The following is a 72,089-nucleotide window of genomic DNA, read 5'->3' on the forward strand; positions in this document are numbered from 1 at the left end:
ACTGTCACTTGGGAAACTTCTAAATTACCACCAAGGTTTAATTTCCTTATGGAATGGTGGGCACATGAATGTTTGTTTCATTATTACTATTTAACACATACATGTTATGTAAGTATTAAATAATATCATCAATATTTAGTTATGTGAAAATGTACTCATGATATGGTGTATGTGGGATACAAAAAGTATATTTTGTGATCCCAGTCTATTGCTCAAAGATCACTTTCTCTGTGACAATTTCCCTGGAAACTATTTAAAATTGCAACTCTGGGCCCTGGCTGGTGTAGCTCAGTGGATTGAGCGCGGGCCTGCGAACCAGAGGATCGCGGTTTGATTCCCAGTCAGGGCACATGCCTGGGTTGCAGGCCGGTTCCCTGCAGGCCAACTCCCAGCAGGGGATGCACGAAAGGCAACCATACATTGATGTTTCTCTCCCTCTCTCCTTCCCCTCTAAAGATAAATTTAAAAAAGAATAAAAACACTAAAAAAATAAATAAATAAATAAAAATAAAATTGCAACTCTGACACTTGCTATTCCTTAGCCTGCTTTTTCCTACCCAGAACACTTACTAACATCCTTCAAAGTTATTGTTTACTTCTTTTTTTATTGTATGTCTATTTTATAGAAAACAAACTCCACAAAGGCAAGTTTTTGTATACCTGTTTTGATTATTTGTATGTCTGAAGCCAGTCTTGAATATGTACTTTGAATTCAGCAGTATCAGAAGCATCTAAAAGTGTCTGGTATTCATTAGATGTAAAAATAAATACTTCTTGAATGAAATGTAGATCATTCAGGTGACAAAAGACATTTTAGTACAAGACATTTAGTACAAATGGCAGCTTCCGTAGGTGTTTTCTTTGGGACTGTTCAGTTTTCCTGAAATCTTCTATTTGGAGATAAATATAGGCCAGAAAGTTGGCTTTCCAAGACTATAAGTGGAGGAGGAATTAGGAGAAACCACTGGTCATTGTGTTATGTTCGCTTCATCTTCCAGTCTCAGCTGCAACATCCCTGTGTGTGTACTGTCCAAATCTGTATTATTTAGGGTTAATATCTCTAGAAAATAAACCCTAACCTCCAGAAGAGTGGAATAATAGCCTCATTGTTCTTATTTTAAAGAGCTGTAAATAATTCTCAAATGAGATTCAGTTGTTCCTTTCCTGGAACTTGCCAGAAGACTTCAGAGGGAATGTAATGAGTTCAGAACTGTATGTGATTGAGGTTTTCCATCTTGCAGACTGTGTTATTTCAGTGATGCCTTTCTTAACTTGTGCCAGAGAATCTGAAGCCTGGATAACAGGTACTGACAGCACATATTCCATGAGCTCATCCGTTTCCAGTATCCAACAGCATTGCTGTGCCAGCCATTCCCTTAATGGTCAATGGGTCTTAAAGGGGCTTGCGGACCTCTGGAATCAGAATCACCTGGGAAGCTGGTTGAAATGCAGATTCCTGTTTGTCCCCTCTTTCTTTCTTAATCAAATTGTTGGTTTGTAGGGCCTAAGGGATTATTTTGCATACTGACCACCACCAGTGACAATAATTTAGTCTGACATCTAACCGTATATTTGTATTATTTAGAATTTTAAACTGTCCCATAAACATAGTTTAAAGTTATTGAATTTTGAGGTATGTGGCAGATAAGGAAAAAAACTACAAAAACCTATCAGTTCTTTTAAGTTTCTACTTTTGGAGCGGTCTTTTGTGGTCAGGGTACTGCTTTTGGGGTGACCATTTTTGCACCAGGGGCAGTGGTTGTGTACCAATGAAATATACTTGGGAAGTTACGCCCTCACAACTCTATTTCTAACAGTTCTCCAGGTTGGTGGGCACCTCTAATCATAATGTCATTATTTCGTGTTTATTATGTACCCAAAACATGTTCAAGTTATGTTGATAAGAAAACATACCAAAACCTTCCCTGTAGATAATTCTATTATAAAGATCTAATGCAAGGTAATTTGCAGATTAATTTTTTCATTCATTCTTTCCTTTTTCTGTTTTTCCTACTCTTACTCACTTACTGTCAGAAAGGTCTAGCTATCAATAGAGAAAAAAGTCTCTCTTCCCATCAAAATATCACAGGATTTTTTTTTTAATGACGATAAAAGAAAGGTAGAACCCTCACTGTCAGTGAGCCATAGGATCTAGTCCAATACCAGATATTCTACTCAGGGGAAAGACTGTAGAGCATACTTAGGAAAACCTGTTACATGAAAGGCAGTGTCCTTTGGCAGCCACATTTTACAGATCACTGAAAAACGTAGGATTCTGGCATTCAAGTCAGAAAAGTCCTTGAGAGAACAGAAGAACATTGAATGACAGTTCTATAATATGATCAGATGATGCTGTTATCCCACATGGCCCTTTTATCCCAACTCCTTACGATACAGCTCTGCAGCTTTCAGTTCCAGTGTAATTGAAAAAAGAAGTAAAAGAATCTTTAAAACCAGTAGAATTTCTCCAGCCAGACTATAAGAGAGGATGCTGTTACATGAATGCCTGTAGTGATAGCAAACCTAAGCATACTCTTTCGGGGAAGCTGACTCTTCTTTCAGGCTAAGTGATAGCATAGGTATTATTGGATAACTGTTTTACTTGCTGCTATTTAATCAGGCAAAGTTTGTTCTGAGCTTTGAGAGAAGTACCCACCATCTACTTCCATGTTAAACTTTAATAAAGGCAGCAACATTGATAATTGTCAGGACTGACTGTGCGGGTAATGCAGTATTATCAAAGTAGGTGATTAGAGAAATAGCCAATTTATATCTGGCCATAGGCAAAACTGTGAAGCAGATTAATTGAAATGCCTTATTACTCTGAAAGCAGAGAGTAATGTTTGGTACATGAAAAGGGATTTATGGTACATAAAAATAGTTGAGATAAATGGTGTGCTGGTAAAATAAAGAAGTTTCTCTATGCAAAACTTAAGTGACATTTCTCAAGGAGACTGGCTAAAACAAGAATTTCCACTAGTGTCCAAACTCCAGGTCAGAATTTACATGACAACATTTTAGTGACATATACATGCTTATCTGTGAAAAGGTAGATCTAACTCATTCAGCAAACCTCTTCTTTATATCTCAGTCTACAATATCTTGGTGCAATATGTGTTCTGGTGGCAGTACTGAACCAGGGAGAATGAGACAGCTAGAATGAACTACCCCCCGAGGTGGAAAGAGTCTGGGATTGAGAATAAGGAGAACTGACATGGAGTACCTCCTCTTCCACAACCAAACTGCGCAGTTGTAGTTCATAGCACTTCACACATTTATGAATTAAGGGGATGGACAAGAAAGATCTTGAAACCTCCTTGGGTCTCTGGCATACTTCTGTCAACACAATGAAATGAAGCATAAGCATTTCTAAATTTGATAAGACAATCATGAATATATCAGTTATGTATTAAGGTATAACAAATTACCCAAAATTAGTGGTCTAAAACAGCAATAAACATTTATCATGTTGCACAGTTAAGACAAAAATTCAGAAGTGGCTTACTAGGGTGGTTCTGGCTCAGAATCTTTCATGAGCTTGCAGCCAATATGTCAGCACAACCGTAGTCATATAAAGGCCTGATCTGCTTTCAAGGTGCTTTCCTCACATATCTACAAGGTAGTGCTGATGGTGGGCAGAAAGCCTTTAGTTCCATGCCATGTGAAACACTCCATAGGACTGCTTGAGTATCTTCCCAAAATGTCAGTTGACTTCCTCAGGGGCAAATGACTCAAGAAGGAACAAGTCAAAATGTTCAGTGTCTTTTATGACTTAGCCTGGTTATACATGTCAACCAAATTCAGTATGAGAGGGGACTATGTGAGGACATGAATACCAGAAGGTAAGAATTATTGAGGACCATTTTGAAGGCTAGTGATTACAATACATGAAGTCAGTAACAAAAGGAAATTATTTTTGTTATATAAACTACTCAGAAACAGTCCTATTTAACAGTCATCTTCTAACTTTTTTTAAAAGTTAGAAATGACAACACGACTTAGCTATATTTACCTAAATTTTATGATGCCCCAATGTATTAAATCAAATTAAAGACGATCATTTGTTAATAAACTACTATATCAACTTTTAAAAAATCTAACTTGGTACTGACATCCTTGGGGACACCTCTAAATAAAAAGAGTAAAAGCTAGTTCCTTTTCTTTCACCACACATTCACACAATTTGCTGGCAGCTGCATAGTAAACAACTGAGGGAGACAATTGGTAGGGAGAAATTAACCCCAGCCAACTGTTCAAGCTGGAAAATTCACAAGGAGCCTGTAACATCTTCCTTTTAAAGGATCAAAGCACAACAACTAGCACATATAGCTACTCCTAGCTACTGCACAACTAACACATGTATTTTCCATGACAGTTCTAATTTTTAAACTTTTCTCTCACTGTCCAGGTGAGGATCAAAAAACACAAATCTTATTGTCAGATAGGCCTACATTCAAACTGCTACACTACCTTTAATTAAGCAACAAGTTTTCTCCAGGAACCTCATGTTCTTCATCTAATGTGAATCCACACCCATCATTTGGCCCAAAATGAGGTGCTGAAAATGTGATCACTGAATGCATATTTCTCCTATCTTCCAGCTGCCTTCAGTGATCTCTCTTCCTTCTCTAAACCTTATGCTGGTCTGATTTGGGGTACTAAATAGTCTTGGAACTTTGCACATATCATTTAACCCCAAAGGACCAATTTCCTCATTTGTTAAATAGCAATGCAATTTTTGCCCCAAACACCTCTCAACCTTACTTTGACAATTTTATTAAAATAATGTGTCAGTGGCTTTTTTGAACTGTACAGTCCTGGTTGAGAAACTTTCCAGTTTTCTCCCTAAACTGCCAATAGATACAGAAGTCTTGGCTTCTGATTATTAAAATAATGTATACATTATATATAACTTAAAAATCTTTAATAATATTTATCAAGTAATTAAAAGTATCTACCTGAGAGTTAAAATAATAATCCATTAATATTCCTTTTTTAAAGAGTTTATTTATTTATTTTTAGAGAGAGGGAAAAGGGAGAAAGAGAGGGAGAGAAACATTAATGAGTGGTTGCCTCTCCAAAGCCCCCAACTGGGGACAGGCCCGAAACCCAGACATGTGCCCAGACTGGGAATTGAATTAATGACCCTTTGGTTTGCAGGCCGGTAATCAATCCAAGGAGCCACACCAGCCAGGACAATCCATTAATATTCTAGTCTTTTTACTGTAAACAAACTCAGTAAAAAGCAAGCAAAATCTTTTTATTGTAAAAAAATTCAATTTCACTGGAAGCATCAAGATAGTACTATGAACTCTCACATACTCATTACCTAGGTTCAAAAATTATCTATCTGTCCCATCCAAACTCTGTACTTCACCTCTAATTATTCGGAAGCCAATACGGATATATCATTTTATCTGCAAATATGTTGGTATGTATTGCCAAACGATATGGATCTTAAAAAACATACTAACAATACTACTATCATATAAATATAGTAACTTCTTAATATCATCAAATATCCAGACAGCCTTCAAATTTTCTAGATAGTCTCATAGTTTTATATGTTATTGTATCCACATGTTTAACCTGACTACTTTTGGGTTAAGACTTTGGTCTCCCATTCACTCTCCTGGACCTGAGATCTCCACTAGGCGGTCTCCTCCCTCGAGGTCCTTCTGAAAAGTGACTAATCAGCCCCACCAGAGCTGGAGAGCGTCGTTAAATTGCAGAAAACTTTGCCCTGCGGAACCTAAGTCGCGCCCACCTTGTGAGCTCCAGAGGGAGCTCTTTTTTAGTTGCACTGAGGACAGTCTTCGCTGACGCTATTGGCAGGAGGCACCGGAAACGCTGCAGCCCCAGCAACGATTTGTCACAAGAGGCGCTGTGAAAACCAGGTGCTTGGTTTCCGTCGGGACAGAAGCCTAGAGTTTACCGGTTCGCCGCCTGTATGGAGGGTAATGCGGGAGGCCGAACTGCTAGCGCGCTTTTTGCGGGGTTCCGGGCCTTGGGGCTTTTCAGCAATGACGTTCCACACGTGGTGCGGTTCAGTGCGCTGAAGCGCCGCTTCTACGTGACGACCTGCGTGGGCAAGAGCTTCCACACGTATGACGTGAGTGACTTCTTCCTTGACCCGCTTCCCAGGAACCACCCTTCCGAGCCCCCAGTTCTACCCTGGGGCGATCCCGCTTCCCCCGCCTACACTCAGCCTACTTAGGGCTACTCTTTCTGCCCTTCTCTTAATCCCATTTCGCCGTCTCAGCACCACCACGTGCTGATTTAGACCTCGCAGCCCTCTTGGGGCGAGTTTCGGGAGCAGTATGGTTAAGGGGAAAGGGCTCGAGAACATTTAAGTTCTGTAGCAACATATTTCTTCAGTAAATATTTAATGAAGTTCTCTTGTAGATGTAAATACGACTGAAACAAGTCCCTAGGCCAGCACAGTATGAGAAAGTATTGCTAGGCATTTTATTGTGCAGTTGGTCACACAAGCTGGGTTAGAAATTCCTACCAATGTATATTGAGACTGAAGGGGGTGAGATTAGTTGTGATTTAGGGGACTACCCATATTTGATAGCAAACTAATTTCCCCTGAGCATCTATTTTTTACCAGTGTTGTGAGTCCCGCACAGTGCCACTCTCAGCCTTGCAGCAATTTCTTCGCACGGTACATAGCATTTTGTGGCACCCTATGTAAACTAGGAAACTAAATCTCAGAAAAATTAATTTGCCCAAGGCCTTCAGCTTTTAGTGATGGACTTTTCTCCTATTCCATCAGTCATTGAAATAGTCTTTGTTGCTGTTTACTTGTTTCTTTTGTCTTCTTCAAGTGAATGTATGTTTGGTGAAAGGAGGAATCTTTTCTTAATGAGGAAGATGATAATAGCAAGTATTAATAAAACACCTGTTCTGGAAACCATGCTATTAACTTATATTCCTTGAAAGATTGTGAAAATCAAATGGGCTATTAGCAAGAAGAAACTTACTGTTGGTAGCCTGTTGAGGTAGTGGAATAGGAAAGTGAGGGCCATGCCCAAGGTGGAGGTGGTGCTGGTAGTAGCTCACATTGAGCAGCTACTGTATGACTGGCGCCATTCCGTTTCATACAAAGTTCATTTACTGAATCCTCATAATAATCTCATAAATTGGGTGTTTATATTCACCCTTATTTTACAGATGAGGACTTTGAGGCACCGGGAGTTTAACTTTCTCAAGGTTACACAGCTAGATCAGTGATGGTAGATCAGGGTCATCAAACTACAGCTTACAAGCCTATCCTGCTCACCACTTGTTTTTGTATGACACTTTAATTTTTTCCATGTATGTTTTGCTTATTCTAACATAACATAACAACCTCCAAGTAAAATTTGCACAGTAGTAGGATGCAGTATGATCATATTTTGAGATGGTATGGAAACATGTGTCTACTCTCATTTGAGAAACGTAGGATATTTAATTCCTCTCTAAGGCCTCTTTTTGCATCTCTGGGGCTTGAATTCCCACTTATACCTCTCTGAGCTCTGTGCTTCTGAGGTTAGCAGTTTAGACGATTTTAAATGGTTTGGGGTAAAAAAAAGAATAACATTTCATGGCAGAAGAAAATAATATGAAAGTCAAATTTCTGTAATCATAGATTAAGCTTATTGGAATACAGCCACACACATTTGTTTATATATATATATGTATATATTTTTTAAGGTTTCAAATGTATATTATTTCTTCAGTCTTGGCACATTTTAATGGGTACACAGTGCTTTCACCTGGCATCAGTTATGAGGTGGTTTTGAGATCATTAATTTTTATACCAGCTGGGACGATTACCAACGTCTCCATTCCTTTGGGGTGACTCTGCCAACAGGGGACAGGTTCCATTCTACTCCAGTTTGTGTTGCTGTGTGTGCCCATGAGGAATGCAGGAAGTAGTTCCACTGGCTAATACAGCGTTACTGTATTTGTCATGGAAACCAGGTGTCTGTTTCTGGTTGACCTGCCTTGCCATTATTTGCTGAATGTTTCCATTGGGAGATGACTTAGCACATTTTTGGCCGATGGAAACATCGTAAAGCTGAAATGTGAACTGTAGCAACTGTAGCTGCTGGTTTACTAGAACTTCTAGTCAAGTACCCTTGCAAAGAACCCTGGAAAACAAAAATCACATTTGTTTATATATTATATATGGCTGCTCTCCTGGTACATTAGCAGTTGAGTAGTTGCAACAGCAGCAAAAATTAGGATCAGTAAGTATCTTTTAGGAAGGACAATATAACAAGTTTATGTATGAGGTTATATCTTGATCTTCAAGTGTTAGATTATTATAATTGTTTTTGTTAATGAAAATGTATTTATTTTTTCTTTTTTAAACAGGTTCAGAAACTTAGCCTGGTTGCAGTGAGTAAGTATAAACTTTATTCTGAATTTCTACATGTTGTGAATCTTTTTAAATTTTGGTATAAATTTAAGACTTACAGAACATACAAGGAATCCAGTGTGTATTTCAGATAAACTTACATGGCAAAAAAGAAAAAAAGTCAGGATCATGTTTTACTTTCACTTGTCATGTCTTTTTAGTCTTCTTTAATGTGGAATAGTTTGTCAGATTTCTATTGTGTTTCACAGCATTGACATTTTTGAAGACTGTATAGGCCATTCTTTTCTAGAATGTCCATCAATTTTATTTTTCAAAATATTTCCTCATGATTATATTCAGGTTATGCTCATGGCAAGAATAACAAACAAATGATTCTGAATTTTCAGTAAATCATATTAGGAGACACATGCTGTTGGTTAGCCATTTTTTTAGCAGCGATAACTTTGATTATTTGATTAAGGTGGCATTTTTCAGGAGCCTCCATTTTAAAGTTTGACCCTTTGTAGTGAAGATGTGTCAGATGTATCCTAGTACTCCTCAAAGTGTCATCCACTGCTTTTATCACTCAGTGATGATTCTTGCCTGACTCAGTAATTAGCATTGTGGTTATCAAATAGTGACTTTCTGATTTCATCATTATTTTTACTGTGAGGGAAAGTTTTTCCTTTTTCCTGCATTTAGATCTTCTTCCAATGGAAGGAATATTTATTTGTTTGAAAACTGTTTAATACAGTAATGGGCTTGTCACAGCTGAGAGATTCTAGTTTTACCATTAAGTATGATCTTGGTGAGAGAAACAGGATAACTGTAAAGAATCTAGTGGGTATATCTGATAAACATATTTTTAAAGGATTATAGAAGGCAGAAGAAGGCAGAGTAATCTAAGTTGAACACAGAAGTGAATAATAAATCTATAAAAACAGTATTTGGGGAATGAAACCCCAACGTGTAATGTGCATCATGAGAAATACTTAATCCTCTTGGCCCCAAAACAGGAAACAAACAAACCAAAAAAAGGGGGACAGTGTAACCATGTTAGTGAGAGAGGACTCAAGAAATCATACGAGAAATGGTAAGAGGTGATAGGCATGTTTACCTTGGAGAAGACTGAGTGGAAGCCATGTTGTCCATTTTAAGGGCCAACATGTAGCATGTCATGGAGTACTTTTGAGGATACTCTATAGTATAGAGTTAGACAGGGTTCTCAGTTTTGATTTACTTTTCAAATTCTCCTGGAGTTATTAGTGAACTTGATGTTTCTGAAAGCATTCACATGCAGGCTGGATGACCATCGTTTTATGTATTAAGTGAGAATTTTTTTCCAAATAACCTCAAAAAGCTTCTTTTTACTTTTTTCGAATTATGTTCTTCTGTCTGTAAATATGAGACATTAATTCTCTTAGAAAGCGTTAGGATGATCTCATAGTTTCAGTCTCATAGTTATTAGATGTCTAAAATAGTTATTAGATGACTTTAATTTTGACATTAAAGTCAAAATTTTATACTCTATTCTCAGCTTTTATTTACATACGAGGTCTGTCCAGAAGGCATCCAGCCATTAAATATGAAAAATAGAGACATTTATTGAAGAAACAAGAAACATTGTACATAGGACAGGGATGCTTCAGTCCCCTTCAGAGTGGGCACCTTGGGACCTCATGCAGTTCTCCCAGTCACCATCAGCTGCTCTGTCATATATGCCTGAATCTCATGGATGGTCTGAAATCTCGTCCCTTTCCAAGGTGAAAAGGTGATTTTAGTTTTGGGAAAAGCCAGAAGTCACAGGATGTGAAATCTGGACTGGAAGGGGTCTGAGTCACCTGGGTGATTTGGTGTCTCATCAAAAAACTCTGCATGAGTTGTGATGCATGAGCAGGCACATTGTTATTGTGAAGCTGCCAATCACCAGGTGCCCATAACTGCAGCCTTCTGAATCAACTGAATAGTTTCTGCAGAGGAATATTCAAGCTTAATAGAAAATTTTGTTTTTAAGTTTTTATTTATCTATTTCTAGAGAGGGGGGAAGAGAGGGAGAGAAACACCAATGTGTGATTGCTTCTTGCATGCCCCCCACCAGGGACCTGGCCCTTAACCCAGGCATGTGCCCCAACTGGGAATTGAACCAGTGACCATTCGGTTCACAGGCCCATGCTCAATCCACCGAGCCACACCAACCGGGGCTTAATGCAAAATTTGGTGGAGATTTGTTGCTCTGCTTGCTCAGTCATTTTGAATGCAATGGCCACACAGCACACATGCTCGTTCCAAAATGTTTACCACCCCCGCTGACTAGTACAGTGAAGTCCTCAGAGCTGACACATGTGCATTCCAGTTTACTCCTTGGCTGCCAGGTTACATCAGTGTTGCACAAACCGTTCTTGTTATGTTAACTGTGGTTGGACTATTTCTGGACAGGCTTTGTATACATATTCTTAAATTATAACCATGAAAAATGTTATATGTATACTTGAGGTTTCTGTTTTAAGATCTTAACAATTCTTTATTTTTTCCCTAGGTAACTCTCTCCCACAGGATATCTGTTGTATGGCAGCTGATGGGAGGCTGGTCTTTGCTGCTTATGGGAATGTTTTCTCTGCATTTGCCCGTAATAGAGAGGTTTGTATCACTGACATATTTTGATTTGCTTGTCTTTTGTATTAGTAGTTGATTTGCCTGGTAAGGGAGGGATCTCTAATGTTGCCGTTTTTCATCTGGCATGTTCTGGGACTTTATTCACATTTGCACCACTGTTTCATAGGAATTGGCTTTTTTATTATGGACAACTTAGCTTGTGACTCTTTTTAAGAACCAAATTATTATTCCCTTTGTAAAGAAAGCTAGATTCTCTTCTTTTCTCCACTGCTAAGGAAGGTATTTTGGGGGGTCCTAATCTACGAGTTGGTTTCTAAATTTGTGCTGGGACAACTAATTTAGAGATGTCCTGGCTTTAGCGGTCCAGCATGAAAGGGAGTGGCAGTAGGAATGCCTACGTAGCCAAATGATAGAATCATTGTACTTGTCAAGGATGAATGGACTGATGTTTGTTCCAAAAGTCCTCTAATCACTACCTATGGTAGGATGGCAACTTACCTATTGAGTTCTTTAATGGGAGATGTTTGTATTTTTAGGGAGTTAGGAAAAATGTGTGTTATTTGCACACCATTGCAGTTTGTAGTTTTCCCTGGGAGAGGTACATATATTAGGTATGAGAAGGCATCAGAGACTATTAACTGTAGGAACCTGTTACCACTATTACCACCACTAGGGCCAAAGGGAGAAGGAGAAGAAATAGCATTACTGGAACCTGGTAAGAACTGAAACCATGGAGAAGGGGCTATAGTTGTTGAGGAACACAGTGCTTATTCCCTGAAACAGAAAGTTATTGTTACAAGTACCCCTGTATCTCCCTCCATTATTTCATCTGGAAGCCTGCTTTTGATGGAGTGTGTAAAGGCCAGCCTTCTAGCACATAGCAGTTTTCTAGGATGCATGGAGTTGTGCTGCTTGGGTGAGGGTCCCAGATGTGTGTGTGCCTCTCAGCTGAGAAGCTGATCCTCTGGAGTCTCACTTCTGTGCTTCCTTAATATTGAAGTGGCTGGAGGAGCAGGTGAAAATGTTTGATTCTTTGCTATTTGTTCATCTAAAATTGGATAATCAAAAGTTGTATCACGTTTTTTAACATGAGCATCTTCAAGATTAGCTTTTTTGTTAATATGAATATTACATGATGAATGAGTAATATGAAATTATTTTGAACTTTGACATTGTAGGTAGTACATACCTTTAAGGGTCATAAGGCAGAAATCCATCTTTTGCAACCCTTTGGAGATCACATTATCTCTGTTGATACTGACAGCATTCTTATTATTTGGCACATATATTCAGAAGGTAAGAATTAACCAATTTTTTCTTTTATCTCGGCATATTATGTTTATACTTAAAATTAAACAGTCTATACCAGAGGTTTCACATAAAAGCAGTTTACAAAAATTTAAAATCTTTAACGTGTATAGGAAAAAGGTTCTAGGTACAAAATGGATAAGCAGTTTTAGTCACCTAGTTGAGCTATTTATAACCTGCTTCATGGGCTTATCTCAATTTACCCATATTCTATCGAAGTTCTTCAAGTTTAGTGACATGTTGTATTCTCTGGGGAGTGAATTTTGGTATATGTTAATACCTGTTAATTCTAGGTTTGTATTTTCACCTTTTAGTGAAAGAGATTATAATAATAAACTTGAAGATCCTGAGGGAAAATGTACCTGCTTATTCTAAGGATGAGTCCATGTCCTTCAGCAGCGATAATTCTTACGCGGTGGTGTGGAACTAGGTTTATGGGACTGTTTTAGTCTCAAAGGTTAGGAATTTACACCAGAATATCCCCAGCTTTCCTCAGTAAAAGACTACAGGTCTATTTTGAATTAAAGCTTTTAAGTTTTTTAATCTGCTTACATTTTTATCTTGTATTACCTCTTGGTTCACTCATCATTTGATTCAGTAAGGTTGCTTTTAGTGGAAAATCTAGAGATTGCGCTCCTGGGAGTTATTCCATGTTATTCAAACTAGTCAGTCTGTTTTTTTACTTTGTCTTTGCTCAAGTAGAGGGAACAGAATTCCAAGAGTGGTCCCTGTGCAGATGGATATTAAAAGGCCTTTTATAAAGTTTGAGAATCTGGTAGTTAGAGTCTAGCTGGCTCTCTAATGATGCTGATGCCCAGCTTTTTGTTACTGTTCCATCAGCACATTGAACTAGTGTCTGCAGGGAGCTGTTTGTGATGACTTTAAGTAACACTGTAAACTACAAGTAAAAAGAGGATTTTAAGAAATAGTATTTAAAGTAAATGTATAATTATTACCTATACCTGTACCCTTAAACTGGGTATGCATACCCCTGGGCGTGTGCAACAGTGTGCCAGATAGTGCAAGCCTAAAAACTAAGTGAGGAGCGCCTTCTTGGGTACTCAAATTTATTGGAAAATTAAGTGAAAATTGTTTTCATGATGGATGGACTATGTGTGAAGTAGAAAACAAGGTTCACATGTAGGAATTTTAAACAAATGCAAGATTTCACATGTTAGAGGTTCTTCTGTGGAAATGTGTGAGAAGTATGTTCTTAGTTTCACCCAAGTTTGCCCCTTACTTTTCACATGTTCGAGTGGCTCATCAAGCCCCCTAGGTATCTGGCCCTTCGCTGCCCGGAAGAGGTCAGGGTGAGCACTTCACGTGGAACACTCACTCTGCCTCTCCACTGTAAACATGTTCAGGCTGCTTCCTAGTGTCACCTTTTTAAGTTCTTCTTGTTTCTATAAACCAATTCAGCAGTGAGTGAAATTTTTAATAGCACTGATATTGGAATTTCTGTAAAGTTTTTGACCCTCTAAATCACATTTACAGTTGCCCCCATCACATTTATTTAATTTCTTATGTAATGTTTATAGGCTAGTATATAAGTCTTTTATATTAGTATGTAAATCTTTGATGTGGTAGACTTAACTGCTAAATATAGGAAGAATATTTTTGAACTAGTTTATAAAACATAATTAAATGTTATTTATAACTTTTGTAGAAGAATACCTTCAATTGACTTTTGATAAATCAGTGTTTAAAATTTCTGCGATTTTGCATCCAAGTACATACCTGAATAAAATACTTCTTGGCAGTGAACAAGGAAGCCTGCAGTTATGGAATGTGAAATCCAAGTAAGCACTTTATTAAGAACATAATGTGGGTGGCACCTACCTTATCTATTACTCCCTAATGTGTACTTAAGTCTCTCAGTTCTCCCTGCTTTTATATGTTTACTTGGAGGGCTTTCAGTAAATACATGTGTTTTCGGAATTGTTACTCATAGCATCTCATATGTGAAAGCTGGCATGCAGTCGTGGCATATGGTGGGCAGCTTCATATGTGCCCATTGAAAAGTATATAGTAATGGCCCTAGTCACTTTAAAAACCAAAAAACATGTAGCTGTAGAGAGGTCTCTTGCAAAGTAACATAAGTTCAGAAAATAATTAACCATAAGATAGTTACAGGGCAGCTTCTAGTTTTTGATAAAAAGTAAGAGAAGGCAAAGCAAACTAGTGTTAATTTAGTGGAAGCATTTAAGAATGATATTCAGGGTAGAAGTACTTTTATCATCAATCACAAATATGACAGACATCTACTAGAATATTATTGCTAGAGCAATGATTTTGAATACCTCACCCGTTACTTAAACATTTATGCAGAGGAAAAAAGTGTCAGCTCAGGCGTCTTTGTGTAGTATCAAAAAGGCAAACAAAAATATATGACCATCCAAATTGTCCTTTCCAAAGCCCTTCTAAATTCAAAAGAGAAACTAATGTTATCAAAAATTTGATATTTATCCTAGTTTTTAGTTTTAAATCAGTGCTTCCATTCAGTTTTACAAATATTGACCATGGTAGACCCAGGGATGACTGAGATACTGTCTCAGAGGCTCTTGATGTGATGTTTACACATTTTATTGTACGTGAAGTGTCCATTACATAATCATTGAGTGAACTGACCTGAGTCCACTTACAGAATTTAATACATGACTTAGTACTTTGTTATCATTATAACAATTTCAGATGTCTCTGTTTGTTCCATGGACTTACTTATTCATAGCTTGATTCTGAAATGTAGAGCAACATCAGTATTGTCCTCTAACACTTACATAACACAGGAGTAATATTGTAGTTATAATCCCTTTTGTGATATGTTTCTAGAAACACGTTGTAGTGAAAAATAAGACCTGCCTATATTATAAGGCTGTTTTATACTGTAGTCTATACTATAAAACAGTTTTTGGTCATGGATTTTGTTCTCTTTAATTTTTTAGAGTTACTAGCAGCTTGAGATCTAGAATTGGTCTCACAGTGCTCTATCACTCAGTGGCCGTGCGACATTAGCTTAATTGTTTCACAGATTTAGGTTTGTTAGTATCTTTATCTAGAAAGTGGTGTAGGTCTACCTCACTGGGTTATTTTTTCCCTTCTTACTGACTTTATTGGGTTGACACTGATTAACAAAATTATACAAGTTTCAACTGCACAATTCTACAACACACCATCTGTACACTGTATTGTGCAAGTCACGTTTCTGTCGATCACCACTTGTCCCCCATACCCTTCTCTCCTCCCTTCACCCCTCTCTCTTCCCTTCACCCCTCTCCCCTCCCAGCAATCACTGTGATTGTTTTGAGTATTAAATTAGTTAATATGTATATCTAGACTAGGGGCAGAGAAAGAACTTAAGTATCACTTGTTATTATTTAACTTTTTAATGTGTGGTTGATTCTGTCGTCTTCCAAAAAATAGCTTTCACCTGTTTTTCTCCTTGTAGTAAACTTCTATATACATTTCCGGGATGGAAAGTTGGAGTAACAGCTCTTCAGCAGGTTAGTATTTTTTTTTAAGATAAAGAACGGAGTTAGTAGTAGTGTTTTTCAGTTTCAAGGATTGATTATATTTTTAGACCAAAAGACATAATAATATATAGACTAGTTTATCTTTATAAATATTATGCCAAAATATTGTTTTTAGAGATGTAATTGAAAAGAAATCATAAAACCTTTGCCTACAAACTTTGTGGAAACTGTATTGCCTGAAATTAGGCTCTTAGCTAGTGGTTGCTGTGGAACCCCGTTTTCCAATCTTTTTGTAAGCACGTAGTCCTGTGCCTGTACAGAGTGGAGATGAGTTGTTCGGTGAAACCAGGGAGATTGTAGGTCAAACAGACATTGATCAGGATGTTGAGATTTGTAGCTTGAAATACTTGGGGCCCAAATTCTAATGTTTCATTAATATTTCTGGCTCTTGCAGAAATAACTGCTATTTGTTTTTGTGAGTACAGAGCATGTCTGAATGAATGCAGGTGTGTCTGCAGAGAATCTTAAATGTATATTGGACACACACACAATATGTAGCCAGTGTACCCTTGTCTTTGTAAATATCTATTGTTTATACCTAGTTTATATGCATTTCTTCATTCTTTCTTATTACTATCAACCTTGTTCTGTTTTGCCTACCCAGAGACCCCAAAAGTATCAGATAATTAGATCCCTTGAGGGCAGTGGATTTACTTGTTTTGGTATCCACAGCCTCTGCACAGGGTCTTATGCACAGTAGTGATGCGATGGCAAACTAATAAAATGTGTAACCCGATTCCGTTTATAATGGTATCGGACATTGATCCTCTGTGATAAAATAGAGGAACTTTATTATAGAGCCTGTATGTAAGATCATTGTATCAAATTAAAATTATAATCATTAGGTTATTATAGCTGGAACATACTGATTGTAAACTTTTTTGCCTTTTCACATATTTTATAGGTTTTTCCTGTTTTCCTTGAGTAAACACCTCCTTTGTAGTTGGCTGTTGTAGTTGCTGTGCACCTGGCAAGCCTTTATGTTTTCCAAGAATTCTCTCTTTTTTCTCTTTCCATCCAGTCAGTGATCTAGTGATTTCACACATGAGCTTCCTTTTCTGTTATGGCTGTTTTCTTCCCAAGTTGAATATGGTTTGAGGGAGGGGAGGAGTTGGTGACTACCAGATTTGAAGGTAGGAAGTAACCTGGGAAAAAATATTCTTAAATACTTTTGTATTAAATAACAATTTCTTTTGGTAACACTTAAGTAATGATGCATATATTCAGGATTTTAAAGCTATTAGAAAAGATTTTAAAAGTTGAATAATTTAATTTTCAGGCACCAGCTGTGGATGTTGTTGCTATCGGTCTTATGTCGGGTCAGGTTGTAATTCACAACATTAAGTTTGATGAAACATTAATGAAGTTTCGTCAGGACTGGGGACCTATTACTTCTATTTCATTTCGCACAGGTAACTCTTAATTATTGATAAGACTTAAGAACACCCAAAGTGCATTACTTTGAAGCTCAGAAATTTTCTTAATAGATGTTTTGTTTTCTTGTAATTTAATACAACTGAATGAAATACTGGAGTATAAAAATTGCAAGCAAGGAATATTGATAGAATCTTTTCTATCCTTTTATGGATTAAAAGGATAGAAAGAAGAATTGATTAGTAGTTTTATGGTACATGTTTTTGTTAATGTATTTTATTTCAACAACAGATGGTCATCCAGTAATGGCAGCTGGAAGCCCATGTGGCCATATTGGACTCTGGGATCTTGAAGACAAAAAATTTATCAATCAAATGAGAAATGCACATTCTACAGCAATTGCCGGACTGACATTTCTCCATAGGGAGCCGCTTCTTGTCACAAATGGTGCTGACAATGCTCTCAGGGTATAATGATTATTGTTGTTGTCATCTTTCTGGCTCCTTTGTCCTGCTCTTTAGGATATTACAAGTCTGCTTTAATGTATCAGCCTGGAACCTAAAAGATGGAAGGAATGTGGAATAAGTACTGGTATAAATGAGAAAAAAGCATAGCAGGTTACATTGATAGTTTATCTCTCCCCCAACCCTCACTCCAGGGTCAACAGCCTGGCCATCACCACCCAGTCCCAGTCAGTTTATGTCAAAGATGATTTGACTGTTTGCAGATCACTAAATACATTGTGGAAGAACCTTGTGCTTTTATTTCTTGGCAGATATGGATATTTGATGGTCCCACAGGTGAAGGCCGGCTTCTGAGATTCAGAATGGGACATAGTGCTCCTCTTACCAAAATTAGGTATTATGGACAAAATGGACAACAGATTCTTAGTGCGAGTGAGTGTCTGCTTCATGCTATTTATTCCAGCAAGAGTTGAGAACGGGGTACTGAATATTTATTCAGTTTGTTACTTGCACATTTTTAAATTCAAATGTCACTTTGACTTGGAAATCTGAGTAAAAGGAGGTGAATAAAAATGAGGTGATTGATTTTTCTGAGAAAAATGAGGTGAAAAGTGAGGGAAACACTGTAGATGGTAATTATCTTAATTTGGAGTGTCATTCCATTTACTAATTCTGAGCGACAGAACAGTCAGATTCTGAAAATACAGTTCTTGCCTGTTAATGTGCTGGGGGTTATTAGTACTTCATTTTATTCTTTGTTCTTAATAAATAATATTCTGTGCACAATTGAATACTGTAATGAAAAATAGAGTTGCAATTTGGCTCTCCTTTTAAAGTGGTCCAAATTGTAATTTCAATCTTTTCATAGAATCTGATTTTATAAGAACTGTGATTCAGATGGTCCATTGTTTTGATGAAGCATGATTTGGCATTTTCTATATATGTCAACAGGTCAAGATGGAACTCTTCAGTCATTTTCTACGGTACATGAAAAATTTAACAAGAGCTTAGGACATGGTAGGTCATTTGCGAGGTAGAAAAAACACTGCTGGTCACAAAAGAGAGATTTCAAGATTCTGTGAGATGATCAGAAGTTTTATTGATGTATTTCCTCTTTTAGATGAAAAAAAAAAAACAAAAACAAAAGCTTTGTATAGAAGAGTAGTAGTGCGATTCCTGAGATCAGTATTGCTATATAAGTGGTTGAGGTGCTGTTCACAATTGTTGAAAAGAGTTAGACATCTTTAGTGGTAAAAATATACTGCTGCTACCCAGAAGGCAGTGCTGGTCTAACTTGAGCCATGTGTACTGTGTAGAATTTTAAATGTGGAAAGGAGCCTAGAGAAAGGATCAAAGTGTTCCATCTTTTTGTAAATAGGGCACATTTTGTTTTCTTCCCATGGTTTCCAGCATTTGAAAGATTTTGTTTACTAAACAAAAATGGTTTTCAGTTTTCCTCATAATTATTCTTTTTAAGCTACTATCCTGATTTTTCATGCATGCATATACTTCCAGGTGAATTTGAGGATCATTTTAAAAATCAATGTTTACAACAGTTTCTTTTGGAATTAAATCGAAGAAATTTGATACTTTAGAGACTCTTTGCATCTAGCAATAAGATGTATCCTCATTCAAGTTCTCTCTTCGTTTTCTCAGTGAAATGTACTTTGGTTTTCTGCCTGTTCTTCCTATATATTTAAGACTATTCAGTGGTAAATATATGTTACAATGATACTAAGTATTGCTTCATGTGAGGAACTCACTTTTTTATTGGTTCTGTATCTGGCCCAGTGAAACTATTACTTTTAGTAATTATTTGGCTTTCTCTTGATCGACATGACTGTATGACCATAATATCTGGAAAAAAAGAAAAAAGATATTTTCACCTTTTTTCAGTTATTTACATCTCGGTTTATTTTCTTGTGGCATAATGACTTAGGCTAAACTTCACAAATGATTTAATGATGGTGGTAGTAACGTTTTTATTTTGCTTCTCACATAAATTGTAAAGTCTTGAACTTTATGTGACAGTGAGTAACTTGTATGTACATTTTTACTAAGAATGATTCATAGCTATGTTCCTTTGTCCCCTGACCCCAGGATTAATAAACAAAAAGAGAGTCAAACGTAAAGGACTTCAGAATGCCATGTCAGTGAGACTTCCACCCATTGCAAAGTTTGCAGCTGGTAAGTAACTTTCTACTGTGTTTTGAGAAGTTATTTGTTTCTATTTCCTACTGTGTATTTCTTTGTTTCTTCCATTTTAATAGATGTTTTTGCAAATATTAATAAGCATGTAGAAGGTAATCCCAAGTGTGTTAACCTCAATAACCTCAATAACATGAGTTATTTCTAATTTGAACTTGTTATTTATTAATTTCAGCATTTGCTCTTCTCTGTAAGATCTATTAATAAATAATTGATGTTTTGTAGTCCTTTTTCTTCTATCATATGCCTGGTATAATAAAAGTCACTAATGTAAAAAGACAAGAACTGAGAACTCAGAGTTCTGACTAACTTACTGTATTTTGCCATATATGATGTGCAATTTTTGCCCATATTTTTCAGGGAAAAGGATGTGCATTATACATGGTTAGTACTAAATCCATATCTATATAAATGTTTTTGATTCTTTTGCTTATGTGTTAAAAGTGTAATTCTAGAAAGCCATAAGGATAACCATGTGCAAAATAATAACCCGGAAATATGATGATCGGTTTTGTTTCTAAATATAAATAAATAATTGAATTAAAAAATTAAAATGAGAGATTTTTTTTTCCTGAAAGTTTGGGCCAGAAACGTGGGTGTGCCTTACACACAGAGTGCATTATACATGGCAGAATATGGTAGTAAGGACCTGAATACACTGGGATCTTACTGTGTACAGTTTGAGCAGTGCTTCATTCAGAGAAGTCATTTGAAGAAAAATGTATAGGTGATGGGATTGGTGAGTGAAACTATCATTGAAATAACTACATAGGCACCATTTTTACTTCAAGGTTATTATAACAACCTGATGATTGATATCTTTTTTAACTTTAATTTTTACCACCCTCCTTTCTGTTTTTTTATCTTAGAACCTGAGTGATCTTTCTAAAATGTCTGAGTCATGTCACTTACCTTAAAAATCTTCAGTGGCCCCTTACTAGCTTTAGAGTAGAAACTTGTTTCCTTAACATGGCTTTTAAGATACTTTGCAATGTGGCCCCAGTTGCCTTGGTCTCCTCTCACCCCTGTCGAGAAAGTGCTTTACTTACTTGCTCTGCTTAATTTTGTTCCAGTTACCCTTGGGCCTATGTGTGCCCTTCTACCCCATCCTCCCAGTTAATTTTTACTTGTTGTATTGCTTATTTCAGGGAGCCATTTATTACTCTTCCCAAATTTCTTAGCAAACTCTCCCTTAGTGCTATAATAAGTACTACCATACTTTATTGTAATTTCTTCTAATCAGAATCTCTTGTTAGATTGGAAACTCATCACTGTCAGGAAGTACCTGTTTATAATTGTATCTCTAATGCCTACTAATAATATGGAATAGTAGATGCTTAATAAATAGTAAGTGAATTAATGAGTGGGAGAATTAAATTGATTTATTATTTTACTTATGTTTTAGAGGAAGCTCGTGAAAGTGACTGGGATAATATCATTGCTTGCCATCAAGGTAAGCTGTCTTGCTCAACCTGGAACTATCAAAGATCTACAATAGGCACTTACTTTCTCAAGCCAAAAGATCTGAAGAAAGATGACATAACTGCAACGGTAAGTGAGCTTGTTTATAAGGGCATTTTCCTCCATAAAACTGTCCTATTGTGGTCTTGGCATATTGATAATAGTAGTTGAAAGAACATAGTTTAATATTTTGAAATTAGTTCCTAATAGTGTTAAGTTTTCCAGCTTTCAGAGAATTACTTTAGGTTTAAGTTAAGCTTTGCTTAATCAGAGGTAGTATGTTGGTTATTTACATTTTCTAAATACAGGATTACTCAGAATACTTTGAAAATGATGTCATCGTTTATTAATATATTTTCTCAGATGAATTATGTTGAGTGTTTGGTACTTGATTCAATGAATGTGAATCTGAAGGTTTCTTCTTTTCTTCGTATTCTTTCCTTCTTTTCTTCCTTGATTTCTTTTCATTATAACAATAGGATTTTGCTAAACCATTAATGAGTTATAGATGTAGAAATTATTTAAATTCTTTATTTCTTATTTTCTTCTGTTTGTCTATTGTGAGAAATGCTTGGTAGAGAAGTTCAGATTGCCCAAGTCTTTTTAAATTCAGCTTTTAAATGCCAGTATTTGCTTGTAAGTTTTATTCTTCTTTTAAATTTTATTTTTGTTTGCTTTTGTTAATAGGTAAGTTTTCTATTGGGTTTGGGTTTTTTTTAAGATATATTTTATTGATTATGCTATTAGAGTTGTCCCATTTTCACCCCTTTATTCCCCTCTGCCCTGCACTGCCCCTTCTACGAGCATGCCTCGTACCCCTAGTCCCCGCTTTAGTTCATGTCCATGGGTCATACATACAAGTTCTTTGGCTTCTCCATTTCCCATACATTCTCAACTTCCCCCTGTCTGTTTTGTACCTACTATTTATGCTTCTTATTCCCTGTACCTTTTACCCCATCCTCCCCACTTCCTTTCCCTGCTGATAAACCTTCTGTGATCTCCATGTTTGTGATTCTGTGATTCTGTTCCTGTTCTAGTTGTTTGGTTAGTTTGCTTTTGTTTTTGTCGTTTTTTGTTGTTGTTGTTGTTGTTGTTGTTGTTTTACATTCAGTTGTTGATAGTTGTGATTTTGTTGTCGTTTTACTGTTTCTATAAACAGTAAAATAAAATTTTGATCACTTTCTTTTTCTCAGATAAGTCCCTTTGACATTTTATATAATAAGGGCTTGGTGATGATGAACTCTTTTAACCTTATCTGGGAAGCATTTTATCTGCCATTACATTCTAAATGATAGCTTTGCTGGGTAGAGCAATCTTGGATGTGTAGCTCCTTGCCTTTCATGTCTTCAAATACTTCTTTTCAGCCCCTTCTTGCCTGCAAGGTTTGTTTTGAGAAATCAGCTGAGAGTCTTATGGGAACTCCTTTGTAGGTAACTGTCTCCTTTTCTCTTGCTGCTTCTAGGATTCTCTCCTTATCTTTAATATTGGCTAGTGTAATTATGATGTGCCTTGGTGTGTGCTTCCTTGGCTCCAACTTCTTTGGGACTCTCTTGAGCTTCTTGGACTTCCTAGAAGTCTGTTTCCTTTGTGAGATTGGGGAAGTTCTCCTTCATTATTTTTTCAAGTAAGTTTTCAATTTCTTGCTCTTTCTCTTCTCCTTCTGGCACTTCTATGATTCTGATGTTGGAACATTTTAAATTTTCCTGGAAGTTCCTAAGCCTTTCCTCATTTTTTTGAATTCTTGTTTCTTCATTCTGTTCTGGTTGAATGTTTATTTCTTCCTTCTTTGATTTAAGTACTAGTTTCCTCCCCTTCACTGTTGGTTCCCTATATATATTTCTTTATTTCACATTGCATAGCCTTCACTTCTTCCTTTAATTTGCAACTGTACTCAACAATTTTTTGAGCATCCTGATTACCAGCATTTTGAACTCTGCATCTGATAGGTTGGCTATTGCTTCATTGCTTAGTTCTGTTTTTGGAGCTTTGATCTCTTTCATTTGGGCCTTTTTTTTTTTATCTCAGTGTGCCTGTTACATAGTAAGGGGAGGAGCCTTAGGTATTGCTAGGGTGAGATAATACATATCGCTGTGGTGTGGCACTGTATGTGGAGGGGGGGTTCAAGAGGGGACAGTGGCGCTTGCTTGGCTCTGCCAGCTTTCAGTCACTTCCCCTGCTACCCATAAGCAAATTGAGCTCTTGTGATGCTGATTCCCAGGTATGTGGGCTTGTATATGTTCTAGGACCCTCTGGGTCCTTCCAACAGACTCTCCTATGAGGCTGGGAGTTTATCCCACTGCCTATCCCACAAGTTTTTACAGCCAGAGGTTTTGAGGCTTTTTTTCCTGGTCCTGGAACCTTGGGTTGTATACTCTGTGGCTCCCCAGTTGCCCCTCCCGGTTTATCTGCACGCAAATGTGGGACCACTTGGTCCTCCAGCCACCACCTTGCACGTGTCCTGTCTACCCCGGCTGCCCCTCCCCACCTGTCCTACCAGACTGAATTAGTGTTTCTTCTTTAACTCCGTGGTTGTCAGACTTCCTTACAGTTCTATTTTCTGGCAGTTTGGGTTGTTTTTTTTTTTTGTTAAATTTGTTGTTGCCCTCCTTTTGGTTGTGCAAGGAGGCAAAGTGTATCTACTCTCGCGTCTGTCTTAGCCAGGTCTCTCGGGTTTTAAGATATACAGAAGAACATTCATATTTGGCTTGCAAAAGCGTTGCCTCTGCTTTTTCTTAAACAGTTTTATTGAGATATAATTCACTCATTGAAAGTGTACAATTCAATGGTTTTAATTTATTCACAGAATTGTACAATTATTGCCAAGATTTTATCAATCTAATTTTAAAACATTCTTATCATCTCATAAAGAAATCCTGTACCTGTTAGCAGCCATCCCCATTCTCTTACTTTTCACCTCTCCCATCTCCCTAACCTAGATAGTTTACTTTTTATCTCTGTAGATCTGCCTATTCTGGGCATTCATATAATGGAATCATACAATATATGGTGTTTGTGATTGGCTTCTTTCACTTAACGTGATATTTTCAAAGTTTATCCACATTGTATTATAGCATGTATCAATAGTGTATACCTTCTATTCCTGAATACTAGTCTATTTTGTATAAACCACATTTTGGTTAGCCATTTGTCAGTTAGTTCATGGACATATGTGTTCATTCTACTTTTTGACTGTAAATACTGCTATGAATATCAGTAAACAGTCCTTTATGTGAACATAAGCTTTGCTTCTCTGCATTTATGTCTAGGAGTTGAATTGTTAGGTCATAATATAGCTCTGTATATTTAACATTTTTGAGGCACTCTCATCCAGTTTTCCAAAGAGGCTGTGTCATTTTACATTCCCACCAGCAATATGTAAAGGTTCTAATTTCTATACATCCTAGTCAACACTTGTGATTGTCTTTTCTTTTGATTATTGCCGTCCTATTGGGTATGAAGTGGTATCCCATATCCCATTGTTGTTTTGATTTGCATTTGCCTCATGACTTAATTATAATAACTATTTCTTCATATTCTTATAGGCTGTTTTTATATCTTCTCTGAAGGAATTTTATTTAAATCCATTGTCCACGTTAATGGGATTACCTTTTTATTACTGAGTTATAATAGTTCTTTATATAATCTGGATTCAAGTACCTTATCAGATATATGATTTGTAAATATTTTCTTCCATTCTGTGGGCCATCATTTTGTTTTCTTATTGTCACTTGCTGCCTAAGAGTTTTAATTTTGATGAAGTCCATCTTTTTGGGGGTATTGCTTGTGGCTTTTGAAAAATCATTGCCCAATCCAAAGCTATGAAGATTTATTCATGCAATTCTTTCTGAGTTTCATAGTGTTAGCTGTTAGATGTAGGTCTATAATCTTTTCTGAGTTAATATAGATATCTAGTTGTTTAACATCATTTGTCCAGAAGATTATTCTTTTCCAATTGAATGGTCTTGGCACCCTTGCCCCAAATTATTTGACATAATGTGAGGGTTTATTTCTGAACTCTCAATTCTGTTTTATTCTATATGTCCATAGTTATGTCAGTGCCACTGTCTTGACTATGGTACCTTTTACCTTTGTAGTAAGTTTTGAATTCAGGAAGGTTGAATCTTCTAAGTTTATTCTTATTATCCACAAGATTGCTTTGGCTATTCTGATCCCTTATATTTCCATATGAGTTTCAGGATCAGCTTGTCATTGTCTGCAAAGGAGGCAGCTAGGATTTTGAAAATACTTATTAAAAGTTTTAACTTCTGCATGATTCTATTTTGTACAGATTTCTTTGTAAGCATTCTTGCCGTATTATCCATAGTATAAAAGTCCAGACTTAAGATTATGTAGTACTTTCTAAACCATTGAGAGTATGTCTTAAGTTTTCCTGCTCCATTTTAAATAGCTGTTATAGTACTAGTGGTAATGAAAATTACAGCCAACTTTTTGTGTGTACTTACTTTGTTTCAGGCTCTCTGCGTTGAACATAACTATTTTACATTATCATCACAACAGTTCTATGATATGGTCTATTGTTAGCCACTTTTTATAGACAATAAAACTAAGACTTAATGTAATGAGTAATATGCCTAGGGGCAGTGAAACTATTGTAGTAAATGGAAGAGCTGGGATTTGAACCTAGGACCTGTGTTCTTAACTCACAGCCTGTAATGGTCACTCATAGACCATTTGGGGGGTGTGTGTGTGTGTTTGTGTGTGTGTGCGCACATATGTGTATACACACACAGTGATACATAGTCAATTGCCTGGCATACTCTGCTGCCTAGAATAAAGCCAGTAACCAGTAAGTAGCAAACAAAAGTATTTATCAGAGAACCCATGCGCTAAAGTACAGTTTGTTACTCACAGGTAACCCTTTCAGCTTACTCATTTTGCTTTGTTTATACTGCCTTTGATAAGAGGGTAAAATGAATAAGAAAAGGAGATTACCAGAAGCAGGCCCACTAATAACAATAAATCCTATTAAAATAAACACAAGTTATAAAAAGTAGAGTTAAGTTTGGTTATATTTTCTTTCTTTCTTTCTTTTTTACATCAGTGTGTGGTTGCCTCTCGTGCATCCCCTGCTAGGAACTGGCCTGCAACCCAGGCATGTACCTTGACTGGGAATCGAACTGCCATCCTCTGGTTCACAGGCCCATGCTCAATCCACTGAGCTACACCAGCCTGGGCTGGTTATGTTTTCTTAGATAATAATTTATTCATACATCATAGAAAGGAGGTAGAACCAAGCAGATGTTTCTTATATACCCAAATATAATTATATTATATTTAACAAAATTAAAGAAGCAAATTTATTTATCATGATATACTTTGAAAAAATAAGATAATTAGTAGATAAAAACATTTTGGAAGCTATAAAGTACAATAAATGTTATTTTCTGCGTCACTCATGTTTAAATTTTTTTCCTAAGGCACTGGATATAACTTCTTGTGGAAACTTTGCTGTAATCGGTCTCTCATCAGGAACTGTAGATGTATATAACCTGCAGTCTGGTATTCATCGAGGAAGTTTTGGTGAAGATCAAGGTATTGAATTTTACTTCTTTTTCTCTTTTAAAACATAATATAGATAGATATAAGAGTAATAACTGTCATTGGCATTTATTAAATTCTTGAGTACCAGCCATTTTGCTATAAAATTTTTGTTTTCTTCTTGCTTTAAGCACAAAGAAAGCAGGAAGATCTTAACTGTTTTTTGAAACCTTTGTGCATTAACCTAATAGACTTTGGTTTTACTGGAGCAATGTAATCTTCTCCCTACTGCCTAAAATTCAGAGTAGTTTCAAAATTTGGGGGAAGGTAAATAGTGGAACTTAGATATTTTAATAAAGAAATTGCTCTTTTTTCTTTTTTTCTTATATCTCTTTTTCTTTTAACATGTGCTTTAAAGCTCATAAAGGGTCTGTTAGAGGTGTTGCAGTGGATGGATTAAACCAGTTGGCAATTACTACTGGTAGTGAAGGATTACTCAAGTTCTGGAACTTTAAAAACAAAATTTTAATACATTCTATGAGCCTCAACTCATCTCCAAATATGATGCTGCTACATAGAGACAGGTAAAGTTTACAGGATGAGTTTTCTTGGTATTCTTGGTAAAAGTTCTTAATTTCAGTAAAGTATATAACTTACCAAGTGGGAAAAATCAGACTTTTAATATAAAAGAACAGTGTTTTGCTTAATTTCCCCCAAAGATACACTTGATTAAAGAAAGTGAAAATGACTGAGGTTTTAGTTCAAGGTGTTGTCTGTTTGTTTACTAAAACTGATGAATTTATTTTGCTAGTGGCATTCTGGGACTCGCCTTGGATGACTTCTCCATTAGTGTTCTGGACATAGAAACTAGGAAGATTGTCAGAGAGTTTTCTGGACATCAAGGCCAAATAAATGACATGGTAAAACAAACTAGATGTCTAAACAAAACTTGACTCATTTCTATTTCTGTTTAGGTTAAAAATCTTCAGATAATTAAAACAATGTTATCCTTTAATAGCATTAAACCACTCATCGTAGGAGGATATTCAAAAGAAGAAATTTGGAGACTAATTTTCAAAAAGATTTTTAAGGAAGACAGAATTTAAAGAAGCCTAATGTTTCTCAGGGCATTAATGCTATTAGATTAAAATATACTTTGGAGATTGAATGATCCATTGAAACCTAAGTATATCAGTTTGACTTAGTACTAAACCAGACTGAAGGAACTTATTTCTGGTTTTCTACATGCATGACAAGTTGATACTAGGGGACTTGGAATGTCTGGTACCTGGTTTATTCGTTTTGTTTTATTTCTAGAGTCTTTATAGCCTAACTCCAAAACAATTTAATTAATAATGTGTTTTTGCTTACTGTTATGTTCTTATTGTGGGATATATGATATTATAAGGAATACTGTAGTTTAAAAAGTGTATGTAGAGGACCATTTTAAGCTTATATTGTCATTTTTGCATCAATTGCAAATACCTTGATTTACTTGAAAAGAGAAAAAAAATGAAATTTTAGTTACTGAGGGGCAGTTCAACAATTACTTATTAGTTCTCACACCAAAAATCAGAATTTGTAATGTTTATCCGTTTCCTTAAAAATAAGGGGAAAAAAGGTCAGGAAATTATGTTACTCGCAGATTGGGAGAACTACCTTATCAGCAGAATTTGTTGTGACAATGTCTGTAGAAACGAGGGTGGTAGTGGGATAATTTTGATGAAATAACATTTTTGAAAACATCTGTTAATGCCAGCTTCCTCTTCCTGTTTCTTTTTTACACTTTACTTCCAATTTGTGTGTCTGGTGTTTCTCCTACTCAGTAATAAGTTACTCGTGTTTAATTTAATCTATGAGAGTTTATAACATGGTTTTACCTATCAAAGTAATTTTTCCTATCCTTTAATATCTTGTACTATCCTGTAAATTGACCTCTGTGTACCTTCAGTTTTGAGTTTACACAGCATTACTACAGCCTGATTAACTAATTAGAGTTCATTTGTCTCAGTATCATTTGCTAATATGAATAGTCGTGATCTCTTTGATGTACTTAGAGTCCCAGATGAACACAACCTACTGCCATTATAAACCTTAATGTTTTTCCTTTTGGGCTTTCCTATATATCCAGCCTGACTGAAGCCTCAAAACATTTGCTCCAGGCAAGGAGAGCTGTTATCTATCCATTTTTAATAATAGAAAAATACAATTTCTTTAAGGTGGTATAAGTAGTTTATTGTTTAAATTTATTTTGAAAGTCTAATTATTGTAGATTTAAATCACATTTTGGAAGTGAAACATGTTAAGAAAGAGAAGGAGATGTTTAACTGAAGCTGCAAGTAAAAGTAGGACTTCTTTAGCATTGGGTTGGCCAGAAGTTCGTTTGTTTTTTTTTTCCCCTTATGATGGCTGTAGTAGTACTTAGCTGTTTTTAACTTCATTCAAAACAATTCTATTAGGTTGTGTTGTGACTGCTGTCATTATCAGCATGCATTTAAAAAAAAACTTACCAAATTTGGTGAATTTTTGTGTAGCCATTTTCATACTGAAGATGGAAGAAAATGCTCAACATTGTCAGCATGTTATGCTTCATTATTTCAAAGAAGGTAAAAACGCAGCTGGGGTGCAAAAAAAGGTTTGTGCAGTGTTTGGAGAAGGCGCTGCGATGCATCAGATGTGTCCAAAGTGATTTGCAAAATTTCGTGCTAGAGATTTGTCACTGAACAATGATGCGCCACAATCGGGTAGACCAGCTGAAGTTGACAGCAATCAAATCGAGACATGATTGAGAATAATCAGTGTTACACCATGCAGGAGATAGCCAACATATTCGAAATAGCCAAATCAATAAAGGTATTGGTGAAAATGGAAAATGTGTCTTTTACAGAAAAAAAACCTAAACAGACTTTTTGGCCAACCCAATCATTTAATATTTTAAGATAATTTGCATTCAAAATCATTTTTGATTTATTCTTAGAAAGCTAGTCTAATATATACACGTTTCAAGAAAATGTACTTTTTGTTGCTTTCACATATACAATATAACTGAAATTAGGTAACAAAATATTTCTAATTGTTCTCAGAACAACAGTTTTATATCAAAAACGATTTGTAGTCGAACATAGTTTGTTAATTGTTTATAAATATAGGAGATTCTGGAGTAAAAATGTAAAAGTAGGTGATAATGTTAAATTTTAGAACTTTTTATAATTCATGTAAAAGCCTAATCTGTATCTATAGCCAAATCAGTATTATATAAGAAATAATATTGTATTTTCTCTTTCTTTCTTTCTTTCTTTCTTTCTTTCTTTCTTTCTTTCTTTCTTTCTTTCTTTTAAGGAATCACTTTTTTTTTTTACGTTACCTTTTAGTCCCCTTATACTCCTCTCCCTCCAAGAAAGGGTACTTTCTGTTATATGAAATAAGGACATCTAAATTTTGTTCAAACTTAATTTTTCATGTAGCCTGCTTCTTTTCCTTTCTTGCATTCTTTAAGCTGTTAAAAATGCAGACACAAACTTATACAAACATAAATAAACACATGTATACATCTATACAAATACACACAAGTTATATATGTGTTTTGTTTTTTAATCGAAAGGCTTTCAGTCCTGATGGTCGTTGGTTAATAAGTGCTTCAATGGATTGCTCTGTTAGAACTTGGGACCTTCCTTCTGGCTGGTGAGTTTTTAAATCCCTAACCTCTATCAGAAGATTTCTCAATCATTGCCTTTTTTTTACTTGTAGTAAATGGATCATGTGCTTTTAAAAATATGAATGTATCTGGGAATTTTTTTCACTTGGTATTTTATTTTTAGAATGTTTTTGACCTCTTAAAACAGCAAGGATTAGTGCTATAAAAAATAATAGTGAGGAAAATCCAGTTTCTCTTCGGTTTTCTGTTTCTGCAAAATTGAGATATAGAGCCCTGGTCATGTGGCTCAGTTGGTTGGAGCATCACATATCCTCCTGTACAGCAAAAGGTTGCAGGTTCCATTCTGGTCAAGGCACATACCTAGGCTTGTGGGTTCAGTGTCTGATCAGGGCAGGTACAGGAGGCAACCGAGAGATATTTCTCTCACATTACTCTGTCTCTTTCTCTCCTGTCTGTCTCAAATCAGTAAACATAGAGGGTGAGGATTTAAAAAACATCAAAAAAATTGAGATGTACAAGTCAGTTGCATAAACCTTACAAAAGTTCATTTGGCCATTTTGATATTTCAAAGTACAGCTCAGACTTTATGACCCATATTTTGGTGTTGTGTTTTTCATTTGTTTTTTTCATATTGAATTTAGCTAAAAGGTCAAAAACCTTAACTTACCTTTATGTATGTTATATATTCTCTGTCTCTAACATAATTCTTGAAGGAAGACATTTTACATGCCTTCAAATGATGAAAAATGTGTATCTTAAGATTTGGGGGAAACCCAGGAGTGTTCAGAAATCTGTTTCATAGACTGAAACTTGCTACTAAAACAGCTCTTGAAGAAAAACATTATCTAAATTTTGTTAAATAATTTAAACAGTGGAAACAGGAAGAGGGAGAGGGAGATGGAGATAGATATTGTGTGTGTGCTTTGTTGTTAAAAATTTATGCTTAATTTAAAATCTTAATATTACTTAACACATATTTGCTTAGGAAGGAGTGATGGGAATAGCAAAGTATCTAATTTAACCATATTATACCATAATATGGAATATACCATAAGGAAAGATATTGGTAAGAAAATTGAGAAGGAAGATGGTACTTTTCAATCTTCTGAAATATTTTGAAATTAAAGTCTGTCCAATTCTAGTCTTTTTTCCTCAGGAATTGGATAAGCTCGTACCTGAAAGCAATTTGACCTTTAGAAAGGAAAAACCCTGATGTAGTCATTTCCCTTCAAGTTTGATATAGGAATGAGGCACAGCCATTTGTCCAGCATAGACACTGGATTTGTCATCTGTGTAACAAGAGTCTTGCTATGCTAATGAATTAGTCCAGCTCTAACAACTAGGGACCTTTGTCCCCAGCTGTGTTTCTTTGTCACTTAAAATTGAATGATTTAGTTATCTGTGTCCTTCAAGTTCAGAAAGTTCACCTAAAGTTGGTACTTCCTTAATTTGGTTTAAAAAACCCTCTTTAAAGGGGCATCATTAGAAATATTGGTAGTCTGTTGTTTCATGGACTTTTACTGTTTTTCTAAAAATGAATGTTATAATTTGAATTGCTTTAATTACACTAGGAAGTTGTACAAGTAATAGAGTTGACATATGCCTTTTTCATTTTCCTTTTTAGTAGTTGTGGTTCGCCTTGGATGAGGGAGATAGGTTAATGTTCAGTAGTACTAAATTGGCAAAATATTTTTTAGAAGTGACAAATTTATCTTTGGAAAGGAAAATTGGGATCTGAAAACACTTAAATCTGTGAATCTCTCACTCAGCATTAGTCTTTTTGCTAAACTTTTGTATCAGTAAATAATTGAGCAGGTATAAATTTGACAGGTTTTCAAATAACTTATTTTTAGGTGAGCACTGAGGCAATATTAAGTGAATACAGAAGAATCCCAAGAAATGAATCAGACAGGGATTGATAGAAGAAAATGTAGTATCTCCACTGATTGAACCAAAGTCTATATTTTTAATAAAGACAAAAATAACTACTACTTTGGTTAAGATTGGAAGTGGAATGAATGAGAAATCTTGAAAAGCAATATCACACAACTGCTGCTGTCTAATTGCAGCTAACAGTTACCATGAGCTGCTGGGCACTTTATGTACTTTTATTTTTCATCTTCCCTCATGTCCTAATGGGTGTAGGTACTATTAATTACTATTACTAGTCCCATTTCACAAATGGGAAACCGGAGGCCCCGAGAGAAGTTAAGTGATTTGCCCAAGGTGGCACAGTTTGTAGATGACATTTTGCTGCAATGAGCATTGGAGGAAAAAAACAGATTTCCCAACAGCTGTGTTACCTGCCTTCCTCAGGTTGTGTCATGTGTTATAAGGATGATTTTCCCGATGTAGAAGATAACAGGGAAGTGAGTGATGAGTATTTCATACATAGCCATATGTACCTGTTGGGGCTTTTGATTCCCATTGTAAACCATAATTAGTATGACAGTCTTTGGAGATTCCTAGTTCTTCCTTCAATTAGTAGCTTTGTCATTTACATAACATGTTAAATATTTAAAGAATGAGTATATTCATTGCATAATTTGAAAAGTAAAACTGTTCGTGAGTAAACCTTGGGTGTGGTAACATACAGGTATATCCACCTGGAATCGTGCCTATCTAAAACAAATTGCATAGCTACTGAACTGGTTGGATCCTGTAAAGTTCTTTTAAAATACATAAAATGCTCTTGTGTTTGTAGGAATATCAGAGAAGCAGAGGTGAAATTTTTCATCCCAGAAATTATGTCATTTTATACCTCTGCCTTCTTTTATTTGTTTTCCAGCCATTGGAAGTTCAGGTTGAACTCCTTTGTGGGTCACCAAAGTATAAAATAGCTTTAATAGAATTTCACATTTTGTTCTGCCTTATTTTCTGAGGAGCATTATTTGAGAATAATTGGAATTATTTTGCATTTCTCACCGAAGCAAAACCATCCTTTTGTTCTATTCATTAAAGATTCGTGTGGAAGGTGATTCCATCATTTTGGAGATTGAGCATCTTGACACTGTCTGCATTTGTTAGGGATGTAACCAGAAATGACTTAGTGTGCAGGACTCTGTGCTTGAAAGTCTGATTTCTTACAGTGGCTATTGGAATTGGCAGGAGACTGTATGATAGTTAGGTCTGGGCTTAAGTCTGCACACTTAACACTTTATGAGCTACTGTGGCAATGTAAAATGTGCTGTGTATATGGAAACCACCTTCCTCAATTTGATGCTTTTACATAATGGAAGGTCAGTCTAACCACACACAATAGCTGTGGAATCAAGTTGCACAATGAATTTGGTAAAACAATTAATAGTACTACATAAAATAAATTAGCCCGAGCAGATTCCCTTTTTAACAGATAGATTCTAAATGTGTTAGGAAGTTTCACTCATATACCGACCTTTTTGGCGAATAAATACTGATCAAGACAAGAAAGGGTTAGATCTGAAATTGCTGTTTTTAGGCTTAATAATCATCTATATAGATTGGAATAATATGTCTGTTCTGCATTGCTTGGGTTAAATGAATTTAACATAAAAAAGTTAACAGTCACTGGTGTAAGTGTTTACTAATGTTTCCTTTTCCCCAATTCTCTTGACTCCCAAAAGAAGCCATTCTTGTGAGCTTCCAAAATAGGGTTGAACACAAATCAGATTTTACTACTCACCTTTCCCCCCCATTCCTGAGAATTAAATAGTGGTCATTGTCCTGAACACACATCCAGGTATGCTTCTACTGCTCCTAAACTTATTGTTGTCTTTCTGTCTTGTATTATTACTTAGGGCTTACATTATAATCACATTGTGAATATATTGAGAGAGAGATTTTATCATGGACAAGTCACTTAATGTCTCTACTGGAGAGTCTTCATTTACATTTGAATTGCTCAGGAATCACCAGTGTGTAAATGTGCTGTTGAGCTGCCTAGTATACCTTTAGTTCCAGCAGTGTTTTCTACCGAGTTTATAGTGATCCCAGTGCAGAGTGCTTGGGTGACAGTCTTGGCTTAACTTTTCTACGTTGAGCAAGCTTTTAAATGTTACTGGGCCTCATTTTTCTGATCTATGTAGTGGAGACAGATCTGCCTCATAGGGTTGTGAGGATTAAATTAGTAGACTCAAGGGCTTAGGATACTTAGAGCATGGAATACTAAAAAAAAACCCTACTAACTGCTGTTACTGTTTTTCTTGAAATGCTTTATTTAATGTAGATTCTGAACTTCAGTCATTTTGTTGTGCCTTCCCATGGATAATGGACTGGTTTCAGTGAGTGAAGTAGTTTTTAAAACAGCCGTGGTTAAAGGTATTCACACCCTTAAGCCAACCTAAGAAGCTTCCTTTGCAGATCATTCTTTGCTCATTAAATTCACTCCTATCACTTCCTGCTGTCACCATTCTAGTTCAGATCTTTATTGCCCGTTAGATGACTATTACCATAATTTCACTCTTCTTCCTGTTCACATATGCTCTACAGCCTAATGGCAGATTTTTAAAAAATATATTTTATTGATTATGCTATTACAGTTGTCCCATTTCCCCCCTTCACTCTCCTTCACCCTGCACACCCTCTCCCACCCACATTCCCGCCCTTTAGTTCATGTCTATGGGTCATACATATAAGTTCTTTGGCTTCTACATTTCCTATACTATTCTTACCCTCACCTGTCTATTTTCTACCTACCACCTGTGCTACTTATTCTCTGTACCTTTTTCCCCTCTCTGCTCTTCCCACTCCCCTGTTGATAACCTTCCATTTGTTCTCCATTTCTGTGGTTCTGGTTTTTGGGGTTTTTTAAAAAGATTTTATTTATTTTTAGAGAGGGGAAGGAAGGGAGAAAGAGAGAGAGAGACATCATCGTGTATTGTGTAGTTGCCTCTTGCGTGCCCCTGCTACTGGGGACCCACCTACAGCCCAGGCATGTGCCCTAGACTGGGAATCAAAACAGCAACCCCTTTCATTCACAGGCCAGCAATCAATCCACTGAGCCACACCAGCAGCCAGGGGGCAGTTTTTTTGTTTTTGTTTGTTTGTTTGTTTTTGTTTTTTTATGAAAGTGAAGATTACACTACTCTTTGCTCAAAAGCCTTTTGTGACTTTTCATTGATCAAAAATAAATATAAACTTAGCTGTTTGGTATTCAAGACCCTGTGTGAAGCCATAAGCTTATGTACTAAACTGCACTCCTCACTAGACCCAGTTTGTTTTCCTTTGCCTTGCCCTTCACACTTCCCGCAGCCATGATGTGCTTTCTCTACTGTCACCATCCATTGAAATCCATTTGGAAAGCTCATATCCAGTGCTCTGTTCTCTCAGAAGGCTACACTGAGTCTCCTACCTGGGTGTAGTTGCTCTGCATTCTTCCCCAACCTTTCAACCCCTCCAACTTTTAAAAGCTGTGAAACTGGTTGTTATATGTTGCTTTATGGTTATGCTTCATAGACTGAATTCTTTTATATTAATCATGTGTAGCATGGTTACCTATGTGAAAAACAGAATTGCTCAAGTTTCATTAATATTCTCTTACTATTTGAAGCCATTTTATTTTTGTTTCTCTTGTTACCTAAGTCTTATATTATTTCCACAGGGATAACAAAAATACAAGAGGAATTACTGAAAGTTAGAAATAGTAAATGTGTGACATCTTCAGAATTGTACCAAGTCAGTCTACTAAAATGACATTCTAAAAAAAAGAGTGTTTTCTCCTGTATTCTCCCTGCCAAAACTTTCTGTGTTTAATTGGTCAATTTGATATTCTGGGTCGTTCTCATTAAGAGAGATTATTTTCACATAATAACTTTGTTGACAGAGCTCTTTGTTATTAATGACTTTCTGGTGTTGGTGATTTTTAAAAAACAAAAACAAAAATTTTCTGCATCTCTTATCTCAGAATCTTTTAACAAAAATTTATTTTGTGAATTAAATGCTGTCATAGAGTTTGAATACTTTAACATCTTGATCATTTTATAGCCTTGTAGACAGCTTTTTGTTGGACTCAGCTCCTCTCAATGTTACTATGTCCCCTACCGGAGACTTTCTGGCCACTTCCCACGTGGACCACCTTGGAATTTATCTGTGGTAAGTTCTTTCATAGAGTTTCGTTCAGGGTAAAGAGGAGTTCTGGAAGGTGTTGTCAGGCATGCATGGTTGAGATACCTTTATCCAAGTACATATTCTAGACCACATAATTGATTTTTACATGTTATCATATTTAGCTTTTGTTTGCAGAAAGAGTAATTGAATTTTGAAATGTTAGAAAGAGAGTTCCCAGACAGGTCCTGGCCCTTCTGCTGCTAGCACCCATTTTGTAATGACTGAAATCATTCTGGAATCTGAATGAAATCATAATCATTCAGATTTATGATTATGAAGTCATTCATAATCATAAATCATAATGATTTATGAAATCATTCATAAATCACATAAAGATACGTACATGGTCATCTTTCAACTCCACCGTAATGAAATGTAAAACTTAAAGATAAATGGTCCCTCATCTGGGCCTAGAAAAGTTTTTTGGCTGTATCCTGAGTACAGATGTCTTCTTTTAACTGCTATTATTGAAGAAGAGAAGAAAAAATACTTCTTTTTCTAATTATAAAATTTTATAATTAAATTATTAGGATACTAAAGTAAATTCAGTATACAATAGATGTAAACTCTGGCCACCTTAATAAGTAGAATGGAGTATCTCCTGGAATCTGTGAGACTTGAATAATCAAGACAGGAAAAGAACAGTAGCTCTGGGACCTCAGCAGCAGGAGCCCACAGTACCCATATAACTTAGAACCTGGCGTTCCCAATTTGTATCTTCCGTCCAGAATAATAATGTCTGGGAAACAGAGTCTGAGTAATGCACTTTGAGATAGGAAGCTGCATCTTGATTAGTCATGGAGGGTCATGGTGCGGGGTCAAAGTAGCAGAAACCCCCTAGGGAAGGGGAAATCTGTGATTATTTATAACCTTAAGGCTCTGATTATCTTAGTCTCTCTCTGACTTAATTCTGAGTCCATCCTTCCTTTAGTTAGTTGTTATTTCCATAAATGAAGGTTGACAACTGTCAAGACAATATAAATATATGGAGGTTATGTTACTTTGTGAAGTATTTATTATCCAGTACTGACTCTCAGATAAATACTTTTTACTACCACATTAATAATGTTTATGTGATGACATCTCTGACGTGAATCAGGCATTTTCAAATTAATACTATGTATTTTTGAGATTTTTTAAAACTTGTAAGCGATTGGAATTTATAACCAAATTCAAGATTGTAGAAGTAATGGAAGGTTTGTTTTGTTTTGTTTTGTTTTTTACCAGTAATTGATTTTCCAAAATATATTCTTAAGTTTTAAAGTACATCTTATGTTTTTATTTCTCAGGTCCAATGTTTCCCTGTATTCCGTTGTTTCATTACGGCCACTTCCCGCAGATTATGTTCCTTCAGTAGTGATGCTTCCTGGTACTTGTCAAAGCCAAGGTAATCATGAAATAGTGAAATGATTTTTGAAGTGTAATACCATAAACGTAACAGGGAGGTATTGCCACTGAAGGCAAAGTTTAATGCCTTCAACCAAAGTATTTTTTAACTGAAGTGAAATATTTTGAATGACTTTGCATTTTTTTAAAAATATGATTGAGCCCTGGCTGGTGTAGCTCAGTGGATTGAGCACAGGCCTGCGAACCAGAGGATCGCGGTTCGATTCCCAGTCTGGGCACATGCCTGGGTTTCAGGCTGGTTCCCTGAAGTCCAACTCCCAGCAGGGGACGTATGAAAGGCAACCATACATTGATGTTTCTCTCCCTCTCTCCTTCCCCCGTAAAGATACATAAATAAATAAAATCTTAAAAAATATATATGATTGATACGGCATTGAAAAGATATTTAATAGTGTACCAGCAGAGAAGTGTTTTGGGTCTAGTGATGGGAGTTGGAGTCAGTATGAGAAGATGAGGAAATGAAGTAAATAGAAAGAGTTTACAAGTCTACACTGAGTAAATGTTTTATGAAATACTAATAGATTTAGAATGAATTAAATTGCTTTTACATGATAAAAATATCATTGTGCTATTTTTTTAACCTGAAATTTTCTGTTTTAAGATGTAGAATTATCAGAAGAAACCATAGAACAAAGTGATGAAATGATAGAATATGACTCCCCAGAACAGTTGAATGAGCAGTTGGTAACTCTATCACTCCTTCCTGAATCACGGTGGAAAAACCTTCTTAATCTTGATGTTATTAAGGTAATACTATAGTACACTTAATATTTGCCCTTAAAGACACATTCCAGAAGCATGTTCTTTTGTATAGATAGCTTCTCCTACTTTGAGAGCTTTAGGGGAAGTAGTTAATAAAGAGAATGCCATTTAGTTGAATTTTGTTTAATCCAGTGTGATGATAGGTTCTGTTTCTATATATGTATTATCTTGGAGAGCAGTCAGTAGTTCTTTGAACATAGAAAGAGTATAGCCTGTAACTACAGATCTATTAAAAATTGACTATATTAATTCTAGCCTATAAAGTTCTTTAACTTCTAAAACAAAAAATTATATATTGCCACTATAATGTATAACATCTATTGCTAGTCATTTGGAGACAAAAAGACTTTCACTGTTCTTTTGAAAATTAAACTTCAATTATCCTTTATCATCCCATACTCTGCTCTGTCAGCTGTAGGAAAATGTTTAGAGCTTGCTGACGTAAACATGTAAGTTAATAAGAACTAGGTATTATGTAATCTGTGACAATGGCACTGAAAAAAACCTAGCCCCTTTGTACTTGAAGACATTACAATTTCACATGAAAAATGGACAATAATGGCATAAATTAATGTTTTCAAAGTGAGTATCGTGGCCCCTCATTTGTGAGTAGCAAAAGCAATTGAAAGGAATAAACTAGAGTAGAAAATTTCAGAGGTTGTCCTCTTACAATGCTGTGTTGCTTTATGAAGCACATACACATTCCCTAGGGGTTGTGTGTGTGGGAAGTCACACTGTGGGCTGCCAGGAAAAAAGGGTAAGGAATGCTGACAGGTACCTGTGACAAAGTGGTAAGTATTTTTGTGAGTAATAATTCAGTGCCTCAAAATATATGAGTGTCTTGAGTAAGGAAAGAAACGTTTTCACGTGTTAATTTTCCTTACAGAAGTTAAACATGTTTGTTTTTTCTTGCTCACTTTTTGAGAGATTGGGCATCAGCATAAAGGTATGTTGTGTTGGAGCGTAGTTGTAAAATGTCTCCATCACGTTGTTGATTTAATCTGTTAGCTCAAGGGAGTATTCAGTGGAATATCTTTAAAAGCAATGCATGAAAGAGTGTAAGTAGATGAGTGTGAAGGGAACTGTCAGAATAATGCCCAATTAATTGAGCTAAATTTTTGGACTACTTCTGTTCCTTGCTAAAATATAGTTTGTTCTGCATAAAAAACTGAGTGAATAATTTTATAAGGTAAATGCTTACAGCTCTAATGTTTTTATTTCCTGATGAATGAAAGAAAGTTTTTATATCCTGTGGGAAATTTTTCTACTTTTATTTTCCTTAGGAGATTGGTAATTTCCATAGCACTATGGAATGCCTCCAAAGTCTATTTTTATTTTTATTTACAACTCAGGTACTATCTCCCTTCTAACTCCAGAACAGTGAGTTTGAAGGGTAACTGGGATTTTATTAGTCTCTGCTGTCCAAAGAAGTGGTGTGTTTACCCTGTCATTTAGCAGTACCTGTTTGCCACGAGGCCATCAGTGTCCCTGGCTTTCTTTCAAAAAGAGATCTCTAGGATTACAGAGCTACTAGGAATGTAGTAGAATATAAAGGGATGGAAGAGGAATAGTGTACAGTGAAATTGTGAGACTCCTTTATCAGGCAGTTTACCATAGAAAGGCTCTTCGTCAAGTGCTCTTGATACAGTAACACAGTCGTTAAAACTAAGTCATGTCAGTAGTTTTAAATTTAAAATTTTACTGATTAAATTTTTACTAACACAGCATTTTATAAACAAGCAGTAATGTTCTCTGGTTCTTAAAAATACAAAGTAATGAGGAAAAATTTTTCAACAAACTAGAAGAATTAGGGATATGTTTCACAAAAAAAAAGTCATCTAATTACTTCTAATGGTAGCATTTACTGCTTGCTTCAAATTTTAATTTGAGAAATTGTTGAGCATTTATATAAATTTTGCTTTCTAGGCCATTTTATTTAAAAAGTTGTTTTTTAATATGAAAGTAATTCAAAAGTGCTTGATTATTGTTTCCTCACCTAAATATTTGTATAAATAGTCATGTTTCAGGAAAGTGAGTTGTTTTTCTTAGGGCTTCTCCCGAACCCTGTTGTTTTTCTTCTGCCTTGTCACCACGGGTCCTGGAGGTTTGCCTGGGAAAGCCCACCTTCAAGATATCTCTGATGTTGATTTTATTTTGGCATTCTAATTTGGAAAATTTTCATTTTTCCATTACCTTTTGGACTTTATTTTTAAATCAATTGTGAATTAAATATTAGAAACTATTGGCTAGATAATTACTTGCTAGTCTTTCCTTTTCTCATTTTCTCTTAATCAGAAAAAGAATAAACCAAAGGAACCTCCCAAAGTGCCCAAAACAGCACCATTTTTTATACCAACAGTTCCTGGCCTTGTACCCCGGTACGCTGCACCAGAACAAAACAATGATCTCCAACAGGTAAGACACAACTTGGGGCCTTCTAACTATATGGGGGAGGGTTGTATTATGCATTGATAGTTCTTTACCAAGACACAGTTTTACACATATGGAGTACACTAATGATAGCTTTTAATTATATTATACGTTTTTTTTTTGCTACACTTGTGTTCTTTGAGTAACATGTATTTATTTTTCTTCAAGTCTAAAGTGGTAAATCTTGGAATTTTGGCTCAAAAATCAGATTTCTGCTTGAAACTTGAAGAAGGACTGGTAAATAATAAATGTAAGTTAAATTATAAAATATTTTACCAAGTATCTTCAGCTTATTTTACTTTATATGAAGAGAAATTTAATGAAATATTAGCATATTTCTTAGCTGAAAGAAGATGATAAAAACTAAAAAGGTTGAAACTTTGGTTTTATTCTGAAGAAATTTTGGCTTTTTGTTATATTCATTTTTGCTATATTAAATCAGTGACACTAAATTCAGATGATAATTGATACTAGAATAATCTTTTGAAAATATTTTATACTTTATGGAAAATTAGATTTTCTTTTTTTTTGCTTTTTTCAAATTTTTGTTTTTATTTACAAAAACAGTTTGTAGTACATTTGGGAATATAGCAGAGACTTGTTGTTTTCAGTGATTTCAGGTACTCCCAAATTATCTCATAAAAAGATCATTTTAAATTTATTGAGTTGGTTAATAATAGATTTAAATTTTGAATTTAAATTTTGAATTTAAATATTAGCGGCTATAGTCTGTAGCAGCTAATAATAAACAATAAGAGCTGTAAGCAATTAACAAAATCACAATCACTCTCTTGTTTGATTTATTCTCTTGTTTTGTGATGCGAATGTTTTTGTTTCTGTACCAAAAATCCCTCGAGTCTACATTGGCAAAGTCAGAAAATGGCACTGATGGGCAATTGTAGATGACTAAAGAATTATGGGATCATAAAAGGAGTAACTTGTTTTATTTATGGAAAGCCGGGGTCACCAAAGAAGGAAGAAAGCATTAGTGTTTAGTATATACTGAAGGACAGAAAATAAAATTTATTATACTTTTGTCATTGGTAGTGTTCCTTTTTAAAATGCTAAAAGCATACTTATTGCCATTGTAACATCAGATGCCTCACAATAAAATAGTTGTTAGTGCACAGAATATGTATTTATAGGATGCATATGAAATGAGTGTTTTACCTCTGGAAAAGAAGTAGATTTGGGATGGGTAAGAATAATATACGGTATTTCTGTACTGTTAGTATTAATAATAAAGGTGTGGTACTTTATAATTCTTTAACAAGAAAAAAGAAAGTTAAATAATTTCCCCCACCTCATTCTATTTCCATTTGTAACTATTATTGATCATTTGTTATATTTTAGAACAAATATTTGCTGTATTTTTATAGCCTTCTTATGTTTAGATTTGTTCTGATTTATTTGTGAGCATCTTAAAAGTATGTTGCTAGGCATTAATTAGATTTCCTTTAGTAGCCTTAACAACAGGAAAAACCTTAAATTACTGAAAATGTAAAAAAAAGTAGTGCTTTTAGTACTTATTTATTGTATTACTCTCATCATTTGCCCAGTTTTATTTAATCTAGGGGTTATTTCACTTAATAGGAAAACATTAACCCACAGAAAGAATTTCCTGTGCAATATATATGTGTTGCTTGGGATATGAAATGAAAACTGTAGTTTCCTAACTGAACTGATTATAGGTAATAACTGAATTATTTTTAAAACTTAATACAGATGAAGCTGCTCTTAACCTTCTGAAAGAATTAGGCCCATCAGCAATTGAAACAGAGCTGCGAAGCTTGTCTCCTGAGTGTGGCGGGTCTGTAGAAGTTATGCAGAGTTTTTTAAAAATGATCGGCATGATGTTGGACACAAAGCGTGATTTTGAGTTAGCCCAGGCATACCTAGCGCTGTTTCTGAAGGTGAGTCCAATATAAGACAGTACTTCAGTGTTTTCCTTCCTCGAGAGTAATGTCCAACAACACTTTCTGCAGAGGTGGAAATATGCTCTATCTGTACTGTCTGTGCAGCATAGCCACCATTTGTCTCATGTGGCTACTGCAACTCAGAAACTGAAGTTTTTATTTTATAGGAATTTACTTAAATTTAAACAACTATGCCTAGTGACTACCTCATCGGACAGCTACACTGTGCCGCTTTTTTTTTTTTTTATAGCACAAATTTGCTCCAACTCAGACTTTCTGTCATCCGTGTGATTCAACATAATAAGCTATTAACTTTTAAGTAGTTACACTGTGGCTGCTTTTCTGTGATCGTGAACAGAAAGTTAGATTTTATATATTTTTTTCCTTCTACTCTTGAAATTAAAATATTTACTTGTCTTTGTTGAAGGATTCCAAGTGATTTGGAAATAACAGAATTGCTTTTATGACTAATATAGTGGAGAACTCATGCATCTTTCAGAGTACAGTGTATTTAAGAAGGTACATGATGCTAATTTTTAGTGATAGCATATATGATTCTTTATCATTAATATATAAAATCTTTTCACTTGATCTATTTTTTATCCTCATCCAAGCACTTGCTTATTGATTTTAGAGAGAGGAAGGAAGGGAGAGAGGGAAAGAGGTATGGATGTGAGAGAGGCAACATCCATTGCCTCTTGTATGCTCTCCAACCAGTGAATGAACCCCCAGCCTAGGCATGTGCCTTGACCAGGAATCAAACCCATGACCCTTTATGGGTTTACAGGACAATACTGTGACCACCGGCCAGGGGTGATTATTTAAAATTATTTAAAAAGTAGATATTTAGATGGTAGCATATGGATGAAAAAAATAGAAATGTCATTGTTTCTACATTCTCCCAAATTTACCAAGTTTAGTTTCTGAATATAAATTTACTTAAATCTTTAGAAAAAGCAAAGATTACCAATGGGTTACAACAAAAAAAGAAATTTAAAGAAGCACAGAGATAGAGACTTGGTATTGGATCCGTGTCCTTGTTCCTGGATCTGTTTCAGGACTTTGCCTGAGTGGGGGGAAGGGCTGACCACTCCTCTGCTCAGGAAGTGACAGCACCTTAAAGGAATTCATGATGAGAAAAGTTTGAAGGAAGAGGGGTAGATGGGAGATGGTGATAAATCACAGTTAAGGAAAAGATATTCATAAGGGTATCTTCTGACGTTTCTCAGTAGAAAGGTTGAATCCAGAATAAACAAAGTGTTAATTGTCTTAAATTTTTTTTTCAGCTGCACCTTAAAATCCTTCCTTCAGAGCCAAAACTTGTAGAAGAAATGACAAAGTTGTCATCACAGGTGGAAGAAAACTGGATTCATTTACAATCACTCTTCAATCAAAGCATGTGTATTTTAAATTATATAAAAAGTGCTTTGTTATGAAAATAAATTTAAATGACTTTTATAAATCAAGGACTTTTATATTAAATGGGTTCAGTTTAACTCATATTTTGTTTTTCAAGTTTCATTGTGAAAGAAAATAAATGCTAGCACTAACTAGTCTGTCCTTTTCTACTTAAAAGAAAAATACTTTCTTAAATAAAATTATACCAGGCTTTCATTTTAAAGACTTAAAGAATCTACTGACATGATTTTTTTTCTGAGTCTCTTCACATCAGTTATTTTTGTATGATTTTTTTCGAATTGTTACCACAAGCTTATGTTTTTGAACATTTGTTGCATATAAGAGATGCCAGATGTTTTATGTAAAATATTGCTTGTGTTGAAGATAAAACAAGTATATAATACAGTTAAAGAAGCAGCTTTGTGATATGAAGTAAAAAGGTGTGTTCTTTCTTGGTAGCCTTTGCTGACCACGTGGATTATGGATTCTTGGAGCTGGGAGGTGTATCAGACACCAGCGCAGCCCTTTTGTAATGCAGAAGAGGAGGCTGTTCTAGTTGGCTTCCAATTTTCTAACACTGCCCAGTCCTCTGTCCATTGTAGCCTTTTTTTTACATTTATTTTTATTGTATTTTTCCATTACCATTTATCCCCCTTCCTGCAATCACCGCACACTGTTGTCCATGTCCATGAGTCCTTTTTCCTTTTTGCTCCATCCTTCTACCTCTTTACACCCTCCTACCCCCAGAACTGTCAGGCTGTCTGTCTGTGGAGAAAGGGGGACCCTTTTGCACTGTTAATGGGAATGTAAATTGCTGCAGCCACTGTGGAAAGCAGTATAGAAATACCTCAAAAAATTAAAAATGGAACTGTCTTATGACGCAGCAATTCCACTTCTGGGAATATATCCGAAGAAACCCAAAACACTAATTCAAAAGAACATAAGCACCCCTGTGTTCATTGCAGCCTTATTTATAATCTCCAAGGTATGGAAGCAGACCAAGTGTCCATCAGTAGATGAGTAGATGAAACAGCTATGGGACATTTACATAATGGAATACTGCTCAGCCATAAAAAAAAATGAACACTTTGTGACAGCTTGCATGGACCTGGAGAACATTATGCTAAGTGAAATAAGTCAAAGAAAAACTAACACCATATGATTTCACTCATCTGTGGAATCTAATGAACAAACTGGACTAACAAGCATTGTAGCCTTTCTAAGGAATGTGAGAGGCAAATTGCTACAGGAGTCAGGTGAGCAGATAGGATAGATGAGGGAATTTCCGAATTCATTGAGGATATTTCTCCAAAGGCTGTTCTTCCTTACAGATGGCCTTTTTTGGCAACTGCTGAGTGTACTTTCCTCTCATCACCCTTGTGAAACCAGATCGCTCTGGCAGTTCCTCTTTTCTCATCATTATTTTCTTTCCCTGTTGGCAAAACTTAACCAGTACATGAATTAAAAAAAAGCAATTCTCAAAAGCACAGTGCTCTAAAAACAATGCCTAGTTTATATACTCAAAGGTTGTTCATAAAGTTCATCTGGTCGCATGTGAATGCCAATATCATTCTCATTGGGATAAGGTTTCACAGAATAATCTCCACAAGGAACAGTCCTCACAGGCTGTTTTCAGTGTTGAATGTTTCAGTTAAGTGTATAAAGTAGAATAGTAAGCTGCCAAAGAAATAGGCCCATCTGGTTTTGTACTGTGTTGTTTTTCTTTTAGAAATGTTTATAAACAGAGCCACTGACCAAAATGTTAATAATGACAAATTCTAATTTGGGAAACTATTTCCCTCTCCCCCAAAAACTATAGTCTAAAGATGTGGCAAAATTCCTGTATAAGCACATACCATGTGAAGATTATAAAAGACTGAAACAGTAATAAGAGCTCTAAACTGAAACTGTATTGCTTTTATAAATCTTGAACTGAGTTTTTTCTCTTCTTCAAACAAGAATACAGAAGTTGAATGAATTGTTTTTATTGGAGGTACTGTTTTATTTAGTTACAGCCTCATCTTTAGGTAATTTTCCAGAACAATACCTGTGTGTTTGCCATCAAGTAAGGGAGGAGGAAAGAAATACAAAGGATAATTTGTGTGTATATATATTTCTAAAATAGTCTTTGAATGCTGCTTTTTCTTTAAAATTCAAATTATAAATGTATACTCGTGAAGACATCAGTAACAAGTGTGCTTTTGACAGTGACGACCTTCAATATCAATATCTTCCCTAGAAGTAAGTTAACTTTCATCTAGACCTTTTCTCTGAATGCATGTAGATGTTATATATAGCCACAGGAAATAAAATGTATAGTTTTGGTTTTTACATAAATATATGTATATATCATTTGGCAACTTTTCTACTTGGTTTCTTTTACTTCGTTATAATAATCTAATCTATTATCATATTCACAACCTATATAGCCTATAATGGAAACTTAGGTTAGATTCCTTTTTCTTTCTTTTGCTAATTACAGACTGCTGAAAGAATGTCATCCTGTGTGTCTCTTTGCATATAAAGATGTCTCTGGGTACATAAACACAATGGAATACTACTCAGCCATAAAAAGAAATGAAATCTTACCTTTTATGACAGCGTGGATGCACCTAGAGGACATGCTAGGTGAAATAAGTCAGAGGAAGACAAATACCATATGATTTTTCTTGTATATGGAATCCAAAGAACAAAATAAATAAAATAGAAACATGCTCATAGATACAGAAAATAGACTGAAAGTTGACGGAGGAAAGGGGTGTTGGACTGGGTGGAAAAGGTGAAGGGGTTAAGAAGTAGGAATTGGTAGTTACAGAACAGTCCGATGTGAATTACAGCATAGGTAATACAGTCTGTAATATGGTAATAACTGTGTGGGGCCAGATGGGTAGTTGAAATAGTGGGGGAGCCCTCTGTGCAGTACAGGATTGTCTCACTGCTATGCTGTACATCTAAAACTAATGCGAAGTAATACTGAATGTAAACTGTAGTTGAAAAATAAAAAGACTTCTCTGTAGCATAAAATATGCTTAGCTTTTGAATGGTTGGGCCAGAGTTAGGCAGTTTTAAAGAGATGCTTTAGCTGGCTTCTAAAATAGCTATTAGCAATTTATAGTTTCTCCTCATCAATGAATGACTACCTGCTCCCCCTATCACTAAGGACATTTGACACTAGGCTTTAAAAATTTTTATTAATCTAATGGGTGAAAATGTATCATAATTTAAAAATCTGATGAAGTAATGGGCATCTTTACAGATGTTTATTTTAGACCATTTCTGTATTTCTCATGTGATTTATTTTTTACACTGCTGATTTTCTATTAAATGGCTTGTCTTTTTATCTCATGTGTTAGGAATTTTTCATATAGTTTAGAAATTAGTCTTTGATGTTTGTTAATATTCTTAGTCGCTTGTCTTTAATTTTACTTATAATGTCTTTTTGTAGATGTTACATACTTATACATGGTCAAATTGATAAATAATTTTATGACTTTTATTTCAAAATATAAAGCATATATTCTGTATTTTCTTCTAAGACACTTATGTATGCACCTCGTCTTCATCTGGAATTGATTTTTGTAAAGTGTTACATACAGAGGTAGTTTTATTCAAATGTCTAAAACTATTTACCAAAGTCCATTCTTTACTCACTGATTGAAATTTGTTTTATTATGTGCTAAATTCTTTAACTGAGGTATTTAATATATCTAATGCATTGCTTTGATTATAGTTTTCTGGCACATTTACATATTTGCTGGGGGTAAAACCTAATGAGTTTTTAAAGTTTTTCAGCTATTGACGAGCATATTCTCTTGAAGTTTTGATGGTGGTTACACTGAATTTGTAGTATTGATTTGGAGACAATTGCAATGGCAGTTCTCTTCAAGAACAGTGTATGTCTTCATTACACCAGCTCTTCTGTGGGCTTCTTTTATTTTCTTACAACTTCTTTTTTCATCACGTTTCGGACAGATTCATTTCTGGGATTGTAGTTTTGTTTCTTTACTGAAATATAGCTTTTTAAAATATATTTTATAATTGGTTATTGCTGTCCTGGTAAGAGCAATTTAATTTTTAAAATGCTGGTTTATTACTACACTGTGGAAGTTTCCATCTATTCTTAGAAAATCTGAGAGAAGCTCACCTGCAATTGTAAGGCTTCATTTTCTATTCAGTATCTTATTTAATTGTCAGGATTGCCTTAGCTATGATCAGGCACAGAATGTTGGGTAGTAGCAGTGCTTAGCAGAAATATTTGGCTGATTTCAGTGGAAATATTTTTAATGTCCCACTATTAAGGACAATGTATGCTCTGAATTTCCAGTATATACCCTTGTTAAGTTCTATTTATTACTAATTTACTACTCTTTAAACTATAGGTAAGTATAGAATTTTGTCAAGAGATTTCTCTGCATATGTTGAAAGATCAAAATTTAATTGATACATTTCAGTAAATTTTATTCAGATTCCTATTATTGAATCATTTTTATCATTTGTAAGTGAGGTGAAACTGGCGCATCTGTCTGCTTCATGTCATTATCTGTTGTCCTTGATAATTTTTTACATTTGCCTAATCAAATGGGAAAAAAAGTCATGCATAAAGTCTTTATTATATGGTGATTTTTCCCTGTTTGATTTTTTTTTCTGTGGTTACTAAACTAAATGGTGTTCTGTCTCTTCTCAAGAAATTACATTTTTCTTATAAATCATGACTTTAATACAGATTTCACATTTATTAGTGTAAGTTATTATGGTTCTGCCTTTTTATTAATCACTCAGTTGCAAATGACAGAAGCTCAATTCAGATGCGTGAGTTCAAAGTCTGGGGATAGAGACTGACTTTATCTGCTGCCAGATCCAGGGGTTCCTCAGCATCATTCGGTTTGTCCATCTCCCCCTTTTGCTCTCCTCTTTATTGGGTAAGTGTTCAGTCAAGATCTCTCATTCCCTGATTCTTCATATACTTATTGAGAACCTACTGTGTGCTAGAGTTTTATTTGTGCTGGGATATACTTGATCAAAACTTGAGGCAATTCAGCTGCCAGCGGCTCTGAATTTACCTGTTTTTCCCCTGGACTAATTAGAAAGTGATTATCTTTTCTAAAATCCTGAAATAGATTCTTAATGAGCCTCCTTAAACTTTTGGCCATAGTGGAGGGGTGATTGCATGGTAACATTTAGGTGGAGGGAGAGGCCAGTGACAGCTCACAGTTTTCCACGATTGAATGATGTTTGGAGAGCTCTGGAAGTTTCCACCTCCTTCCCTCCCGGGGAACAAAGGAGAGAGCTGAAAGCACAATGCCTGCAGGCTGGCTGTGGAGCAGACTGAGCAGGGACCCTGCAGCAGAGTGGTGGCAGCACCCCGGGGCGCAGTGCCCAGTGGGAAAGCTGGCTGAGACTTAAGGCACGTGGTGGGGTTGGTGTTGGGTGGAAGGAGTTGGAGGGGGAGGTCTGGCAACACAGAAGGCTTTTTCTTTTCCCACGTGGCGTCTTGGAAAGGAAGAGGGAGTGGACTGAATTGCTGAGATGAAAGAAATCAGCTTAGTCGAAAATTTCAACACATTTTCACTAACTTTCAGTAGCCTAAGCTAATGTGGAAAAGACTGAAAAATTTTATCTGGTAATTTTGCACCCTTCCCCCCAAATTCAGAAGTGTGAGGGCTTATGATGAAATTTAATCAGTTTTATAAAGTAACAAGTTCTGTAGGGATTTTCTTTCGTCTACTATGGTGTGTTGAATTTCCACTTCCAATTATGCTAATTTTGAATTCCAGCTGAATTCTACTAAATGAAGTATATATTCTTCTAAAGAAGTATATAAAAATGTAAATTCTTCTAAAGTATATATAAGTATAAATTCTTCTAAAGAATTTAGAAGAATTTATAAGAAGTATATATAAGTATAAATTCTTCTGAAGAAGTATATAAAATTTTCAGTAGTTTTTATCTACATTTTAAAAAAAGTAATTTATCTACACAGTTGTGTAGCTAACAATGATGTAATGTCCACTGAAAAAAATAAGAATGGGCCCTGGCTGCTGTGACTCAATAGTGGAGCGCCGGCCTGCAAACCAAAGGGTTGACAGTTTGATTCCCAGTCAGGGCCCATGCCTGGGTTGTGGGCCAGGACCCCAATAGGGGGCACATGAGAGGCAACCACACATTGATGTTTTTCTCCCTCTCTTTCACCCTCCTTTCCCCCTCTCTAAAAATAAATAAATAAATAAATAATCTTTAAAAAATAAGAATATCATAAATCCTAACAATCCTTTTTATAAAATTTTATTTATTTATCTTTAGAGGGGAAGGGAAGGGGAGAAGGAGAGAAACATCAATGTATGATTGCTTCTCATGAGTCCCCTGCTGGGAACTGGTCTGCAACCCAGGCATGTGCCCTGACTGGGAATCGAACCGCAATCCTGTGGTTCGCAGGCCCATGCTCAATCCACTGAGCTACACCAGCCAGGCCAATCCTAACAATTCTTAGCAATATCATTTATTTGTTATTATGGCTAGGAATGGACCTTTCAAATCAGCATTTTTTGCTACCATTAAAATTTTTCCTCTCTCTGACTAAATTCCAGTCTTTACAACTTCTTTATTTTGGCTCTTTTTCCCCATCTAACTTTCCAATCTTGCCTCTGTCCCATTACTCTCGTTCCTGTTTCCTCACTCCTGACCGCACCCTGCTCCCTAGAGTAAATATTGTGCAAATCCAGTGGGCGAATGCGTGGCTGATGAGTAGGTTGCCCAACCTGGGCTCACCTTACCATGTAAGTTGAGTCTCCTAGCATAGTACGCCAAAAGGTGACAGCATGCCGATGTACCGCCGTGTTGCACTTAACATCATTCGTTCATCGACTTACTCTTTTTTTCCCCTCAGATACTAGGCACTTAATCCATCTCAGATGCTGTTTCATGCTCTTGAAATACATCAGAAAACAAAACGCGCAAGGATTTCTGGTCCTTGTGGAGCTTAATTTTAGCAAATCATTCTTTTGTATTTTTTGCCTGGCTTCTTTGCTTTTGTTCTTCTTTAGAGCAAAGACAAAGAGAAATTGTTTCTAAGCCTTCACACTTGCAAAAAGAGTGTCTGCCAGAGTGTCTCCCCTTGTTTTTAAGTGTGGAGCACATGTGCCCTGTGAGTGGGTGTTTGCGTGTGGACGGAAGGTCTCAAGTAGCTTTTACACGTACATGTATACTCCTGCATGGAGGAAAGTACAACATGACAAAATGCCTGTGTGATGTTTTGCTGTCATTCATGTTTTAACAGGATTTGATTATAGTGTAGAAAAGTAATGCATATGAAGAGATAAAATAAGGAGAAAAAAATCCCTACTCTTCTTTTCTGAAAGCACCAGCTCTCCCATTCTCTGAAGGAAACAGGTTGGAATTATATAAGAAAAATCTAGATTTTTCACTAGATTTGGTGAAGAAAAGGCAAGGTATTAAGTAGCCTTGCCATGTTTGTCAGATGTAGTTTAGGGAGCTGAGGGCCACTCCCCAAGGGGCTGAGTGCCAGTGTTACCTGTTGTCACAGCTAACAGTCTAACCCAATGGAAAAGTGCCAGCAAGGGACAGGATGGGTGGTTTATGCCTATTGCTGTGGTGATGAGGAGGTGAGGTGAAGGGCAACACATGAGCAGGGACTACAGTGGGTGAGGAAATGCCAGATGTATGTGGGGACCTGTGTGCTTCTCTCAACCCACCCCATTCCCTTTCTCAGTGCTTCAGTCAGTGTCCTCCTGTGTGAGGTTCTACAAGATGTGGGAGATACTGATGCAAATGAGACACGGTGCCTGACACCCAGCTCCAGGAGATGAGCCATGAGGGAGGGAGGCAGAACAGCGTGGAGAAGAGGACAACTACACGGATCTTGAAAGAGAGGTGAATGGAGAGTGGGGTGTGCAGACAGACAATTCAGAAACCAAGGGGAAATGAAAAAAGCAGTGGAAAGTCATGGGTGGCTATGTGCATACTGATTGTTACCTCTGGGGATGGTCCATGAACTGAGTGCAAAGGAAACTAACCTTTCTTCATTATTGCATGGCAAAAAAATTTTTTTTTAATTAGACAGAATAGGACAAAATGTTAACAACTGTTGATTCTGGGCATTGATGTGTTTACATTCCAAGTGCTTTGGGTACTGAGTTGTTATTTACCCTATTTTACTTTAAGCTTTTAGTCTTCGTTATCTTTTAAAATAGAATGTATATATTTATCACCATCCACATGTACATATATTCTATTCTGTACATATATCCTACATGGTTGCCCAGAATTTCATTCCTCCTAGGAGGTGACCCATAAAAGCTACAATTGTGTTTATTGCCCGAACCACTGAACCTTCCCAGCAGTCTGTAGGTTTCACTTGACCTAATAATGCATCCTTGGATGTGAGTTCCTAGCATTTTCTCTTTGAGAGGAGAGGATGGTTTCCAGGTCATGTCTCCTCTCTGCACTATGCTGAAATGAGCTGGGAGGTATGAGGCCCATGAAGTAGCCATGAATCACCTGGCACTTGGCTGAGGCTGGAGCTCCTCCAGGAAGTGGTGGGAAGGGCAGCTCTTAGCAGAAGAGATCCTCGCTTAAATGGCGTGGTATGTGCTTGAAGTTTCCCAGAAAGCATGAGGAACACTGGGGTGGAGAGTTTCACTCTTCTTTAACAATAAACAGAAATAATCCACTTGGTTCCACATGAACTAAATGGCAAAGAGACATAGTCTCAGTTAGCTTATCTCTTTACTCTTTACCAGAGCTCAAAGAAGGAAATCACCATTCCCTTTCCTGCTAGGACCTGACAGTCACTTACCAAGTATACCACACCTTGTATCACTGGAAACCAAGTTTATCTTTAAAAATACTAATTCTTGCAAAGTTGTTTTTTTTTAAACAAAAGACTTTTTTCTCATAGTTCTTACATAGCATAACCCCTGAACAGATAGCATTGCCCAGAGACACTTACAATAAATTTAGATTACATGAGCAAGTTATCTTACTATTTTCCTAGACCTTCCAAGGGCTCAGCCCATCTGGTTTCCTCTTCTGTTAATGTAGCCATCTCATCCCCATGGCTTTGCTTCCTTCTATACTCTTGCCCTCAACTGAACTTCCAAATTTACCATAGAGTCCAAATGTTGTGCATACAACAAGTGTTCAGTAAAGACCTAATTTCACGGTTTTCATAGAGCAATTCAGTGTTTCCTGGGGGCCCCTGGAATCCTTTCAGAATTTCAGCAGAATATTATGAAAAACCACTTTCATAATAAAGCTAAGAAGTTATTTGATTATTTGATCTCAGTACTTCAAATACAGAAAATACCAAGTGGTATTTTCTATATAACCAAAGTTTGGTAGGGTCACTGATAATTTTTAACAGTGAAGGAGTGCTCAGACCAAAATGCTGAGAATGATTACCCTACCTAAGTGATATGTTAAGGAAATACAAAGCCTTACCAAAAGATGCCAGCATTTATTTTGCAGTACCCAATGTTCATCTCCAAAAGTGCCTTAAAATTGGATGTGCCAAGATATGGAATATGAATCAATGTGACTTTCAGATTCTCTGAGAAAGCCAGTGGGGCCAGGGCAGCTGTCAGGTTTTGCTACTCCATTCAACCTCAAATGTAGTTGGGATTAGATGTCTATGAGTTCAGTTAGGACCTAAAGGCAAATTTTGGCTTAAGACAATGAAGCAGTAAATCAAGTATGTCTAAATTGTTAATACAATGAAATATATCAGTCTGGGTGTTTGGAATTAGTTTCAGCTCTTTTCAGCAGAAAGTAAATTTAACGAGCATTAGGAAATCTTTCCAGATCTTTTATGGGCTGCTTCGTTGAGGACCACGTCTACATTATTCAAAGCTACTTGCATGGATGTTAGTGGCCCTAGTGCTGGGTGTCCCTAGTGCTTCTGAAGGCTGGGGATCTTGGCCACCACCCTCAATGGAGCACATTCTCCATGGCATCTCCTCCGCAGCAATGCCTTGCAATCATACTGTCCTGTGGGTGCCTCCAGTTGAAACAATCTAAGACTCATGCCTTAACTCAAGTCATAAGGGAGGCCAAGAGAGTGAAGCTGTGGGTTCTATGAGGCAGGGACTTTGAGTGGGAAATTCTCCAAAAATAGAGAGTGTTCATAAGGTATTTGGAGTAAACAGAAAGAAAGTAGGACAGACATCTCACAGTCGTCTCCTTGGCTATCCAACACATGCCCTTCTATACTTAAACTTCGCAGTGGTAACAACAGCAGCAACAACAATAAAACACTATCTTTCATACAAATAAAAACACCCTCTTCCCTCTTACCTGATAGAAATAGTTTTCTATCAGTTATAAATGATTTCAGGATTAACTAACAGAAAATCCCAACTAATCATGATTTCAACAAATTATCGGGACTTATTTTTTAATGTAGGTCAAAAAGTCTAGAGGTAGGCAGTTGGTTGCTCACACTGGTTCAGCTTTCAGTAATGCTGTGAAGGACACAGGAGGTTTTCCCTACTTTCTGTGCTTCATTTTTTATGACAGAGACCAAGTTCCCCATGTCTGTCATTGTGTGGTCTTAAGGTGGCTGCCAATAGCAGTAGACATCAGGCCTCATCAAACCTCCCCAAGCAGGGACAGGGAGAGAGGCAAAATTATTTTGCCATGGGAAACACTGCCAACTACCACCCCCCACCCCCCCAAACAGACTTCTCCTACATGTCACTGGGCAGAACTGGTTCACATAACTACCATTTGGCAAATCACCAAAAAAGAGAAATGCATAATTTAGACACAGCATGATTAATCCCCCAGAGCTGGGGAAGGAGAGTAACGGACATCATCAAACATGATGCCATTAAAGGGAAGACATGGCAAACATCGCTGTCACACTGGCAATGGACAACTATGTGTTGGTTCGTAATACCAACCAAGAAGCAAAAACCCTTACACCATTCATTGTCTATTAGAGATTGTTTTTTATTGAGGTATGGGTTAAATATGATTTAAATGAAAGAAATCTGGTGTGTAATTTAATAATAGTAAAATATTGTAGTAGGAATGGAAGTGCATGGACTTAAAGGAAGGAAAATGGTGCAAATAGTGCAAAGCTGCTTCTTCCTTGTGAGCCTGGTTCACCATCTCCTTGAGTAGCTACAAGTGTGATACGTAACACTTCTAGAGTGATACACAACACTTCTGAAATTGATAATAATATGGTGCTTAGCAAAGAATCTAGCAGGTAAGATTTAAAGACAACGGTGACTTTGTGACAAGGTCTGATCCTGCTTCTCTGTATAAATTTGCTTTTTAACAGAAGCCTAAATTCCAGGCTTCCTCCAGCTTAAGGGCTGGTACGAGGTGGTCTGGTTGTTCTCACCTGTTCCACTGCCTCAGGTCCTCACTCTGCTGACTCAGTATGAGCCTAGTCACTCCTCATATTATTGTATGAAAAATATTTATTGAGGTTATAATTGCCATATAAAAATTGCACATGCACTGTTTACTTCTCAATGAGTTGGGCACATGCACACACCCAGATGGCATTGCCACACCATGGCTGCATCAGAGTGCCCTCTGCTGATTCCTGGAGTCCAGTGCTCATTCTGCAGGAAGTCAGGGCAATCTCAGGTCTAGCCCAGGATGTGTGGGCAAAGTACTGATGAGTCAGTCTTATCAGCATCTCATCTGGCAATAGTAACACCTCATTAAAGTTAGGAATCAAAAGACATGTCAACCAAGCAATGCCAAACAGAGCTGGTTCTATCTTGTTCTTGCATTCAAAAATGTTAAATGACCTAATGTTACAAAGAATATTCTAGGGAGGTTTTCAGCACATTTTCTAGGGGTATATATGGGATAAAAGGCCATTCGATGTTAATAGCATTCAAACATACTACATTCAGGAAAATAAATGTTTGCCTTTAAAGAAAGATAAAGCCATATGATAAATTTTACTTTTTATTAAAGAAGTGACAGAAAGAGAAGTGACATGTTAGAGAAAGTGTGTCCCATCACTTTCTAGGAACAACTAGTGCTACCCTTTAAGTGAATTCTGAAGAAAACGAATGTAAATAATATTAAAACATAGAGTACTCCCTGTTTTTCTCCTTAAACTTATTATAGCAACTTAAAAATATACTTCTTCTTTCTCTTTCCTTCAAAAACAGCAGTGGCCAGAAAGCTGTTGACTGTGGAAAACTGATATCAGTTATAGTTAGTGTCCTGTAAAGAGGAGTTTGTGCTCCTGAATTTCCCCAAGTTCAAGGCTTTAATCTGCTCCAGGCACTTCACAAGAATGAGTGGTGGTGGCTTTAAATCATTTCATACCTGACCTCCTTAACTATGAACTCCTTGACCATTAATTATAGAAGATGAATATGAAGTGATGAAGTGGAGGAATAGCAGGGAAAGAGGAAGGAGAAGAGACAATGAGGAAAGACAGCCCTGGGCGCACACCCTCCCTGCTAGCTCTTGCGTGTACCCGTGACTTCCTGCCTCCTGCGTGCACCCGTGACTTCCTGCCTCCACCTGGCCAACAATCCAGTCGCTGCGCTGCCCCTCAAACCCAGAACACAGCACAATACTTGGCCTATTTCATCGTATTCCACAATATGACCATACTTAGCCTGTTCCTTTCTTGAGTACATGCTAATCTTGAGTACATGCTAATCACTTCTGCTGCTTACTTGAAATTCTCCCCATGTACCCATAGCTTTTCCAGTTTGTGGTTTTGCTTACGCTCTTTGCTCCACCTAGGACACCCTCCCTGTTAATTTCCAAATATAGAAGGAGAAAACATTGCTTCTGGAATAAGCCTCGCCCACTGGCAGGCTTGACGGAAGCTCTGGAGTCCTTTCCGTTTTAAAATGAGGGTTTAGAAACGGTCTGGGTCGCCAGGGCTCATGGAAAATGCCGCACCCACAAAAACACCTTTTTGCATCGCCCACGGTAATTGCCTGTCTCTTGGGCACCTCCTTGTGATGCATATCTGGGTGGTTCACCGCTAAAGTGCCTTCATTGAGGAGGAGAGAACATCTATGTCCTCGGGCCCGTAGGGGATTGTCTAAAATAATCTAGCTTACCTTTTTGAGAAACTGTATTTTTTGCACTTTATAATTTATATGTTTATTTTCATGTAAAATAATTCATTAATTTTCCATTGACTTGTGCCAGGACCCATTGGCTATTCAGCAAATGGTCTCCAGGTAGTGTTGATATCTGGAACACTCCCCAGCAGGTTGCCTCTAGCTCTTAAACAGACCTGTACAGTTTTCAGTACAGTACCGCCCCCCCACCCCCGCCCCTGCTGTCTGTGGGGGGTGTGTTTCAGGTACCCAAGTGGATGCCTGAAACCACAGAGAGTAGCAAACCCTATATATACTTGATGCGAACACCGGCCCAGTGTCCAAGTCATTATGGATGAAATGACACATTCACACGGACTACCGAGTCTGGTGGAGGAAAAGGGACGGCATAGCTTTTCTCTGAAGGGGAGCAAAAGCCAAGGCCTTTGTGATGACCTGCCTTTATTGGATTTCTCGGCACATTACTGGATGGTCCTCATTTACTATGCACAGGTTGCTTTAGGTGGTTACCTTTTACAGAAAACAAAGGAGCCAATGCCTCTAATCACATCACAGAAGAAGGATATTTGCAAATGAAAAGGGGAAAGTGGTTGGACCGGTTACATTGGTCCTTGCAAAGGTTTAGCATGGACTTTAGGAAGTTACTTTGCAGTAAATGTTTGCCACTGGGGTCTGGGCCCACGCCACGCAGAATCATTTTCTACATATACTATGTTTTTTCCTATACATACATGCCTATCATAAAGTTTAATTGATAAATTAGGCACAGTAAGAGATTAACAACAATAACTAATAATAAAAGAGAACAATGATAATGATATACTGTAATGAAAATGTATGAATGTGGTCTTTCTCTCAAAGTATCTCGTACTGTTCTCAGCCTTCTTGTGATGACGTGAGACGACCCACAGTGTACATGATGGAATTGAGTGAGCATTCAGAACACCATGCAATTTAAAGCTTATGAATAGTTTATTTCTGGAACTTTCTATTTAATATTTACAGATCATGGTTGACTGAAGCTAACAAAAACCATGGAAAGCAAAATCGTGGAAAGGGGGGCTGCTATACATCAGTGTGCTGCGTGTACGTCAGCACTTCCTATTTGCCCGTATGTGACAACCATAAGGGGCCCATTGCATGGGCCCCATTTCCTGAATTTTGCATGTGAGAAGTATGTTCCTACCAGGCCACTTGGGTTCAGAGTTGGGCTGTTACTTATCCACGAATCCCTAGTATTGACTAACAAGGTGGCTTGAGTACCTGCTCAATGAGTATCTGCTTCAGGTAATTGAGATAAATGAAAGGGAGAGGAAAGTGAATCAATCTAATCAGACCCCTCATTTCAAAGTTTAAAAGACCCCCAAGCTTCCATCAGGCCTGCTGGAGGTTTGGGCTTGCTCCAGAAGCAATGCTTTCTCCTTCACCTCAGCCTCTTCCTTTCTCCCTGTGGGCTTCCATACTGAACCTTGATATCAATATTTGTTTAAATGAACATAAGCTCAGAATTATGAAAAGAAGGGGCAAAAAAATACTATCCTGTGGAGCAGAGGTCAGAACTCTGAGGCAAGCATCCTGTCCAAATACTTCTGTGCCCCATGGGTCTGGAATTCAAAGCTCTGAGGACAGAGGTGCTGCCAGGCTGGCACTTGGAGGAGGTGCCACACGGAGACAGGACCAGACCTGGGAGGAGGCAGCATTGCCCAACCGATACTGGCACCTCTAACTGGGTGCTGTGAGGCCACGAGATTCTAGCAGTCTGGAAAAATTGCAAAGTAGAATCAGCTGTGCTTCTGGGGAAACCAGCTACTTTTTGGATCAAAAAAAATGTTGCTGGGGGCAGCTGACAGGAGCCGGGGGAGCACACAAGGAAGGCAATGTCTCTCCCTCTCCGGCCTTGCAGTCTCCCTTCAGCAGCTCTTATCTGTGGAGCCTGACAGGACACCAGAGAGAACTCCGGTCTTCCCTACCCCCAGGAAAATAGCAGGAACACAATTCCCCTGTGGTAATCAGGAGAAATCACCCAGACACTAGCACTAACTTCCAATTCCATGGGACCTTTGATTTTTTTTCCAGGTGGAAGCATTCCTCTTTCGAGTGAAAACTTCCAAACCAGAGGAGCTCACAACAGGGGAGGGAAGTGAGCACCCTGTGGGAGGGCAGTTAAAGGTAAGTCCCTCCCACTTCCACCACTTCACTTCCAGATTTGGACATTCTGGTTACGGGAGAAACAGCCCCATATATTTATCGTTGAATCAAAACATATTCTGCCTTCTGTAAGATCATATTGATTCTTTCAGGGTATCATCAGAATTGAGTCTTCGGTAAGCTCAACTAAGATCATAACTGAGTCTTCAGGAAGCTATTCTACTGCCCATTGGGCCACATCCTGTTGAAGGTTCAGGGTCATGGTAAGACCAGTGAACTCCATACGCATGAGCTCACTGATGTACTGTTGCCATGATAGGAATTTCTTGATACGAAATGATAGTATGGGAATAACATGTTGGTAAACAAAGCACTGTGTAAGTTCTTACATGGTGGTGGCTGCCAGACTATTAAAGGAAAGAAACACAAATGCATATCTGATTTATGAGTCTATTCTAGTGAGGCCATTGCCCCACCTCGATAGAGAAGGTTCAACGTAATCAACCTGCCACCAGGTGTCTGGCTGGGTCTCCCAGGAAGTGCTGGTGTGTTGGAGCCTTAGCACTAGTCTCTGCTGCACTCAAGCGAAGAAGTCAGCAGTAGCAGTAACCAGATCAGCCTATGCACTTTCTTAAGACTATGCCTCCATCCCTGCTACGTGCCAGTTTGCACTTTAAACAAGCACCAGGGTGGCTGGGGACACAGGCCAACTGACATTCACAGAATGTGTCTTCTTGTCCACTTGGGGACAAGGGAGGAAAAGAATGTGTCCACTTGTCCACTGGGGGGAAAGCTTCCTCTGTAGCGGATGGCCTTCGGCGAAATTCATATGGGACACAAATACCTTCACCCTCAACCCTTCTGAGTCATTGCTCTAAAACTCGTTGCTCTGCAACTAGTCAAAATTCACGTAATTTTTTCTGGATAAAATGCCTAGCATGCTAATTAGCCAAATGGTTTAAGCCCAGGGGAGTTATCTGGATGTAGACGCAGCAGCCCTTGAGCACTACTTTAGCTGTTTAATTCATCCAGGGTGATGCATACATGATACTCATGGCACTCACCTGCTGATACCAGAGCAAAGGCAGCTACGATCTTCATAGTCTGTCGAAAGCTTCAAGTTCTCACATGTACAAAAGCCCTAACAGGAGCCAGGAATCTATCATTTTAAAGGTATCTCAAATCTGGTAACAGGTTTCCCTTTCTCCTCCCAAAGTCACGTAACACGATGATGTATTCTTCTGCCCTTGTAGCACCAAGGAAGGACCCCCCTTGCTTACCTAAAGGACCCCCCTTAGGTAAGCAACCCCTCCCCACCCCACCGCACCCTCCCATGCTTCAGAACAACCACGTCCCAACATTGCCATTCAGTCGAGAATCATATACTTCTAAAATTAAAGTTAAGGGCTGGGGGGAAATTATTAATTAAGAATTACTCAGATGACTGGCTCCCTTAGTCTTCCCTAATGCTTACAAATTTTTTGATATTTTCCGTAGTGATTATGGTACAGGAGCAAGAAGCATGATAGAACGGTCGAATGGCTTATTGAGTCTCCATATGCTTCTGAGGAAGTGTTTCCTATGAAAGAAAATCAAAGTCATCCTTCTACATATGTGAGCATGCATATTTCTGAAGGAAAAGTTAATAAAGGATTTCATTTGGAAATTTACATTTATTGTCTACACTTCACCACTCCAAATAAACCTTATTTAATCTTCCCATTATTTCTGAGAAGTGAAGGCCTTTGAAGTGGTTTGGCCAAGATCAGTCTCTAGTTAGTAGCAGACAGTCTTCTGTCTCCAAAGTCTGTTCACTTAAGGAAACTTGTGCAATGTCATTAATATTGAACAAGGATTATTTTTTGTCTATTTCATAATGTCTGGGGTGTCTGGCTGGGATTAATTAGTACCGGTAAACTGCTCTTCACCTCGGGGGAAAGATACATACTTGTGCACATGAAAAAAATGACTTACTAATTTTCTACTCAAGTCTTTCACTGACCTGGTGCTTTAATGCGAATAGCTGTGAAAAGTGCACCCCATTGTCTTCTAGACCTGTTTGTTTGGAAAGTGTATCAGAAAAATAACCTGGCTAATAGACGGCAGGTTTTGATCCCTTTCAAATCCCAGCACCCTTAGGAACATGAAATTATTTGGAAACTGACTTCCTGACTCACAAATTCTTCTGGCAAACTTCACCACTTCCAGTGGAGAAACATTGCAGCCAACCAGAAACTGATTGATGTTTACCTACATTCTTCTCAGCTTTCGAAAGGGCATCTGAAACCTAGGGGTCCTTGACTTATGGAAAGTGCTGGCAAGACGGTCAGCGATGTCTGTGGCAGTCTCTTCTTTTCCTTTCTAAGTTCTCCTCTTGGAATTTAATTTACCTATACTTAAATGTATAGATACTTAGTGCTCAGTTCAATAATATTGTACAATTATATATACTAATGAAACCATTAAACAAAACAAGATATAGAACTTTTCCTTCATCTCAGAATGTCACCTCCTGACTCTTCGTGATCAATGCCCTTCTCCCCCAGACACACATCCAAAAAGCAACTACTCTTGATTTTTATAACCACACATTAATGTTGCCCGTCCTTGCATTTTATATAATAGAGTAAAACAGTGTGTGTTTTCATGTCCAGACTCTCATTCCACATAATGCCTGGAGATCCATTCATGTTTTTTTTGTGTGTGTGTATATCAGTAGTTTTTCCTTTTCATTGCTATAACTTATTTATTTATTTTTCCATTGTGTAGACCTTTTGGTTGTTTCTATTGGGTTGGCCAAAAAGTCCATGTGGTTTTTTTCCATAAACTAAAATACACACTTTTTCAGCAATAACTTGGTTGATTTGGATATTTCGAGCATGTCACCTATCTCCTGCATGGTATAATGTTGATTGTTCTCAGTTAATGTCTCTATTTGATTGTTATCAACTTTAACTGGTCTACCTGATTGTGGAACATCATTGTCCAGTGAGAAATCGCTAGCGTGAAACTTCACAAACCACTTTTGACATCCACCCATCACAGCACCTTCTCCATGCACTGCACAAATCTTTTCCTGCATTTCAGCTGCATTTTTACCTTTCTTGAAATAATAAATTATAGCATACAGAAAAATGTGTATTTGCTTTAATCTTCAATATTAAAATGGCTTACACAAAAATTTACCACTTTTGATAAGTTTTTAAAATGCATGTTGATATGACAGCTGTGACAATACAATCTAAAAAATTGTCCTGAATGAAGTTAAAGACAGCTAAGCACTACTAGAGTCATTATAAGAAAAAAAAAACGAATGAACTTTTTGACCAACCCAATAGTTAGGGGTTGTTTAAGTTTTGTTTTTAAAGAGGTTTACGATTAGTTAACTGGAGTAGACTCCATGCAAAATTGCAAAAGGAGAGCATATATTTTCTAAAAAGGAGGTTTTTCTAACAAAAGTTAATTCCTTTGCAACAGAGAAAATAGGATTGAGTTTGCCTGGGAGCAAAGAGGATTTCCAATAGATTTCAAAAATTCTCAACTATAAGAGTTGAGGAACATGAAACTCCCATCCAGGGCTACATGTGGCATCTCCTTTACCGGAGGACTTTAATGGTGCTCATTCTGATGGATGTGGATGAAGTTCAAAGGCAGAAGGAAGGACCAAATCAGTATACTCCAGATGTTATTTTCAGACCTAAGGTAATGTTGTTACCACTCTTTCAAGAAACCGCATCATTAGCTGCCGTGGCAGAGATGTGCTATGCTGTCTGACTTGGCTCTCCATTTCGCTTACAGAAAAACTTCAATTTCCCCTAAAATGCTGAAATCACATCCTATGCCTCATTCATGTGTTCATTCAGTCATTGATTCATTCATTTAACACATGCTGGCAACTCTGAGCTGTGTGAGAGGTCAAGGTTGAATAAAAATTACTTCTTTTGACATTACATGAATAGATTGAAGCCTCTAGTAAGGTCCCAATGTAAAAGTATTGTATGTTATTGCTAGATAACGTACTTACTGTGTTACAAACATAGGGAGCAGTCATTACATTTATCATGGTGAAAACATGGCTTGCGCTTTTCTCCAGACTGAAGCATCCTGCCATTTCCACATGGAGTAAGATATTCAGACCATGCTGGCAGTACATCCTAACATTTAATTTTCATTCTGAGCCTCCCTCCAGCTACTCATGACCTCCACTTCCCCAGAGAAGGATGAATGACTTACCCAATTAATGGCTTAGGGAGAGGGAATTGTGCAAGCTCAGTTCAACTGCTTTTTCCATTTCTCTGCCTTTAGAGAAGGTTGTTGCCTGCACTCTGTCATGTGGTAAAGTGTAGACAGTGTGAAGGTGGAAACTGTCTAGTCCTGTGAGTAACCGGGTGAGCAAGTGAGTTAAATCCAGGAGTGAAGCACTGTCAGGGCCATTTGGCTCCTGCTCTGGTGACATGTTCTTCAGTCAAATTTTCCAGTAAAGTAGATACTTTGTATTATCTGTAAGAATATCATCTTCCCTAAACTTTGAACAATTTCCTAATTTAATTTGCACTTGGGCGGGGAAGAAGAGTGTTATAAAATATCTTTAAAAATGGAAAACAGGTCTTATACAAATATATAAAGAGCACGTGTGGAAGACATATTTCACTCTTTAATGGTGGAAATGTCGGGAGCATAATGCTGGTTTGAAGAGGAAACAAGGACCAAAAGGAAGTGATAAAGAAAGTCTGCTAAAACGAGTGCCTGAATTGGATGCAAAACTAATTAATATTCTGTGGAGTAATGAACTTCAAACTTTGGAATGCCCTTTCTCCTGAACAGAAATTACTTGCCTCTATACTGGACAAAGTAAAGTTTTTTGTACCTGGACAATCTTTTTACAGAAACAGGACCTTAATTAAAAGTAAACAATAAGTTGGTCACCTTCCCTTACATCATCACATGTGGCTTCTTAGACAAGACTCTAGTATGGCTTCTGAAAAGCATGAAGTAATATCTTTGCTTAACTTTCAAATCTAGATACTTTTTCTTAGCAGTTTTTTTCTTTATTGGGACACCCAAAATTCTGAAAGACAAGCGGTCATTCAATAAAGAATACAAGAAAGTAGTACCCTGGCCTGGAATATAGCCAACTGTAGGCGGTTGTCACTAACTGGGCACGTTAACCACACAGACGACATTCCTAAAGCTAATCTGAACTTACAGCATCTGTTAGGGACTGAATGTCTGTGCTTCCCCCAAATTCATATGTTCAGGTCTTAACCCCACAATGTGGTAGTACTAAAACGTAGAGTCTTTGGGAGACAATTACATCATGAGAGAGGAACCCTCGTGATGGCATTGGTGCCCTTATAAGAAGAGACACAGGGAGCTGGCTTTCTTCCTGCTCTTTCTGCCACATGAGGAAACGAGGAGAAGACACCCAACTACACAACAGGAAGAATATCTTCACCAGATACCAGACCTGCTGGCACCTTGATCTTAGACTTCCAGCCTCCAGAACCATGAGAAATAAAAGCCTGTTATGAAGCTGCCCATTCTATGGTATTCACTTACAGCAGCCAGAATTGCCTAAGATAATATCCATATAATGATTGATTTTGGACAGAAACATTTACCTTTCAGCTAAGTAAGTTGTGAAATGTGCCTTTAGATTAAATAACTAATTGACCTGTCTAATGAAGATATTTACTGCTATGTTTACACAGGCCTTAGGCTCTACTTTTATTGCCTTCTGAATACTAAAGAGTCTCTGATGTAAACTATGGTTTATTGTGAATCATTAATATTTATCTCTTTCAACAACAGTTGACCAGAAAATTTCCATTTCTTCTTCTAATCACACCCAGTTTCTGTGCCATAAACTGAGAACAGAGCATTTGTCGTCCTTGTAGCTATGGCTGGAAGCCATGGAGCTGGTTCATCTAGAAAGTGTGTCTAGTCATTTTAACTAAAGATAATTGGAACTAGGATACAAACCTGCTTTATGCCATTTTATGGTAAAACTTGTTCCATTGACTGCCTATCCCTTATAACTCTGAGAGTTGCAATTATTTTTAGGAAATAAGATTCTGAGGGAACACTAAATAGCTCCCTGAGATGAAATCACTTGAGTCTTCAATGGTTTCTTTTTATGATACCAGGAATTGCTAGGAGAAAGACAAAAAGAAATTGTATTGTTATTTAAAATATTGAAGAATGTCTTTAAGTAATTTTCAACAATTTATTAAGTTGTAATAGTTCTATAACATGCTATTTGTCCAAGATCTTCTTACACTCTTCATAGAATATTCAGGTGAGGAAGTTGGAACAGTCTATTATATATAAAATTGGCTTAAAGTTACCAGGAAACACCTACAGAAATTTAGTGTTGGCCTTTTGAAAACAGGCAAATTAGTGAAATATGAGGTCTGTCCAGACGATATCCAGCCATATAATATGAAAAATAAAGACATTTCCTGAAGAAGAGACAAGAAACATTGTACACAGGATAGTGATTCCTCGGTTGCTGTCAAAGTAAGCACCTTGGGACCCTTCACAGTTCTCCCAATCACTGTTAGCTGCCCCATCATATTTGCCTGAATCTCAACCATGGTCTGAAATCTCTTTCCTTTCAAAGGTGATTTTAGTTCTGGGAAAGGCCAGAGGTCACAGGGTGTGAAATCTGGGCTGTAGGGGAGCTGAGTCACCTGTGTGATTTGATGTTTTCCCAAAATCTCTGCATGAGACATGATGCGTGAGTGGGCATTGCTGTGAGACAGCTGCCAATCACCAGTTTCCCATAGTTGTGACCTTCCGAATGATCCAAACAGTTTCTGCAGAGGAATGTTGCAGCTAACACAAAATTTGATGCAGTTTCATTGTTCTATTCTCTTAGTCATTTTGAATGCAACGACCACATAGTACACGTGCTCACTCAATGGTCTCTACCACCCCCACTGACCAGTCCAGTGAAGTCGTCATTGTTCACCCATGTGTTTCCCAGTCCACTCTTCTTGGCTTCTATGTTACATGGGCATTGCACAAATCATTCTCATTGTATTAACATTGGCTGGACTTTTTCAGGACAGACCTCATAGGTCTGAGAAGCTGAGTTTAGATGTAAACAGATATTAGTATATATTCTATATGCTAGGCTTTTGTTAAAAGTGTTTTATATACATAATTTAGTAAGGCGCATTAAGCTAAAACCAAAGCTAGACAACCTCCTCTGCTTGCATAAGACTGTAGAAAGAAAGAAACATTTCTAAAGGGAAAGAATCCAAGTATAATGGGAGTTTTCCTCTTTATTTGCTATTAGAGTTTGCTGTAGAGAATGAGATCAAGAACATATAAATGGAAAACCTTATCTTTGTTAGGTAGAAATAATAAGATGGCAACCCGTGGGCTATGTTAGACAAACAAAGGAAGTAGGGAATATATGTGTGGATGCAGAAAGTGATGAAAGGAACAAGTAGTTACTAAGTTTTTATAATGTACTAATGATAGATGAAACACTCAATATTTGTGAGGCCTTAAGTCAGCCACTATTCGTGACCCCCATTCTGGCCCCACTATTGTCTGCCACATTAAAAATTACAGCATCCCATCAGGATAACTGCTGAGCCACTCTGTGATCAAAGGCACTTGCCCCTAGAACAGCTGGCCTGACAGTGAACTTACAGGCAATCATTGCATCAATGTGATTTTCTATAAGACACCAGGAATTGAGAGAAAGTATGTTTCAAAACCTTGGAATTATAATCACATACCTCAGGCGACTAGTTTCATGTTTGCATCCCTTTAAGAGTCTCTCCCATCTTTTACTAGTTTTCCTCTATAAACTGTATTGCTTAATTTTTATCTTGAGTCATTGGTGATAATAGTATTCATTGTGCTTTCATAGACTTGGACCTGCATGGTTCCCCTTCACTTGAATGTAAGTTATAAGTTCTTTTCTCTCCCTCCCTGCGTCCCTCACTCCATTTCTTTTATTTTCCTCTCTTCCCCCTCTTTCTCTGTTTCTTTTGCCTCTCCTGACTGTTTTTTATACATGGGGTTTTTTTTTAGAATGTTTTAAGAATGGGACAACTAAGTGCAGCAAAATACTATTTATGAAAATAGGTAAAAAAGAAAATTTAAAATCTTTGTTGGAGAAATACGGCTGTTACCACACTCCATACCACAGAGCTTTCCTTGGTCAAACTGAGCCACACACCTGACTCACAGCCTTCTAGAAGGTAATGTGAAAGGGGAAACTGGTTACTCACTGTATTGCCAACTCTTGGGCACATTGCTGTTTTGACCCAAATTAGAGTTTTGTTAGTAAGGAATGAATGGTTGTTGGGTATAAAGCTAGCAGTTTCTACCGCTGCAACTTTCATGCCCACCCTTCCTCCTACAAATAGAATTCTTTCCTAGACCTTTCCCAAGTACCGCTACACCATTGCCCTATCAGCTATTTCATGCAATGTAAAGACCACATTTCTGCGTGATGCACTCTCTGTTTCATCAGGTGTTGAGGTGGCCCCTCGTCTGGTGATCAGTCAGCTTAAACAGAAATTATAAGCCTCCATTTGGAAAAAGGCAGAATGAGAAACTCAGGCACCATTCCACATAGCTTGCTCGTATATCAGCTTTTGCTAGGCAAGAACAGTGAGGACTCACTACTCTGGCAGTGAACTACATTCCTTGGCTAGCCAGATTTGGGAGGGCTCTCTTGTGTATTACTTTCCAACACTCAAGGAAGGCTTGGAGAGAACATTCTTCTGAGGGCTGCTCAGATTGCACAACTCCTCTCCTGTGGGTGCAATGCAGGGCTCTGGGACTCCTTTACAAGTTGATCCATCATGCAATGTTCAATATTTCTTTAGAAATATAGTCCCCTCTAAAATTTAGTAGGTTCTCAGCCTGTTCTAGTCCATTCTACATGTAAACAACCACAGCCAAAGATCCTTTGGGGTTATGATACTAAGATCTAGAATATATTGTTTCCTAGCAACAGGTTTTCATATTCCATACATCCTCCCCTTATTTTAACTTAACTGCCATTGGCAGTGTAAAATAATTAATTTCAAGGAAAAAATATCTTCTACCTTTTTTACCTGCAGGTTTACCTCCTTTGTCTTGCAGGTAACATGAAGAAAGAACTGGAAACTTAATACCAGCTCTTGGTATGGCTGCTGCTTCAGTCCCAGCAGGAAAGTCTTCTGTTTTGGGTAGGAAAGCACTAGCTTCTGTCCTGAAGCTGGAAGACTCACGCCCTAGGCTTCTCAGACAAGTTAGATCGCAGGGGATAGGCAGTGACCTGCTCTATCAGCTGCCAGACTGACCAGCTCTGCCTGCATTCATTTCTCTTAGGTAGGACTTTGCAATAATCAGCAGTCAGTAATGCACCTAGTTTAAACTTTTTTCTATTACTTTTCTCTAAGCTCAAAGTCTGTGCATGAAATTAAATGTTTAATCGCCATATTAAAAAAGACCATCACATTTCTATCTTGAAATTTTGGGACTTAGTTATCTATCTCTCAACCTTCTTTACCTGGGAAATTCACATTTTCGGTTCTTTTACATGCAACATTCCACTTACTAGCTGCTATATTTTGTGCCAGTGAGGAATGCATATTCAAGTAACAAGCAACTTATTACACTGACTTAATTAGCTAGAAGTTTTTATTAATTTGCTCAGGCTGCCTTAACAAAAATACCACAGATGAGGTGGCTAAACAACTGAAACTTATTTCTCATCGTTATTGATACTAGAAGTCCAGCATTAGTTTTCTTTATTTTATTTTACTTTATTGTTCTTCAAGTACAGTTGTCTGCATTTCCCCCCACTCCCCACACCACCCCCCCACCCTAGCCATCCCCATCTCCCTCCCTTGATTCCAACCCCCTTTCATTTTGTCCATGTGTCTTTTATAGTGGTTCCTGTAAACCCTTAACCCCATTATCCCCTCCCACCTCCCCTCTGGTTACTATCAGGTTGTTCTTAATTTCAGTGTCTTTGGTTCTATTTTGCTTGCTTGTTTGTTTTGTTGATTAGGTTCCACTTAAAGGTGAGATCCTATGCTGTTTGTCTTTCATCACCCAGATTATTTCACTTAGAATAATGCTCTCCAGTTTCATCCATGCTATTGAGAAGGGTAAGAGTTCCTTCTTTCTTTCTGCTGTGTAGTATTCCATTGTGCATATGTATCATAGGTTTTTTGATTCATTCATTTAATGATGGGCACTTAGGTTGCTTCCAGCACTTGTCTGTTGTAAATTGTGCTGCTATGAACATTGGGGTGCATAGGTTCTTATGGATTGGTGTTTCAGGGTTCTTAGGATATAATCCCAGCAGTGGAATTGCTGGGTCAAAAGGCAGGTCCATTTTTAGTTTTCTGAGAAAATTCCATACTGTTTTCCACAGTGGCTGCACCAGTCTGCATTCCCACTAGCAATGTACTAGGGTTCCCTTTTTTCTACATCCTCTCCAACATTTGTTGTTTGTTGATTTGCTAATGATGGTCATTCTGACAATTGTGAAGTGGTATCTCATTGTGGTTTTAATTTGCATCTGTCTGATGGCTAGTGATGTTGAGCATCTTTTCAAGTGTGTCTGGACCCTCTGTATGTACTCTTTGGAGAAGTGTCTGTTCAGGTCTGTGCCCATTTTTTAATTGGGTTGTATGTCTTCCTAGAGTGGAGTCACGTGAGTTCTTTATATATTTTGAAGATCCAACCATTGTCCAAGGTATCACTGGCAAATAGGTTTTACCATACAGTTGGTTCTGTTTTCATTTTAATGCTGTTAGCCATGCAGAAACTTTTTATTTTGGTGAGATCCCATTTGTTTATTCTTTATGTCCCTTGCTTTAGGGGACATATCATGAAAATATTGCTGCATGGAATATCTGAAAATTTCCTCTGTGTGTTTTCCTCTAGAATTTTTATGGCATCACAACTTATATTTAAGTCTTTTATCCACCTTCAATTTATTTTTGTGTATGGTGTAAGTTGGTGATTGAGTTTCATTTTTTTGCATGTACTTATCCAGATCTCCCAACACCATTTGTTGAAGAGGCTATATTTACTTCATTTTATGCTTCTGCCCTCTTTGTTGAGTATTAGTTGATCATAGAGACTTGGGTTTATTTCTGGGCTCTCTATTCTGTTCCATTGGTCTATGTGTCTGTTCTTACACCAGCACCAGTCTGTTTGGATTATAGTGGCATTGTAATACTGTTTTCAGGTTACGAATTCTCTTACTAGTTTGTGGATGACTGGCCTCTCACCATGTTCTTACAAGGAAGAGGTAGGGAGAGAGGGAGGGATGGAAAGGCAAAGAGTGAGACACCTTTCTCTTTTTCTACAAATTCAATTAAACATTTGATTTCATTCACAGAGAGAAATATCTCTCTTCCTCTTCTTATAAAAGTAGGGCCTTATTTGACTAGGGCCCTTCCCTTATGACCCCATTTAATCTTAATTATCTCCTAAAGGCATCATCTCCAAATACAGTCACATTGGGGATTAAGACTTCAACATACACATTTAAGGGGATGTTACATTCAGTCCATAGCTAGGCTTCTTTTTTTAACATACAATTCTGGAGGAAGGAAACCCAGGATTGGTGCAGCAGCCACGTGATGTTACTATTATCTAAGGCTCCATCTGTATCCCTGCCTTGTGGCCTCTGTGCCAGTGGGCCCAGTTGTCTCCTTCATACCTGCTCACCTTGGTGGCAGAAAAGATGAAAAAGAAGGTTCATGTGTTGTTAGGAAGCATTCCACCCCCCCCCAAAATTCCCAGCAGACTGTTTCCTACATTCCTGGGGTCAAGAAGACCCCTGACTGACAGGCTAGAGTGCTGGACATCGACTTTTAGAGCCTGGGATAATTTTCCTTAGAACAGAATCAGAATTCTGTGAGTGAAGGAGAAGGGGTAAGTGGATGTGGAAAAGGCAACGTTCCCTGTTTGTTACTATGTCCCTCCCGATAGGCTGATGATAACAGTAAAGCATAATCCAATAAAAAATCAGGAGGGGCTTCTAATATAATATATTCTGGATCGATCTATCTATATACATATATTGCTGTTTAAGTTTAATCCACAGAAAAATTCTAAAGTTCTCTCCATAAGTCTCTTTTCTGTATTATTCTCTATGAATATGTTTCCACGTTAAAGCACAGTGTAATCTACCACCCACTTTCATATTCAGCCCAGCATCAGATTTTAGTGGCTAGTAGGCGTCTGTACCTAAAAGGACTTGGAGGGTGGCTGAACCCATGGACCAGAGGCAGAAAGAAAACCCGCCTTCCCTGGGGCCCTTTCTGGGGAGGCATTCATTCTCCCTCTGCTGTGATTCTCTGTGGAAGGCTGAGTCTCCTCCAGGCACAAGGCCGAGCTGCACATATGCAGTATCACATTTTGCCAGTAGATGACA

At 37.2% G+C, this 72,089-nt stretch overlaps 1 protein-coding gene and 1 pseudogene across 1 annotated transcript; one reads left to right on the forward strand and one right to left on the reverse strand.

Moving 5' to 3' along the window:
* Positions 1 to 5,834: 5,834 nt before the first annotated feature.
* Positions 5,835 to 45,271, forward strand: WDR36 (WD repeat domain 36). Its single transcript, XM_037032201.1, has 23 exons — positions 5,835 to 6,112; positions 8,365 to 8,392; positions 10,884 to 10,984; positions 12,139 to 12,256; positions 13,935 to 14,067; positions 15,714 to 15,768; positions 17,078 to 17,210; positions 17,464 to 17,639; positions 17,948 to 18,068; positions 18,588 to 18,653; positions 19,737 to 19,823; positions 21,250 to 21,395; positions 26,744 to 26,858; positions 27,223 to 27,388; positions 27,616 to 27,724; positions 30,406 to 30,485; positions 36,421 to 36,528; positions 37,833 to 37,930; positions 38,552 to 38,697; positions 41,008 to 41,127; positions 41,311 to 41,392; positions 42,868 to 43,055; positions 44,345 to 45,271. Exons 1-23 carry the CDS (start codon positions 5,951 to 5,953, stop codon positions 44,492 to 44,494), a joined length of 2,688 nt encoding a protein of 895 aa, XP_036888096.1. The 5' UTR covers positions 5,835 to 5,950; the 3' UTR covers positions 44,495 to 45,271.
* On the reverse strand, positions 7,818 to 8,155 carry LOC118977423 (cytochrome c oxidase subunit 7B, mitochondrial-like; annotated as a pseudogene).
* Positions 45,272 to 72,089: the final 26,818 nt, after the last annotated feature.

Source organism: Sturnira hondurensis, unplaced genomic scaffold (genome assembly GCF_014824575.4).
Source record: "Sturnira hondurensis isolate 20B ecotype Veracruz unplaced genomic scaffold, ASM1482457v3 Scaffold0021354, whole genome shotgun sequence".
Classification (NCBI taxonomy): domain Eukaryota; kingdom Metazoa; phylum Chordata; class Mammalia; order Chiroptera; family Phyllostomidae; genus Sturnira; species Sturnira hondurensis.

Coding starts and splice junctions, on each gene's coding strand:
- WDR36 (XM_037032201.1), top strand. CDS start 5,951: ATGGAGGGTAATGCGGGAGGCCGAACTGCTAGCGCGCTTTTTGCGGGG. Junction 38,698..41,007: donor TTAATCTTGATGTTATTAAG/GTAATACTATAG, acceptor TCTCTTAATCAG/AAAAAGAATAAACCAAAGGA. Junction 41,393..42,867: donor AGGACTGGTAAATAATAAAT/GTAAGTTAAATT, acceptor AACTTAATACAG/ATGAAGCTGCTCTTAACCTT.